This window comes from Herpailurus yagouaroundi, unplaced genomic scaffold (assembly GCF_014898765.1).
Source record: "Herpailurus yagouaroundi ecotype Mexico unplaced genomic scaffold, PumYag 200, whole genome shotgun sequence".
Taxonomy (NCBI): domain Eukaryota; kingdom Metazoa; phylum Chordata; class Mammalia; order Carnivora; family Felidae; genus Herpailurus; species Herpailurus yagouaroundi.
The window spans coordinates 804,777-873,945 of NW_024412431.1; the positions used below are offsets into that span (position 1 = coordinate 804,777).

The window sequence follows — 69,169 nt, forward strand, 5'->3', positions numbered from 1 at the left end:
GTGGCCCAGAGCTGTAGTGGTAGGGAAAGAGGGGGGATGGGTTTGAGACATGGCTGGGTATGCAAGAGACACGGGACTCAGTGGGTGTTTAGATGTGGGACGTGAGTGAGCAAGAGAGGACAGCAGTGGACGATTCTGGGTCTCTCCCTGAGTGACGAGTAGAAGGATAGTGGTCAGTAAGAGAAACAGCGAAGGCAAGAGGAGTGGTTGGGAATGTGGACGCAGACAGGAAAGTGCCACTGGAATAGAACGCACGTACATGGACATGCTGCGAAACAGGAAGGGGCAGAAGGTGTTGTCCGTATGTGTCCGTACGTGTCCGTACGTGTTGGGGGGTCTCACTTTTATGATAACTGTCCATCCCCACTTGACCCCGGGCCTCTGGGTGCCTTGGCCAAGTCAGCGGTCATACTTTTGTAGATTCAAGACACAAAACGCAACTGTTTGCTCATTGTCTGGGGAACAGGGAGAAGGGGAAGAAATTGCCTCCTTGAGGAAATTCTCACCTGAGTTGGGGAGAAAAGACCTTTATAGATGTAGAAGATGAGGTGGCAACCGGGGGAAGCAGCGGGTCGTGACAGCATTGAGAGCGTTAAGAGAGATGGTTGTCTGCTGCTTGGTTCTTGTGTTTGATGAAAGAGCTGCTGTCCATACTGGTTGTTGTGATCAGAAAGGCGTGGGCAGGAGTTTTCAGGCGCAGCCAACAGCCCCGGGTGAGTGAAAGGAGAGCACAAAGAGGTCCGGAAGCCTGAGTGGACTGGTTTGGGCAGGCAGAGGGGTCAAGAAGGTGAACTCGGAGATGAATCTAGAAAAGTATGTGCGGATCAGGTGGTAGAGGGTTTCTGGACACAGTCAAGAGGTGATCTTGGAAGTTTGTGTTTCTGGGGGAAACTCCAGGATGGACGGACTGGTCAAGAGGCTTTTGTGGTACGAGGTGGTGGGTAATGGCCCGAATTTGGGGGCTGGGATGGGTTCTGTTCCTTTATCTTATATACCCCGTACCTTGCTCTTTGGCTGGCATACGTTCGGCACTCTGTGTATACTTGGGAGAAGGAGGGCCAGAGGGGGGCTCAGGAGTGACTGGATCCAGCCGCCCACCAAAAACGACATCTCTGCTGGAGGAAAGACATCTCTACAAAGGAAGGAAACAGTCCGGGATGATCCAGTGGCAAGACTGATGTCACCATGAACAGAAGTAGGGAGACAGGAGGTGGAGGAGTGATTTGGATGGACAAGACCTGATTGGGTTTGAAATAATCATGTGGCAGAGAGACCACTTGAGAGTCTGTCTAGGCAAGAGATAACAGGGACCTGAACAAAAACGATGGCAGAGAGATGGAGGAGAGGGTGACATATCACTGATGTGCATCTGGCAGCACTTGGTGCCTACTTAGGTATGGGGGACAGAGAGAGGTGGCTTGGGAGATACATGTGTCCTGCCACCAGAGGAAGTAATTCAGGGGAGGAGGAGGTTTGAAGAGGGGGGCAAGGATTGGAGGAGAGGGCTTAAAGGTGTCTGCGGTTGGGCACAACGAGGTCAGGGAGGCGCATGTTCCCCTTGATTTTGTTAATGAAGTAGGAGTAAGGAGATGGGGTCAGAATAAGGTTGATATCTCTATTGGGCAGATTGAGAGGCGAGCTGACCCATAAGCTTGCGTGTGCGGTTGATGGTGAGGGAGCATAGACCACCAACCAGGTCTTCCACGTGTGTGGGGCTGTAGTCGTGAGCTCTGTGACTTCCCTGGAGTCCCAGCCCATTAGAAATGGCATCAGAGGTTTGGATCACTTCCAGGATCCCAGGGGCAAAGAGGCAGAGTGCTCCTCAGTGGACCTGGAGGCGGTGAAGTGGCCACTTGCCGAGCACTAAGAAGCGTGCCAGGCGCTGTGAAGCAGGCGGCAACATCCCCATTTTGCAGACAAGGAGGCTGAGGCTCCAGGAAAGGAAGTGCCATACTCCATGGTAGTGTAGCTGATTAACAGTAGGGTTAGTGCTGGAGCTCAGGTCTGTCAGACTCCGCAGGCCAGTCCTTCCTGCCATGCCGTGTTGCTTTGCAGTTCTGTATGAGAGCCCTGGAGTGGCCTGGACCAGCCAGAAAGAAGCCGGAAACTCTAGCAGGGCCGTGGAGCAGATCCTGTCTTCTCAGGCCTGTGGAGCACTTGGACTGGGCCAGACACCAGCCTCACCTGACCTGCTGCTTCCCGGAGCTTCTCAGCCTGGTGGATATGTAATTGCTGTGACGTAGCCTTGGCTGGCCCAGTCAGGTGGCTTTACCCGCCAGGGGCTGCAGGAAGTGGCGAGTAAGGAAATACGTACCATGTTCACTTAAGCCCTCCCCTCACAGAGCAGTTGTAATTGGGTCAGGTGGTTCGTTCACTTTTTCTCTGGCACCCCAGAGTGTTTCCTGGGTGACCTTACATTCCTGAGGCTTTTACCTTGGAGAACTCAGAGTTTTACATCTGGAAAGGACCTTAGAAATAATTGAGTCCAAGCCTCATCATGTGATGTGTGAAGTGTCAGGATTGAGCCTGAGGATCTATTCGACTGTTCTAGTTTTGCTCTGGCTGGAATATTCAGCACGCCTGCTCTGGTGCCTATAAAGTGAGACGGATTCTCACCGGGGCAAGATGGGAGCTAGTCTTGCTGCTTGACCTGTGTAAGGTTTTTACACACACATCTCGCCTCTGTGCATGTAGCGCTTATACGACTGATGTGAACAGTGTTGCTGGAGTCACGCGGACAGCTAGGGTTGTTGAAAATAGTGCAGTGGGACTGAAGACTCTCAGAGATCATCCAAGCAGGACTTCTCCGTAATGTATGCAGTTACTGGAAACGTTTCCAAATCACCAGGAATTGCTTTGCTAAACGAAGTTTCCCCTTTTATTCCCCATGATTGAGTTTGATTCTGTGGGATGGATGATCCCAGAAAAGTAAGGTACTGAATGAATGAGTACGCTATTAATACAATTTCCACCTGCCCTTTAACATCAAGTGGCAAATACACGATTCCCAGGTGGGTCTGAGACCCAGTGTCTGTCTGTCCCCCATCACCCCCAGCCCCCCCCCCCCCCCCCCACACACACACCGTGTGTGCCTGGATGACTTATCTACAGTTTGCCGTAGTGTGGGTTGGGCGGGGCCCCTTAGGGGACACCACTGTAGGTTTGGGCCCCCAGGCTGTCAGCCATGATGTGGGTGAAAAGCAAATAATTAGGTGTTAGAGTGATTTGCCCATCAACAAAGGTTTGGGCTGATGGTGAACGGGCCCAGGGAACTAGGGCGACCTACTGTCCGGGGGGACTTTTCACAGATAAGTGAGGAGGTGATGGAGAGGGCAGACACTCTCTGCAAGAGGAGCAGCCAGCACAGAGACACGGCGACAAGGTCTGCAGCTTGCTGGGGAGGAAGTTGGAGCCAGGGGCCCCATCACGAAGGGCCTTATGTTTTGTCCATGGGAGGCTCTCTGGAGTGACCGTCAGAGGCCTGGCTGGCCTTGCCGCTTCTTAACAGCGGGATGACTGACCCTGAGCAAAGTCATGAATCTCCGAGCCTCAGTGAGTGGGGACACCACTGACAGGGAACGCCCAATGCATTGACCGGGAGGAGTCCACGTGGAGAGACCGCTGAGTGAGAAGGCACGGCCTGGTGAGCTGCGAGGTGGCCAGAAGTGACTATGACTTGGAAGTCACTGATGGTCAGACAGAGATGAAGGCCCAGCTGTGATTGGTACTCACCAGTAGCTAGCTTGGGCTGGGTTATCGAAGTGGATTTGGAAGGGTCAGGGGAAGGGACCCAGAGAGCAGGGTGGGGCAGCCCTGAAGCATCGAGAAACCCTGCGTTTAGAGTTTGCGTTTCTCCACTGTTGCCAGTTGACCAAGAACTGGGCCCGCAGGGGCTACTCAGCCTCACCCAGGGTGTCAGGAGGAGTCAGGGTGCTGGGGGATAAGGTCCACTCTTTAAATCTTTTAAAATTTATCTTCCAGTTCGCTCCTTTTGTAGAGTTCTTTGACTTTTGGCAAATGCATAGAGTCGTGTTACTACCTCCACAATCAAGACCTGGGAAAGTTGCACCCCCCCCCCGACTCCCCCCACGAAGCAAAAATGCCCCCTGGTGCTCCCGCTGTGTGCTCCATGCTGCCCTTGCTCCCTGCCCCTGGCAACCACCGATCCATCCCTATGGTTTTGCCTTTTCCAGAACGGTCTCATGTGGTATGTGGCCTTGGAGTCGGGTTTCTTGCACTCTGCGAAATGTATTTGAGATTCGTTCAAGTTGCGTGGATAGGGAATGCTGTTTTATTGGTGAGCAGAACCACATTCTGCAGCCTTCCATAGTCTCGCCACTGATGGCTTGAGGGGCATTTGAGCTGCGCCCGGTTAGGGTGTTGATGAATCAAGCTGCTGTAAACACACTTGTGTGGGGGTTTCTGTATGAGCACAGGTTTGCATTTCTCTTGTATGACGACTAGTATAGGATTGGTGGGTCTTACGGAAAGTGTTTAACTGTCAGGCACTGCCTGTACATTTTCCAAAGGGACTGTAACATTTTTACATTTTCCACCAGCGATGCACGAAAATTCCCCGGTTTCTCCACATCCTCACCAGAACTTGATATTGTCTGTTTTGTTGTTGTTTGCCTGCTTTTGTTTTATTTTGTTTTACGCATTTTAAATGGATTGGGAGTATTCTCATTCCGGATGAGTAACGGTATCTCAGTGTAGCTTAAATTTGCATTTCCCTAATAAGTAATAATGTCAAGCATCTTTTCACATGTCTGTTTGCCATCCATATATCTCCTTTGGTGTGTTGTTTATTCACATCTTTGTTTATCTTTAAAATTAGTTTAGTTTAGGGGTGCCTGGGTGGCTCAGTCGGTTAAGTGTCCGACTTCGGCTCAGGTCATGATCTCGTGGTTTGTGAGTTCCAGCCCCGCGTCGGGCTCTGTGCTGACAGCTCAGAGCCTGGAGCCTGCTTTGGATTCTGTGTCTCCCTCTCCTTCTGCCCCTCCCCTGCTCACACTCTGACTCTCTCTGACTTTTAATAATAGATAAACATCAAAAAAAATTTTTTTTAATTAGTTTAGGGGTGTTTGGGTGGCTCAGTCTGTTAAGCGTCCGACTTCAGCTCAGGTCGTGAGCTCATGGTTTGTGGGTTTGAGCCCCGCATCGGGCTCTGTGCTGACAGCTCAGAGCCTGAAGCCTGCTTCAGATTCTGTGTCTCCCTCTCTCTGCCCCTCTTCCATTCTCTCTCTCTCTTTCTCTCTCTCTCTCTCTCTCTCTCTCAAAAATAAATAAACATTTAAAAATTTGTTTTTAATTGGTTTAGTTTAATTTTTTTTACCCCTCCCTTAAAATTAGGTTGTTGTCTTGTTAAGTTTTGAGAGTTAAAAAAAAAAAAAGTGTATATTCTGGATACAAGTCCTTTTTCAGATACGTGATTTGCAATTATTTTCTTCCAGTCTGTAGACTGTAATTTTCCCCGCAGTGTCTTTTGCAAAGCAAAAGTTTTACATTTTGATGATGCTCACTTTATCAATTTTTTAAAGTGGATTGTGCATTTGGTGTGGTGTCTAAGAAATCTTTGCCTCACCCAGTGTCACAAAGATTTTCTCTTAGAAATTTTCTGTTTTGGGGGTGCCTGGGTGGCTCAGTCAGTTGAGCATCCAACTCTTGGTTTTAGCTCAGGTCATGATTTTGAGTTCATGGGTTCGAGCCCCACATTGGACTTTGCACTGACAGCGTGGAGCCTGCTTCAGATTCTTCAGATTCTGTGTCTCCCTTTCTCTCTGTGCCTCCCTTGTACATTCTCTCTCTTTCTCTCTCAAAAATAAATAAATATTAAAAAGAGAGGGGGAGGCATCTGGGTAACTCAGTTGGTTAATCATCGGACTTTGGCTCAGGTCATGATCTCACAGTTTGTGAGTTCAAGCCCCATGTCAGGCTCTGTGCTGACAGCTCAGAGCTTGGAGCCTGCTTCGGATTCTGTGTCCCTCTCTGTCCGCCCCTCTCTTGCTTGCACTCTGTCTCTTTCTCTCTCTCTCAAAAATAAATAAACATAAAAAAAATTTTTTTTAAAGAGAGAGAAATTTTCTGTTTTTACATTTTAGAACAGAGGTCGGCACACTTCTTCTGTAAAGAACCAGATGGTAAATATTTTCAGCTTTTAGGGCCATATGGTCTCTGTCACAACTACTCAACTATGTCACTGTAGTGCAAAAGCAGCCACAGACAATACATAAACAAGAGTATAGCTGTGTGCCAATAAAACTTTATTTGTAAAAACAGGTGGTGGGCCACATTTGGTCCACAGACCACGGTTTGCCAACCACTGTTTTAGAAAGTCATCTTTTTGGGGCGCCTAGGTGGCTCAGTTGGTTTATCTCCAACTCTTAATTTCAGCTCAGGTCATGGTGTCATTCATGGTTTGTGAGATTGAGCCACACACTGGCTGACAGCGCAGAGCCTCCTTGGGATTCTGTCTCCCACCCCTGCACCTCTTTTGTGCACGCACTCTGTCAAGTAAATAAATAAACTTAAAAGAAAAAAAAAAAGTCCTTTTTTTACCAAACAGAGAGGACACTCCACTCTGAATAATGAGAATGGGGTAATTATTGCCCAGTTCATCACTGGTGAAGGCAGAACAGTAGGTGCCTAACTCAGAACAAAGGTGAGGAGAGGGAGAGAGAAAGGAGAAAGGAAAGAAGATAAATGTTTGAATCACCTTTTGAGCAGACTTCCTTGTGCATTTTAATTTTTCAGAGTTAACCCTTGAACTTTGGTTCAGGCTTCAGCAGACGTGGTTGGTTGGTTGGTTGGTTTTTACGCTAATCTATCTTAAAGACTCGTGGCTGCAGATGCTTTAACAGATTCGTGGAGTTTTTCATGAGTGAGTCCATTATTGCTGGTGGTCCCATGCCTTCTACTGAAAATTGGTATTTATTTAACCATTCTCTAACTCATATTTCGATTCTGTCTACCATCTTATGAGCTATGGGATCATGGGTTCCTCACATACTTCCCTGCACGTATGTGATTATTCCTGGAGAACAGATTCCTACGGTTCTGAATCAGAGGGTAGCATTTGTATTAAAAATTTTCATAGGGGCGCACCTGGGTAGCTCAGTCGGTTAAGCGTCCGACTTCAGCTCGGCTCCTGATCTCATGGTTCGTGAGTTGAAGCCCCACATTGGGCTCTGTGCTGATAGCTCAGAGCCTGGAGCTTGCTTTGGATTCTGTGTCTCCCCCTCTCTCTCTCTCTGCCCCTCCCCCTGCTTGCACTCTGTCTCTCTTTCTCTCTCAAAAATAAATAAACCTAAAAAAGTTAAAAAAATTTTTTTTCATAGACACTACAGGTTATCTGCCAAAAAGGTTGTACCATCATATACTTGTATCAATGGTGTGTGAGGGTGTTTTCCCCCCTGATCCTTAGTCACATTGGATTTTATCCATTCTGGGTGGTCTTCTGTCTGACTGCCAGAAGGTGGCATCTTTTTTGACATTTTCCTCATTATTCATGAATTTGAGCTCTCCATGGTTTATTAGCCATTTGAATTGCCAGCGTCTATTAGTTGTGGCTCATATCCTTTGTCCACTCTCTGTTAGTGATGTGTCTTTTTTCTTATGAATTTGTAGATGCTCTGAATCAAGTGGTCTCAGCCTTGGGAGTATTGACATTTGGGGCGGGACGTTTCTTGGTTGCGGGGGCCATCCTGGGCCTTTTGAGATGTTTAACAGCATCGCTGACTTCTACCCACTAGGTGCCAGTGGCACACCACCACCTGTATTCATGATAACCAAAAGGGTCTCCAGACCATGCCCGGTGTCCCCTGGGAGCGCCAGGTCACCCCAGCTGAGAACCACCGACCTAAATGATATAATAGGTGTAGCACGTATTTTCTCCAAGTCCGCTGTTTGTCTGTGTATGGTGTCTTTTGCCGTACAGAAGTTCTTAATCTTATGAAGTCTGACTTCCCAGTCATTTCTTTCGATGCTAACCTATTTTATAGAGAACAGGGAGCATAGAACATTTTCAAATAAATAAAAGAAATGCTGGGAGAGTGGACTAACTTTGCACGTTGTGTGTGGTCGGAAGCAAATTAGGAAGTGGGAAGGTAGAGAAGAGCCAAGTGTTTCCAGCAGGAAAAAAATAAAGTAATAAAATACAAAACACACCACACCTAACTCCTCTCTCAGTGCTGACTCAGGGGGGGAGGTGGGAGCTGTGTTCAGGTTTTTACATAACCGCAGGCAAGGCTATTTTTGAAGAAGGCTGCGTGAGTGCTCCTGACAGCGGGCACCGGGTTTTCAAGCGTAAAAGCAGGGCTGGGCAGGAGGGATCTGGAGAAAGGGGTGGGCCGCCCCCGAGACCTCCCGGCTGGTGGGCAGCAGGGCCCCTTTCTCAGAGATGACACTTCAGCCCCATGGGAGCGAGTGCCTGCATAGTTAGAGGCAGAGACGTGGGACATCTTAGATGTGGCAGCCGCATGGCCACTTGTGCCTCCAGAGGAGCCGTCCTGGTGCTCTCGGCTGCATTGATCTGGACTCCGCTCTGAAGCCATCTCTGTGCTGTGATGCTTCCCGCCGAAAGTGAAGGCTTCTGCGGGCGGCCGAGGGCATTCCAGAGCCTGCAGCCTTTGAAGACCAAGTGCCTGTGACTGGTGGAGAAACCCTAACCTCTCCCAGTTCCGTGGCTGTGGCCTTCGGAATAAAGGGATGCAGATTGCCATCATCTGCCTGCCTGAGGCCAGACATGCCGTCTGAGTCAGGGTGCTCAGGTGCACATCGCGGGCTCCTTGGTACCCAGCTGCACCAGTAGTGCACGCGGAGATGAGAGAAGGCTCTTGAGATGACCCGAACACTTTTCACAGGAGCTTGAGTTACGGCGCTAGAATTGTTTGTGGGTGTTGTTTTGTTTTGTTTTTTAAGTCAGCTCTGTGGAACTCATGACCCTGAAATCAAGAGTCACACGCTCCAGGGGCACCTGGGTGGTTCAGTCATTTAAGCATTGGACTCTTGATTTCGGCTCAGGTCATGATCTCACGGTTCATGGGGTCGAGCCCCCTGTGTCAGGGCTCTGTGCTGATGGCGCAGAGCCTGCTTGGGATTCTCTCTCCCCCTCTCTCTGCCCCTCCCGCACTCGCACCCTCAGAATAAATACAGAAACTTAAAAAAAAAAAAAAAAAAAAGCCACTTGCTCCACTGACTGAGCTAGCCAGGCCCTCCTATTTGTAGGCTTTTAGAAGCTCCTTAGGAAGAGAAACGGTTGAGCTTGAAGCTGCTTTGTTTTGTTTTAGAGCGGCTTTCGGGTCGCAGAAAGGTTCCACCCCCAACGCACAGTCTTCCCCGTTAGTCACATCTTGTGTTGGTGTGGTGCTTTGTTAGAACTAAAGAATCTGTACAGTTTGCCTTAGGGTTCCGCTCTTTGTGTTGTACGTTCTGCGGGTTTGGACAGATGTGTGATAACACGCACGCGCCGTGAAAAGATCACACAGAATAGTTTTGCTGCCCTAAAAATCCTCTGTGCTCTGCTGTTCTTCCCTCCCTCCCTCCTAACCCCCGACAACCACTGGTCTTCTTACTGGCTTTAGAGTCTCATCTTTTCCGCAGTGTCCTATAATTGGGGTCAGATAGTGCGTAGCCTTTCACACTTAGCAATGTACATTGGAGGCTGCCCCAAGTCTCCGGTCCCATAGCTCATTTCTTCCTGTCACTGAATAACACTCCGTTGTGTGAACGCACCAGACAGTTGGAGTCTCTTTCTCCACTCGCCTGTTGAAGGGCATGTTGGCTGCTTCCGGTTTCCGGACAATTACGAATGAAGGCGCTGTAAACATCCGTGGGCATGGTTTTATGTGGACCTGAGTTGAACTTGTAGCGTTGAAAAGAAAACCCCGAAGTGCCAGTCACGGTGTTTTGCCTTAATGTCCTGCAATGTGGACACTTGGAATTTACTTGACTTTTTTTTTTCCTTCTCTGTCTCAGATTTTTAAAAAATACAATGTCTAATGGTTATGAAGACCACATGGCCGAAGACTGCAGGGATGATATCGGGAGAACGAATTTAATTGTCAACTACCTCCCTCAGAACATGACCCAGGATGAGTTACGGAGTCTGTTCAGCAGCATCGGTGAAGTCGAATCTGCAAAACTCATTCGGGATAAAGTAGCAGGTAAAGGAACCGAGAGGGTTTGCGAGGGGAGCTCGTGGCCCTCCCGCGGGGCACTGCCTCCTTGGCCGGCGGCTCTGCAGCGCTCCTTGGTGCAGAAGGGGCCGCAGCCTTGAGCCGATGGCTGTGAAGTTTCGTTTTTATCTCAGGCTCTACTTTGCCCTGGCCCTGGCGTTAAGATGTGGACATAGGTTCCCAAGAGTTCATCGTAAGCCAGAGTGCGCGTACATACAAAGTGCGGTGGTGGGAGGGGAGGGAAAACGAGGAAACCCCCTCAATGAGGACCGCTCAGAGCTGTAAGAGATCAGAGAATGACAGCCTGGCCCGGCTCGGTCCCACCTGTGGAAGCGACGCTGGCCCGTGGCAGAACGTGGAGCGTCCCCCTGGGCGGCCCTTCCTGGGCCGTGGGCTGTGCTGTTTGCTGTCACGCAGTCACATCAGCTGGAACGTCTGAGACACACGGAGCTTGACCTCTTGTGGAGCCGGAGCAGGGCAGCCGATCAGCAGGCAGGCCGTAGAGTCGGGTGCCGGCTGCCTCCGCGTGCGACCCCTAAGCCTCAGTGGCACCCGACGTAAAGTGAGGATGGTGGCTCCCACATCCTGATCCTTAGTTGCCTCAAACGGGTTTGCAGACACCTGGGAAGGCCATCCTTATGGAGCAGCCTCCGTCCTGAGAGCATGGTTTCAGGGAGCAAAACATGGAAAGACCAGGTGCTACAAAGCACTTCCTTCCTTTTGTCCCCAGGGAGGAGCATTGTTTTAGGGAGCTGCCCTCCTCCTCCTCCCTCTTCCTCCTCCTCCTCCTCCCCCTCCCCTCCTCCCCCTCCCCTTCTTCCCCCCCTTCTTCCCCCCTTCTTCCCCATGCCCCTGTTCTCTCCTCCTCCCCCTTCTCCTCTTCCTCCTCCCCCTCTCCCTCCTCTCCCCCCTCCTCCCCCCCCTTCCTCTCTGCTCTGGTGAGCTGAGCAATGGGCAGTCCCCGCAGGAGGGCTCTGGCTGCCACCCTGGGCTGTGGGGCTATGATTCTCTCACTGAAAACTAATTTAAAACTTAAAAAAAAAAAAAAAAAAACCTTTATTACAGAAATAAGAAAATACCTTGTTGTATTCAAATCTACATAAAAGTAGAGTAACGTATGGGACCCCAGGTACCCATCGTCCTACTTCATCCACTCTCAGCTTTTGCTGGTAACCTGAAGATTCCTGTCCCTGGGATAAGTCCTGGAGAGGCCAGCTGACTGCTGTACAGGGAATTAGTTCCTCAGAGGGGGCATTGAATTCAAAAGTCTTTTAAGGGCTCTCCCAATTCTGAGAGTCTGTGATTTTAATAGATATCTTCTAAGTAGGAATTGTAGCTAATACCCAAATTGAACAGTGTTAGAATGTTCTAGAAGCCATTATCTTTCTCCTGTTTCAGGAGACCATCCTGAATAAGAGAGTCCTTGTTCAGAGGCATTTTAAAATTCTCCTATGCTACTAACAAGTCTTGCCTTTCTCCTTTTGTGTTCTGGTGGAAGGGAATTTTTAGCCCCGTGGATGTTCCTGAGCCTTGCATTCCGATTTTGCCAGCATTCTCGTGGTACCTGGCTTCTTTGTTCACTTGTTGTGGTTTTCAAAGGAATGTGAGCTATGTTAATAGGAACACCTAGGTTTGGCGAGATCAGGCCAGAGAGAGCTGGTTCGGGGAAGGAGATAAAAGTAGCAAAGAGTAATTTGGAAATTATTTCAGTTCAGAGATAAACTTTTTCTTCTCTTCGGGCAAGATAAGTAAAGGGTACCAAGAATTTGTGGAGGAGGTGAGCCCAGGCTCGATTTCAGCTCGGCATCTTGCTAGCAGTTCCTTAAATTGGATGACCGGACCTTCCCGGAACGCTTACTGTGTTCCCACCTCTGTCCTGCCGCCAGCGTGTGAAAACCTCGCCGGCCTTGCTGCCCCTTTGTCCTCTGTTCTGCTGCTCTGGTGAAACCCCAGACACAGATACGTTCATGGCTTCTTCCTCCTGGCCGGAGAGAGTCCTGCATCCAGACACACAGGTGCCCCGTGGAATCAAATTCCCAGCTGAGCTCAGCCTGCCACACAGGCCTCCCTGGCCCTCCCAGCAACCACTTCAGGCCCGTTTGCACCCTTCATTCTTGGCCCATGACTGCCTTTCACCTCGTGATGAAAATAACAGCCACCTCTACCTCTGTTCTATCCTGGTGCTTCTCCATCCCAGGAGCCTCTGGCCAGGCAAGTGCGTGCTTGCCTGGGTCTCTTTGGGTCCGCCTGACCAGCGTTCCGACACGCTCCAGCATCTGTCCTCTTTGAGAATCCTTGCTGAGATTGTCTGACTTCCTCTAGCCCAGGATTTTTCCACTTGAGCACTCCTGACATTTGGGACTGGATCATTCTTGGACGGGGCGGGGGGGGGCATCTTGTGCATTGTGGGACGTGGAGCAGCATTGCTCGCTCCCACCTGCTATGTCCCGTGGCATCTTCTGAGTCACGACAACTGAAACATGCCCCAGACATTACCGGGTGTCCCCAGAATCCTCCCCCTCCTCCCTGTGAGAACCACTAGTTGTTGTCCTCCCTCCCATTCACAGAGCTGTCAGTGGACTGTCTCCTCTTCCTTCTGGAAGCTTCCTCTCCCCCTTGGCTCCCACGAACCACCTGCCTGAGGCCTTGCTTTGCCTCTCCTGCAGCTCCTTCCCAACCATTCACTTAGTCTTTGGGTTATTCCCATGCTGCTCCTCCCTAAGCCCGTCCTGGGGAGAGCAGACGCCCCTCCATAGCTTCACTTTATCCTCAGTCTGCTGCCTGTGTGTCAGGGGAACTACTCTCCCGAGCTTCACACCCCTCGACCCCTCAACTTCAGGGTTTTCCAGACTGACCTGGACTCTGTCCCACCAGCTGCTTTCTTGTTTCTCAGCATCTGCATCTTAACAGACGACACCAGGTTCACTCAGTGCACTCCAGTTAGAGATCTAAGCATGACCTTTGACGCGTGTCCCTGGCATTCATCCTTCTGGGTGCTTCCGCCCCTTTTCCTCCCGCCCCCACCCGCTGCCTCAGATCTAGATGAGGCCACATCACTGTCTGCCTGCACTAGCGTTCTGGCCTCTTAACCAGCCATCTGTGTTCCCTCCAGATGGTTCTCTTCACCGCGGCAAAGGAATCTCTTTAACACTCCACATGTGACCCTGTCACTCACCTGCTTTAAAACTCTTAGTCCCCGTCCCTGCTTGCTTTAGGGCACCTTCTCTGCTCAGCCATGTCAGCATTAGATGCTGCTCCTGGTCTGGGTTCCCATAGCAACCAGGCAGCTGGCAGTGTGGGCTTCCACACTGTACTGAAGTTAGAACTTTTTGGTCCAGTAGGTCCGTATGGTTCTCAGAAGCAGAAACCCCATATGTCTGTAGATACGACCATAATCAGTGCTTGTTGAATGAATGAATGAATGAATGAATGAATGAATGAATAGGTCTAGCGATTGGAGAAGAATGCAGATCAGCATGGACATTGATTTGCTCCGCAAATATTTATTGAGTGCCAGCCATTGGCCAGGCACTGGTGACGGGAGGAACGAGGAATGGGTGGTGGCTGGGTTATCGGGAATATTTGGGAACGTCTGACATGCTGGCTTCCAAGATGCAGCATGTTTCTGGCTGGCCAGGCCCCAGCCCCCGTGTTGGGGACATGTATTTATTGCTGCCTGTTCCATCCACAATCCCTAGCTGGCCCTACTGTGCAGCCCTGTCCCACTCTCTGCCTGGGGTCTGGTCCCTCTGCAGATGCCATATGGCCCAGGAGCCAGCCTCCAGCCTCCACCCTCCTGGACTGTCTGTCCTGCTGGCCACTTGGTCCCCAGCCTCCAGCCCATTCGCTCAGCTTCTGGCTCATTGCCATGCACCTCTGGTCAGGATAAAGCCCACACTCCTGCCTGTGGCTCCCAGGTCTCCGGGGCGCTGTCCTCCTCCTCCCTAGCCGCTGTGCTCTCCACTCACCCTCCTCTCAGCCCTGACTGAGCTGCTTGTCACTCCCCAGACAGACCCTTCTCTTACAGTCTCACGATTTTGCAGATATTGTTCCCTCTGTAGGAAAGCCCTTCCACACCAAGCCAGCCTGACCGCTTTTTGTTTTCTTAATGTGAATCACCTTTGTTCCGTATATCAACAACAACAGTGTGAGGCAAAAAGGAAAAGTTTAAATTACCCCAAATCCCACCACTGTTAGCTTTGTGGTTTGTGTCCTTCCATACTTTTTTCTTTCCACATTTGTGGTCATAAGCAACTACGTGTTTTTAGAAAAACGGGCTTGCACCACTCGAGCTGTGCTGGAAACTTTTCTTCCTGTACCTGTGAATGCTTTTCTATCATTGAACATAAAGCAGTCTCGTCAGAAGAGCGGCACAGTGTTCTGTTGTATGGCGATTCTGAGTTCACGGCAGCTTGTGACCACATTTCCGTATTTACAAACCCCACTGAGAAATATCCTGGTGCAAACCTTCACTCACCGCTCGTTCGCATTGGGGGTCTTCTAGAAATGGACCATTAGATGGGAGGGTGTGGACCTTCCTGGACCCTGTCACCAGTTGACACTCGTGCCGTCAACTGGGCCAGGGGGGTTTCTCATCTTGCCCAACCTAAGTCACAAATGACATCTGATTGGGGTGGTCATTCACTCTAGTGACGTTCTAGTGGCTGTTTGTACTCTTCTTTTATAAAATACCCTTCTTGTCCTTTGCCCATTTTCTTTCTTGTGGGGGCATTCGCTGTTTCTTGCTCATTGTCTCATTAACTCACCCAAGACCTACTCCTCCCGCTGTGAAGTCTTCCCTTGAACCCCTGCAGACATCTAAAAAGGAAGAGCTCTAGGGGCACCTGGGTGGCTAGTCGGTTAAGCGTCTGACTCTTGATTTCAGCTGAGGTCGTGATCTCACCGGGTTCGTGGGATCGAGTTTTGCGTTGGACTCTGCGGACAGTGCGGAGCCTGCTTGGGATTCTCTCTCTTCCCCTTTTTCTCTGCACCCTCCCCCCCAAATAAATAAACTTTAAAAAAAAAAAAAAGGAAAGTAGTTTTAAAAAAATAAAAGTAAAATTTTCTTTTAACGTTTATTTTTGAGAGACAGAGCACTAGCGGGGAAGAGGCTGAGGGAGAGGGAAACACAGACTTCAGAGCAGGCTCCGAGCCGTCAGCACAGAGCCCGACGTGGGTCTCAAACTCACAAACTGTGAAATCATGACCTGAGCTAAAGTCAGATGCTTAACCGACGGGGCCACCTAGGCACGCCTCAAATTTTTTTTAAAATAAAGGAAGAACTGGGCTCTACGGGCCCTCTCACGTTGCAGGGGAGTGCCTGTCCTCAGGGTGTTCCCCTCCCTCAGCTGTCCACCCCAGGTGGATTTGAGAAACACTGAGGGATGAAAACATTATATCTGGCTGCTCTGGATGGCAAATGTAACACGAGATGCCAGGGCATTGTCTCTAGATTTTAACCTCGTCTAGGGGGTGCCTGGGTGGCTCTGTTGGTTAACCGTCTGACTCTTGATCTCGGCTTGGGTCGTGATCTCGCGGTTCATGGGTTCGAGTTCTACATCGGGCTCTGCACTGGCTGCTTGGGATTCTCTGTCCCTTTCTCTCTGCCCCTCCCCTGCTCGCTCGCTTGCTCTCTCTCTCAAGATAAATAAATAACCTTGTCTAGAGAGAGTGGTGTTTGGAAATGAAGAGCATTGGCTCAGAGGACACCCAGCAGGGCATGAGTAGTGCTCACAAGGAGGCAGCCTCCATATTCTCCAGGCCGCGGCTCTTGGCCTGCTGGCCACCAGGAGAGACCCTAGTGTCAGGCCCTGCCCAGGCCTGCTCAGTCAGCCAGTCTGGGCTGTTTGAACATCTGTGATGTAAGCTTTCTGGAGGACGGCAGTTCTGGTTCAGGACCAAGTGAAAGAAGCCGAGCTCTTCCCGCAGCGCGGGGATGGCGTGAGCTGGGGGGAGCACTGGCTTCTGGGATATCCGTTGGCTTCAAACCCAGAGTTTATTCATGCTTCATCCTTGGCCGTTCTCTTTCTCATCTGCTGCCCCTTCCCCCTCCTCTAGATCTTCACCCTGGGGGTCTGCTTGACCTCCCCTGCCAGCACCGACCCCAGGCAGGCCCTGCCTGCCCTCTGTAAGTCCCAGCAGCCTGTGCAGGATCTGTGCCCTGCCTGAGCGCTGCCCCTGTTCCACCACCAGGCCTCAGACCTTCCTCTGTCAGGGCTTGTCTTCCACTGCCCTAAATGAGGGAGCAGCACCTGATGGGTCTTCGTGGCCTTGATTCTAGTAGGCTCACCGTGTCTAAGGGACAGGAGAATCATGTGTAAGGAGATTGGAAGTCCACCTGCCTGACCTCTTGGGTCCTTGAGCTTGAGGCAGGCCCTCGGGAGCTGTGTCATTACCCTGCACGGCTGATAGACCCTGTTAGAGAAACAGGAACTTGGGGGCCTGCTTTGGGAAGTGAGGGCCTCCCCCAGGTGCCCACTCTGAGTATAGACCATTGAGGGTCTGCAGAACTGGGGAGCCCCACTCTTCCTCATTCACTTCCAGCAGCAGCTCTCAACCTGGGCTCCACATTGGGATCACTGGGGGGCTTTAAAAACTGCTGAAGCCACCCCCACTCTTACTACACCCCATCCCCATGCTGATACTGGTTCAGGTTCCGGCCTGGGCAGTGATAGTTTTTAGAAACTGCTCTGGTGATTCTGGCAAGCAGCCGAAGTCGAGAGCAGTTGGTTTATGGCGAGCGGCCAGGTGGAGGCAGGGACTCGGCACTGTGTTAGGCACTTCGGCCAGTGGCCTCATCCGGTGGGTGCAATCCAGGGCTCCTCTTCACTCCTCACCTGCCTTCCCTCCCACAGCATGCAGGTGCCCGCTGTAGAGGGTTGGATAGACTCTCAGGGGACAGGGCCAGCCCAGAACAGGGTGTACAGAGATCCCTCCCCATGAAGCTCCCTCCTACAGCAGCCCATCTGTGGGCCTTTCGGTGGCTCTGCCTTCTGCTGCCCGCCCCCCGGCACCTCCCTACCCAGCCTCGCTCCCGGGCTCTGCCTGGCAGCCTGTCCCCCCCACCCCCACCGCCACCCCCACCCAGCAGCCACCTCTGGGCCATTCCCCAGCTCGTCTTGTTCAACTGTGCTGGCTGCCTTTCGTTTCCTGGAACACACCAAAGTCTCCTCTGCCTCACGGGCTTGGCACCTGCTCTTCTGTCTGGGCTGCTTGCCACCAGCCATCCCAGGGTCATGCCGCAAGTGTTGGCTCCTCACTGGGTGCTTCTGACCACCCCGTCCACCATGGGCCTCACACTCATGAGTCCCTCACACCACCGCGGAAATTTTCCTTATAGCGCCCCGGGCGGCAGTTTTGTTGGTTAGTTTCTTGCTGCTTTGCCGTCGGCTGGCCCATCAACCGTTAAGGCACAAACTGTCTTCCGCTGTGATCATCAAACCCCCTGGCCAGCCTGGCCTGGGGCCTGGCACATAGTAGGTGCTCACTTAATACTTGTCAACTCATTGACGAGAACCGGAAGGGAAGCAGGCCTAGGAAAGGAGGCAGTGGCCGCTTGAGGGTGTGTGACTTCCTGGGTGACGTTGGCAGTTGTCCTGGGAGGCTACCCAGGAAGAGTGTGGCTGGCACGAGAGCCAAGGGCAGAAACCTGGGGGTCATCTCAGTGGGATGGGTAGAAGACTAAGCTTGGGAAGGGACAGCTGGGGAGAAGGAAAACCCAGAGAAAGAAAACCTGGCGTTGCTGCTCCATTCTGGGGGAGGTGACCCCTCAAGTGAGTCGGCCGTGCCCAGTGCTGCTGAGAGCTCGGGGAGCTGCGTCCTGACCGTCTCTGGGGGCGGCACCTGATGGTTGGACTGCCTCGGTAGACTGGCAGTCTGCAGTGACCACCCTGGGGCCGGGCCACCAAGTGCCTGGGAGGCAAGGAATCAGGACCCGAGAGTCGGGCAGGACCCATGTTTATATGCCAAGAGCAGCCAGCTGTGGCTGAGACACAGGAGTGTGGCCCAGGTACGAGTCCTCATCAGTGTCTGGTCTCCCCTAGCAGGACTTGGGCCACCTGTGGCACTGGCAGTGGAGGAGATAGGTGGTCTAGGGTTGGGCTTGGCCTTGTGGGAAGAGCAGAAAGATGAGAAGACACAAGTGTGGGTCGTGCCGACCGAAGAGGCAGAGAGTCCATCCGGCGGTCAGGCCAACGGGCTCCATGGCCTGGGTGTGGTGACAGATGGGCAGAGCAGGGGTTGGAGAGCAGGTGTTTGGGAGCAAAAATCCCAGCAAGCCTGGAGTTCAGTCAGGAGTCTGTACCATAGACATTCTGCATTCTCAGCTTTAATGTTTGCAGTTTGGACCTTTTGCAAGGGCCCTAAAGTTCCCAGCCTGGAGCCAGTTGTGGTTTTCTGTACTGTTTTCTGAACTTCTGATTCTGACTTTCTTGCTAGTTGGGCGCCAGCCCCACAGCCCCGCTGCTCCGGGGTCCTTGCTCTCTGGGGTTTAGGAGCTAATAAGTCTCTGAGACCCATGGGGTTTTGTTAGAAATATGGTTGTGGAAGGGCAGGTTTGGGTTTGTTTCTTTCAAAAGGAAAGCGGCCCGTGCAGCACTGCAGGTGGCTTGTGTAGTTGCTGTGCCCTGAAGGAGGGAGTACACCTCCGCGAGGTGCTCCTGGGGCATGGACCACGCACGGACTTCCTTCCAAAGCCTACGGTTTTGGGGGAGGGGGGGACTTTTCAGTGGAGGGACCGCCGGCCTCGGAGGATCCTGGCCAGCGCCAACACCAACAAAGCGATAGGTCATGGTGACAGCACGCAGCCCCCAGTACGATGTCAGGAGGAGGGCCCCTCGCTCTGGGGTCTTCCTCCCAAAACCCGTCACCCACTGCAGTCTCGCCATGAGAAAAACATCTGACGAACCCAAGCTGCAGGAGAGTCTACAGAATTCCTGACCAGTCCTCCTCGAAACTCTCAAGGTCATCAAAAACTAGGAAAGTCAGGGGGCGCCTGGGTGGCGCAGTCGGTTAAGCGTCCGACTTCAACCAGGTCACGATCTCACAGTCCGTGAGTTCGAGCCCCACGTCGGGCTCTGGGCTGATGGCTCGGAGCCTGGAGCCTGTTTCCGATTCTGTGTCTCCCTCTCTCTCTGCCCCTCGCCCGTTCATGCTCTGTCTCTCTCTGTCCCAAAAATAAATAAACGTTGAAAAAAAAAAATTTTTTAAAAAACAAAAAAAAACAAAAAAAAAACTAGGAAAGTCTGAGAGCTGTCCCGGCCAAGAGCAACCTAAGGAGACGTGACAGGCTACATGTCATGTGAGATCCTGTGTGGCCTCCTGGGACGTAAGAGGACTTTGGGGGGAAACTGAGGCAATCTAAATCAAGTGTGAACTGCGGTTAATTGTAATGTATCAGCATTGGGTCCTCGGTTGTGACAGTTGTCCCATCCGGATATAAGATGTTACCACCGGGGAAAACGGGGTATGGGGTCTGTGGGAACTCTTTCTGTTATCTTTGTAATTTCTCTTTAGATGCAAAAAAAATAAAAGTGTTTAGGGTTTTTTTTTAAGAAGTGGCAAAACTGGGTTAGGCTCTCTGCTGGGTTCCACATCTCATTATCCACCTGAGGGTCTGGGTTCAGCGGGCACCCAGAGACCCCCGCCTCATGCGGCTCAAGGCCTGGCATGTTTTCTACCTGCTTGTTATCGCCCTCCACCAACCAGAGGAATGGAGCGAAGCTCACCACTCTGTCTCTGTGCCCAGAGCCGTGCCTAGCATTCGGTGGCTGCCCGCCAGCGCGGTGTGTGGGTGGGTAAGCAGTGGGCATGTCGGTTCTCCTCTCTGGGCCGCCTCCTGCCTGTCCTCTGTAGCGAAAGGACAGGCCTCCTTCCACTGGGCCCCTCGGCCTTGGCTGCTCTCTGGGCTCCTGGGAGCCCACAGCCCCTCCCCTGCTGGGCTGCATCCCTCCCGTAGCATGCCGTTGGCGGTCACTCCTGCCACTCAGTGTTTCCCAAAGAAGAGGTGGGGACACCCACGCGTAACCTTGGCTTCCTTTGGGAAGAGCTCAGGTGTTATTATCCCTTGGACTTGGGCTGATGGTGCTGTCACATGACAGCCGCTGGCAGGGGAAGCCTGGAGGCCTGGCCGGGGCCGTGAAGGCAGGTGCACGGCCGGCCGGGGACTTCCCTCAGCTCCAGCTTCCCTTTGTGCTCCACGTCATCTGCTTTTTAGCTGGGTTGTAGGTGTTCGGGCAAGTGAGGGAACCAGCACTGGGTGGCACTAGAGCCCAGCAAGCCTTCCCGCTGTTGGGGTGCAAGCAGGGGAGAAACCCCTGGACGCAGACGGGTGGCCGTCATGCAGCTCTCCCCACCTGCCCATCTCGCCCACTCGTGACCGTCCTCTCTCCTCACCCTTGGAGTCCCCACATCTCAGCCGGGACTGGGGGCACCGATCATCATCATTGCTTTTGTGATGGGTTCCACGGGATGCCGTTAGTAGCACAGTGTTTCTTTTTAAACGGCCCTTTTATCAACATTTATTTATTTTTGGGACAGAGAGAGACAGAGCACGAACGGGGGAGGGGCAGAGAGAGAGGGAGACACAGAATCGGAAACAGGCTCCAGGCTCTGAGCCATCAGCCCAGAGCCTGACGCGGGGCTCGAACTCCCGGACCGCGAGATCGTGACCTGGCTGCAGTCAGACGCTTAACCGACTGCGCCACCCAGGCGCCCCTAAACGGCCCTTTTAAAGAAAAAAAAATTAATAAAAGTAACACTTGTCCATTGTAGAAAATTTACATGTTGGCCAAAGAAGCGTGATGGTGACCGTGGGTCTTCTAACCCCACTTCCAGGAGGCCATGGCTTTTAACGACCTTGTCCTTTGGAGCCCAGTCGCACATGGTCCTGTTCACCCTCCCTGGCTGTCGGCTGGTTTACCAGTGTGCACGTGTTCTCCCACACAGGGCACAGCTTGGGCTATGGCTTTGTGAACTACGTGACTGCCAAGGACGCGGAGAGAGCGATCAACACGCTGAATGGCCTACGGCTCCAGTCAAAAACCATTAAGGTAAAGAGCTGCCATCGCCACCTCGTTCCTGGCCTCCAGGGGTCTGTGCTGGGCCCCCCGGCCTGGGGGAGTGACCTCCCTGACCTCACCTGGGCGAGGGATCTTCCCCTTACTTGACCATCACTATCAAAGGGACCATTGGCTTGGCCATTTCTCGGAGCCCTGGTGCATTTGGGGTATCTGGGGTGCCTCCTGTCTGCTTAGAGTTGAAGCATTGCATGTCAGACCACCCCAGGCCATGCTGGTGCCTCTCAGCCTCCTCAGCCCCTTGAGCAAAGGGAGAGTCACCGTGAAGGGCACTTAATCGAGGGCAGTCCTCTCCCCGGCCCAGGGTGTGCCGTCCTTGTGCCGAGCGAGCATGTGTCTGGCCTTGCCCTCCTGTTCCCTCCTGGTTTGTTGCCGCAGCGACAGCAGCAGCATTGTCCCTCACGCCCTCCCTGCCAAGGTCTCTCCCTTCCTCCCCAGTCACAGCCAGGTCATCGAACATGCATTTGCTAATGTTTCTTGAGTACCTGCTATGTGTCAGACAGTGAACAGATGAATTCCTGCTCTCATGGAGGGGCGTGTGTGTGTGTACACGCATGTGTGTGAGCACGTTCCAATAATAAACCGAAAGTCCCGTGTGGCAGAGGTAAGTGTTGCGGAGGTGCATGGTGGGGGATGTTCTGGGGGGTGGCTTCGTGTTGACCCGTGACTTGAGGGATGCAAGGAAGCCACCAGAGTCACTCCCAGTTGAAGGGCTGTGGTGGCTTCCTGGGACGAGCGGGCAGGTCCCCCAGGCCTCACAGGACAGCTTCCCCCGCCCTCATGTTCTCAGCTGCTGCCACTTACCCCCCCCTCCTGCTCTTGGTCCAGAGCCCCGCCTCCTCCCCATCCCCAAGTGTCTGTCCTCTGGCTCATGTGATCTTGTGCAGCTCCAGACCCAACCTGGACGACTTTGGTGTTTTCCCGACCTTTACTCCCTACTGCACCCTCCTCGAATAGGCCTCCTCCCCCCGCCCCAGGCTGGTGCCCTGACCTTGCTTCTTGCAGCAGCCTGGGGCACGTGCCCACCCGCTTCACCTGTAGGTCTGGCAGGTCAGCCGTTGTTCCTGAGACGCATGCCTGCCGGCGTCCTCTCCCTCGACAGGAAGCCACGTGGAGTGAGATTGCCCTCTGAGCCTTTGGACCCGCCAGGTCCTCCCACCCCATCTCCCATCCCTCCGCTTCATGTGGGTGTCCAGAAAGGTCCCTCTTGGGCTTTATATCAGGGCTGGGCTTCCTAACCTTCCCGGGACATCAGAGCCACCTGGGGTACTTTTGCCATAAAGGTTCCCAGGGTTGCGGCTTGGGCCTCCCCAGTCACACTGTGGGGTGGCCCTGGGAACCCGGATTTCTTCCCGCCTGCCAGGGAAGTCTTGCAGTCTGGCCGTTCGCAGCACATGTTCATTTGGAGGGCGGTGTTCCATTTCTGCTGTTGAAGTGTTTGTGATATGCATTGCTCAGTGGTTTAATCGTCCCTGAACCCCCCCGTGGACTAGACCTGCGTACACACAGGCCCTGTCGCGTGGTCCCCGAGGGCAGGAGCGCTGCCCACACATCTCTGTGGCCAGCACGGGCTCCCAGAGGCTCCTTCCACTGTGGAGCCTGGTGAAGGAAGCCACGTGTCACAGCCTTTCCACGTGTCTAGTGACTTTTGTTCCTCTCCACCAGCTCCGTGTTGTTTATTCTCAGCCCAAAGCTCCCAGTCTGTTAGGAAAGATCTGTTGTATTTAGAAAATGTTTGTTAATGCCAGGAGGGCAGTTACTCTTATTCAAATGCTGAAAACTCTTCATTACACAAGTGTGTTCTGGGGGCCAAGCCCTCTGCCTGGCTCGGTTCCATGGCCGAAGGGTGCCCTCAGCTAGCTCATGTGTTAACACAGATGTTAATTCCCAGACCACCATCTGACTGGACCTCACATGGGCTCCACCCCACTCGTAAGGCACTGAGAGTTTCCCTCAAAGTCAGAGTTGAGACATAGGAGAGCAGGAGGAGGTAGGGGTAAGGAGGGCCGGGGTGGGGACACGAGGGTGTTCTGGGCAGAGGTGTCTACAGGGGCCAACGTGTGCCTCTTATGGACACAGGTGTGCTGCAGGAGACATACTGGCTAGCACATTACGGGAACTGCAGGCTATCCCCAAGGTTGATGCCCCATTTCTCACCCACAAAGGCAGGACCTTTCCAAAGGCTCGCCTGCCCCCCAGGCTCTGCGATCATGGCACCCCACGGCCCGCCTGGATGTGCCCTTGACCTCACTGGCATTCACTCTGTCCTCTGTGGTTGTAACGTCATTCCTTGATCTGAGTAGGGTGTAAGGAGTTTCCCGATCCCTGTGCCCTGTGACGGCAGTCCAGACAACCCCAGTGGGTGTGTGTGTGGAGGTGACAGGCTGAGTGTGGCACAGCACTGATCTTGTGTGATTCACGTGACCGGTACCTGTCAAGGGCCTGTAATGGGCCAGGTCCTTCCATACCTTGTCTCTGGTTTCCTCACCCCAGCCTGGGAGAGATGATCCCCAATTTAGGGTTGAAGAAGCTGATGTGTAGACTTGTGACAGGTCTCCCAAGGTCACACAGGTAGAGCGGGGCAAAGTCAGGGTTTGAAACGAGTGCTGTGGCTCTGGGCACTTACCACCCCTGCCTGGCAGCTTCCCCAGCCCAACGTGGGAGGTGAACACCAGGAACCAGAACAGTGTAGCTTGGATTAGCCGCAAACAGAGCCCAGGAGCCTGCCGTGCAGTTAGGCGGGCGTTATTAATAATAACAGCAATTGCTTTTATTCCCTCGTTTGGCATTTAGTCGCTGAATGCCTGCTGTCCACCTGCATCTGTTCTAGGTGCTGGTGATACAGCAGCAAAGACAAAAGTTGTGCCCTCATCGAGTGTTCTACACAGCTAAATAAGTGAAACATATAGGATGTCAGACCAAGATAAATGCCACGGGGAACATTTACACAGAGGCGGCAGTGGTGGAGGGGGCTGGGCACTGCTTGTGGGTGGGGGGCTCCGGGGCGAATCAGGTGGTCAGGCGAGTGGGTTTGTTTCTTAGGGCCGCCATGACAAAGCACCACAAATGGTCTTGGGGGGTGGGGGTGTTAACAGGGATTTGTCCTCACAGCTCTGGAGGCCATACGTCCGAGGCCAGGGTGTGTGGCCAGGTTAGTTCCTTCTGCGGCCATGAGGGAGAGTCTGTCCCGGGCTCTCCCCTGGCCTGGGGGTCGCTGGCCACTCTGGCGGTCCTAGGCTCATGGAAGCGTCACCTGGGCCGCTGCCTGCGTCTTCACTTGGCGTTCTCCCTGTGCGCACCTTTGTCCAAATTCCCCCTTTTTCTGAGGGCACAGTTACTGGATTGGAGGCCCGTCCTGCTCCGGTGTGACCTCATGTTCATGAGTTACATCTGTGACAGCTCTTTCCCAATAGGGCCCCGTTCTGCTGTGCGGGGTGGGGTTAGGACTGCGACATATGAATGTGTTGGGGGACAGCCCTTTATAGGGAGGTTTCGTGAGCACGTGCCAGGAGAAGACCTGCCTGGGGCAGAGGAGCAGGCGATGCCGAGACCCCGTGTCATGGAGCCTCTGGGGCACCAGGCGCTCCAGTGCAGTCTTCTTGGAGGCTGACCTGACTCTGAACTTGATAGTGGCCGGAGAGGGAGGGAAAGCTGCGGTGGTGGTCAGGCGCCTCGAAGAACCTGTTGTCAGAAGCACATTCGGCTGTAGGAGGCGTTTTTCTCTCTGGGGCTTCATCGAGGGATGATCATGGTCCGTACCAGCCTCTGCACTGCTTCTCCAGTGCCAGGGTCTTGGTTTGAGGATGCTCTTTCCCACAGTGTCCTTCAGTAAAGGCCAAGGGCGGACCCCAGATGTAGCCCCATCCAGACAGATCTGCAGAGGGCCAGACAGGATGGTCGTGGGAGGCCTGGCCTCCCCCTTTGGCCGCTGACTGGGGCCTTGGGTGAAATGGGACAGCCAAAAATTGCAGCCACGTCCTCTGGCAAGATTTTGAAGGGGGGTGTCCTGTGGGCTGGTAATGCAGACCTGGAGAGTTGAGGCCCAGATGTGAGAGTTGACACCCTTCTTTGGAAGTTGAGGAGCGTGACCAAGCCCCAACTGGACTGGTCGGCCACCTGCCGCTTTGGAGGGTGCTGGGGAGAGCCGCAGGCCAAGGTGGCCTCTTTATCTCAGGGGACATTGCCATATCTGCCCCACTTGCTTGGAGGCCGCCTGCCCCCAACAGGACCTGGTGCTCTGGGGCATCTTCCCGATCAGATCAGGGCCACTTTCGTTCTACTCTCTGACGTTCAGTCTCCACGATCCTCGGCACCTCTCTGGGGGAAGCCGGGCTCTGACCACACCACGTAATTTCTCATTCGTTCTCTGTCTCCTGCTGGACCACGTTCTGCTCTGCTGGCAAAGGTTGTGTCTGTTGTCGCCTCTTAGAGAACGTCCTAGATTTGGACTCAGAAGCACATGAGTGTCGGGGCCAGGGTGGGGTGGGGGGCAGTGTGTTCCTGCCCACATGTTTGGTACTGAGGGGCCACACTTCTGCCCCTTCTGGCAGGCCTGAGCGTTGCAGTGAGAACACACCTGTTGTCTGTGACCTTGTGCTGCCTGGTGACGCCTGAGGTCGTGTCAGTTCCTGGGTTATGGTCTCGGGCTCTTGGTCTCCTGAGCTTGTGACTCTCAGACAGAGCATTATTGTGCATAGGTTCCAGTCCCCAATCCTTCCAGAGCATGACTCCCTGCCTCCTCCCTTCTTACTTCCCAGCCTCCTGACTCAGATCTGACTCCATTGGGTGTCATTGAGCCCTGTCCCTTCAGGCCACACAGGGGCCTTGTCCCAGCTGCTCCTTCCCAGCAGGGGTGTGGCCTTTGTCCCATCCCTCCTTTTTTTTTTTTTTTTCCCAGAGAGAGAGGGCCCAAGTGCCCCTGTGCGAGTGGGGGTAGGGGCAGAGGGAGGGAGAATCTTAAGCAGGCTCCAGGCCCAGCTCAGAGCCGAGAGAGCTCGATCTCATTCATGCCTGTGAGATCATGATCTGAGCTGAAATCAACTTAACCAACTGAGCCACCCAGGCGCCCCTCCCATCCCTGCTGGCCTGCACGGTCCATGGCCATCCACAGCCATCACGCTGACCTGGGAAGGCACCAAGGCCTATCTTGCCATCAGCCCCTGAAGCCTCCCGCGTCTAGTGCACACACCTACCATCTTATCTGAGCGGCTGCAGAAGTTCCTTGCAGGGTTTATTCGGTTTTGCAGAACAAAACCCCAAAAAGTATGGAGTCATTTAACGTCAAACACTGAGTGTTAGACTGCGGGCTCCCCAGCACCCCAGGGTCCCCCGTGGGCTCCAGTCGTAGGTTTGCCTGTTGGCAGGTGGTGTCGCTGTGCCTTGCCCCCCCCCCCCCCCCCGCAGCAGCACCCAGCTCCCTTGCCTGCTGCCCTTTGGGCTCTTCACTGTCCAGAGAAGGGAGAGGCCACGGTAGGAGAGACGGCTGTGGTTGAGTCCTGGCCCTGTCTGCAGCCACCCGTGGGCCCTCAGTCTCTCAGCTTTGAAACTAAGACTATGTCTGCCTCATTGTGGGGCGTGAAGTCCAGGTGAGAAAATGCTACGGGGTGTCCATCTGGCTTGTGGCTTGGCCCGCGTGAGCTCTCACGCATGCTGCCGCAGATGGTGAGTGTTGGAATGATTTCTCACCAGAAGGGTGGCTTTTTCTCGCCCCCCCAAATCTAACCCCGTCTCCCTCGATGCTTTGGCCACACACCTGCCCTAACCCCAGAAAGTGGTTTTGTTTTCAAGGTGTCGTATGCCCGCCCGAGCTCAGAGGTCATCAAAGACGCCAACCTGTACATCAGTGGCCTCCCAAGGACCATGACCCAAAAGGATGTGGAGGATATGTTCTCTCGGTTCGGGCGAATCATCAACTCCCGGGTCCTCGTGGATCAGACCACAGGTACGGTGGGTGGCCCAGATGTGGGTGAGGTTTTCCTCCAGACGGACTCCAGAGTTTCCAGGAAGACAAATCACTGCTTGATTCTCAGCGTCAGTAGTTCTTCCACCAGGGAGCACAGAATCAGAATGAGGAGACACTGGCTTTTGTTTTACGAGTCCGGGGACAGAGGATGCAGTTTGATGTGTTTTAGGGTGAAAACACCAAGAGATCCTGGCACCTTTCCTCAAGCACCCAGATGGCCCAGCCTGGCCTGTGAACGGGCGGAAAGGCCACCAGTCAGCCGTTCGCGGCAGCTCTTAGGCACTCGGGGTGCGGTGTGGGACAGTCTTCGCTCATGACCCAGAGTCCCTACTTTTCACTGGCCCGAAGCCACAGGTAGCTGCTTCTGAGGAGCTGTTGTCGTCTCCATGATTTGGATGTCCCCCTCGGGTAGCACATTCAAAGCTCAGAGAGCTCAAGGCAGTAAATTCCCCTCACTGACCAGCCTGGCCACTTCACCAGCCCCTGTCAGGTCACCTCAGCCCAGGACATTAGCAGCCTGGGCTCTGGGCCTTGCACGAGGCCATCAGACACAGCCGAGCGGAGGCCCCTCACCTGCCCCCGGGAGAGCCCCACGCAGGAGGCTGGTGCCAGTCCTGACCGTGCAGCCTGCCCACCCCACTGGCCTGGGCACTGGGGTCAGGACATCCGCTGTCAAGCCCCGTGCCTGTCTCTGTCTGGGGAGAGGTGAGCTTGGGCCACACCTGCTGTAGGACTCCTCTGTTCTGCCCCAACCAGGAGTGGGAATCTGTTGACAAACCGCTCACGGAGCTCAGAGAGGCCATTAGAATGATCTGCGTTTGATGTTCATGTTCTTCCATGTCCCCGCCCCCCTTGGCTGTGATGTGAAAACAAACACTGGGTAGTTTGGTCCCAGGGAGTCATAACTGTGAGGTGACTCCCTTCCGAGAGGCCAGCGGCGCCCCTAGGAGGCTGCAAAGCAGATCCCAGAGAGCAGGTGGGCTGGGCCCTCCTGGCCTGTGACAGATGGGGGTAGAGACGCACACACATCGTCCTTGTCCCTCCGAGCTGTGTGCTCTGGGGTGGACAGCCTCACTACTCGCCCTCCCTTCTCCACCCCTCCTCTGGAAGCTGAGCTCCGCATCTGCTGGCCCTGCTGCCCAGGCTGCAGTCCTGAGGCATAAGCAGCTCCAGTCCCCGGAGGCCTGAGCGGAAGTGGAGCCTTCTGGAGTGTGGTCCACAGGTGCAGCTCGCCGGGTAGCCCCGTGCCTAGTGCGGATGCCCACTCTGACTCTGACACCAGGCTCTGCCGGAGGGACAAGGACCACACCGCAGCCTCTGTTCTGCAGCTGTGCTCTGGGGCGGGGAGAGGGGTGAGGGCGAGGATCCTGTTTACTTGGTGTCAACCTCTTTGGTCCACACCAGGACAGTTTCCTGGGGTCCTTGAAGCCCCCCGTACTCACCTTCAAGTGCCAATTGAGAAGGAACAATGCAGTGGGCTGGTCAGTGTATGTGTTTGTCCTCAGCCCCATCTGCATAGGAGCACCTGTGTGGGCTGCCTGGGGACCCGGATGGTATGACCACGCTGGGCCACATTCTGTTTCCATCGCCCTCCTTTTCTACGCGTCATACATACCGCTTTGCCTCTACTTGTCTCTGTCCAGCCCAGCATGACTGAGTGGAGCTGGCTGTCTCCAGGAACACCCCCACCCCGGACATCTAGCTTTCCCCAGTGGCTCTCACCACCCTGAGGGAGGTCACTTATGCAGACAGTTCCCCTCAGCCATTTGTGGGGCATTTGGTCTCCTTTCCCGCTGTAGGGCTGGTGTCTCTTAGACACCAGGATTGCCCCCCGGGCTCAGCCAGGGACTCCGAGTGGCGGCTCTCTCAGGCGTCCCGCCAGCCTCTGCTGAACAGCAGAGGGACTGTCTTCAGAATCTTTGTGAGGGCCAGAAGGAGGGGAGATGTGAGGGAGTCCCTGGGGCTCCCTGTCCAGGCCTGGGGTGTTGAACTGGGGAGTTAGAACGGTGGACCCCCAGGACTGTGGACTTCCATTCTGTCCTCTGCTCCAGAGGGGGCCACCAGCGGGGCTTCTCTGCTGGGACCCAAGGAGTCCCAGGGGACGAGGGCAGAGACTAGCAATGCTGGCGGGTTTGCGGGTCCAGTTTGCTTCCATATGATGTGCCTTGTAGCATTAAAGGGATGGGGCATCGCTCTTGGAAAAACTTAACGGCTGACAGAACTTAATTTTTAAATTTTGTTTTCTTACCTGTTTTAATTGTGAACCTTATAGGTTACTCATCTGGAGATCATGCCATTGATTGACTTCTGCTCTTGATTCTAAAAACAGTAGAGGGGGAAAAAAACACCACCACGGGCCCCCTTCAAAGGGTGTCTACTCATCAGATCATTTAGTGAACATGTTCTCCCTCACACTGACATTTTCTCTCTTGGGTTGTCTTCGTTTCACTTGGGCGGTTTCCATTTGAAAGTCATTTTACAAAACCAAACAGGGAAACCACACCACACACACACTTTTCCTCTGTTCCATCTCAAGGTCCTTATCACTAGGATGGAACCTTCTCCCCGAGGGCAGCTTCCTGCCAGAGCCAGCCAGAGACAGCTGTCAGTGTTTTGCCTGAAGTTAAATACCCGTTCAGGCGTCTGTCTGTCAAAGGTGCCATTCATGCTGTTCAAGAGTAAATAAAAACAGTGTGTGTTGAGTGTGTGTTTTTAGGTGTTCCTTCTGCACTGAAATTGAAAATGAGTTGAGGCTCTAGAATTTTCTTGGCACACATGTGAATTGTCAGGTTGGATCTCATGAATTCAGTGAGTGTCTTTGGTGAATTTTAAATATATATATATTTAAACGATCGTGGAGCCCAGATGGAGGCAGCCTTGAAGCCACTGGGGGCAGCTGTGTGCCCTCCCAGGGCACTGTACTGGGGGGAGACCAGGAGGGGCAGGTTCCCAGTTGGGTGAGCTGGGATACGTGCTTTTGGACTCACCATGGAGTGTCCACTGTGCGTCACAGTTGTAGACCGAGATTCCTTGGCCCGAGGCTCCCTGACTGCTGTCTACTTGCTTGAATGGGGCCCAGGCCCAGGCATGGGATTCTAGGTGCACAGTGGGCGGCCATGCCTCTCACCGTGACACTGGTCACTTCAGCATCCCACCTGGCATGCCTGAGCCTCTCTGTGCCCCTCTGCGGCCCTTGGGCCAGCTGGGGAGACCCACATCCTGTGCCCATCGTGGGGCACTTGGTGGGACTCTGGGAAGGGGTAAAGAAAGGTGTGGGAGATGAAGCTGCTTGGGGGGGGGCATCTGGTGTGCTCACTTAGCTGGTGACCCCCCAGATCCTGGGCTGTCCTGCTTTGGTAATTGTCATGCACTGGGAGCCGAAGGCCTTTGTCTAGAGAAGGAAACGTGACCCCAGGCAGGCTATAACTGGCAGTCCGGATGAGAATGTGCAGGATAGGGCTGTCTGCTACAGTCCCCCCACCAGGGCACATCCAGGACTTGCCCTCGGCTGTCACCTCTCCACTGCATTTTGATCTTCCCACCTGACCCCTGTTCTCCCCAGGAGAAGGAGCCAGGCCTCTTCCCCGGCCCCACCCTGTTCGTCTAGTTCTGCAGGGGACAGTTGTCATCGTTCCTCCCAGGCCTAGAACATGGATGGATTAGGGTGGAGGATGGCCAAACCCCTCTTCTGCCTGGCTTGTGCGGGTCTCGAACCCATGCTGGGCCGGCCAGACCTTCAGCAGGGCCTTGGATCTCAGGCAGCCTGGTCCCGGTCCACATTCTTGCTCTGTCGAGGGAAAGGGTTACAGCAGGGACCCAGGGCTTGACTGCAGGTGGCTCAGTCTATGAGGCAGCTGGACACCACGGCAGGGGGCCCCGGCCCTTCCCACTCGGGAACAAGGACAGGTTTGGTGTGGGCCCCAGGCAGGGAGTCTTAACCTGCGGGGAGTCTGCGGGCAGGTGGCAGCACCACTGTGTGCACCTGAGCAGTTTTCTGGGGGAGAGCGAGGGGCTTCACTCGATTCTAGGCAGTCCTAGGACATTAACAATGGAACATCCCAAAGGTGAGTGAGGTGAGGGCAGGAGGAGGAGAGGGCTGTGGGCCGAGGCTTGTTCACTGGACTCTGTCCCCTCTGGGGATGGTAAAGGCTGAGTGAGCAGGGACTCTGTCAGGCCGGCCTGGGCGGGGACAGCCTACAAAGGCCTGGCTGGGCTACACGAGCCACCGTCCCTCCTTGTTCACAGGGCAGGCCGCGGGGCCCCGGAGCACAGGGAGAACCCTGCAGACCCTACCTGGTGGGCGCTGAGAGCGATGGAGGGTGTCCTCTCCTCCAGCATGTTTTTTTTTTGTAAGAGGCTGGGGTGTCTGTCTGGGACATCTGTCACCAGAATGTCTGTTGGCACTGAGGGTGTGTAGTTGCTGCTTCAACTCAGAAGGACGTCTGAAAGCTTAATCTTGCTGGTCATTGTGTTTTTTTTTTTAAGTTCATTCGTTCATTTCCATGTTTAGGCTTCATTTTTGTTTGCCTCGTTACCCGATTTGAAACCATAGCTGACTGACTTTGCTTTTGCTTTTCAGTTTTAAAACTCCTTGTATTTTCTCCCCTAACTCCGTTTTTGTTGGTTTGTTAAAAAGGTTTGTCCAGAGGGGTTGCGTTTATCCGGTTTGACAAACGTTCGGAAGCAGAAGAGGCAATTACCAGTTTCAATGGTCATAAACCCCCAGGTTCCTCCGAGCCCATTACAGTGAAGTTTGCAGCCAACCCCAACCAGAACAAAAACATGGCGCTGCTCTCCCAGCTCTACCACTCGCCGGCCAGACGGTTCGGAGGCCCCGTTCACCACCAGGCGCAGAGATTCAGGTGGGTCGGGAGGCGGCGCTCTCATCAACCCAGCTCTTCCCACCGCGGGCCCGGCCGGGTCCACCGGCTGGTCAGAATCCCTGTGTCTTCACGCCCCTGCCCCCATCGGAAGGTGTCTGTGTGAAAGGCGTTTATGTCCATCCGAGTATTGCCTGAAGTGGAATCCAAAAGGTGGTTCCGTCTCCAGCCAGCCCCCCGCCCCCGGGGGCAGAGTACGTAGCGCCCCAGGGCCCGGCGTTCAGTGGCCGGAGCTCGGGGCCATGAGTGTAGCACAGAAGATGCAGCCTCGGGTGTGCGTAGGGGAGAGCTGCCCTCCTCCTCGGCGCGCAGGCGCTGCTCCCAGCCCTCAGGTAGCCCTCTCACTCACCTACCTGGGCGCTCACCTGCATCTCTAAGTATCACACGGCTTCTGTTTTAAAAGCCCTGTCCTGGAGGCGAAAGGTTTTCTGACATTCCCTCGTCTTTCCAGACTGAAAATGACTCCAGTTGCCAGGCTCTAGGAGAACAGAGACGACGAGGGTCAGGAACTTGGGCTCCAAAATCGGGCGTGTTCCGCCTCACAAGCAGTGGCAGTCCCGATTTCCAGGCCACTTGGTTTTTGTTTTTGTCGAAACCTCCATCAGTGGCGTGAGGCATGTTAGGGATCTTTATCTCTGCGACTTTGCTGGTTTCCCATCTCTGTCTTGGAGAGATTGGGCAAAATCCTGCACAGAGGCCCCCTGGGGAGGCACTGTCTTCAGCGTCTAGCAACGCAGAGTTCTCAACTCAGCTCAGGTTCCAAAGCTAGCCTTGCCTCATTGGCTTTTCTAGTTTAAAGACAAAGGCCGGGGAAGCGTCTTGGGATGGAAGTGAGGTCAATCCATGTTTGAAGGCCAGCTGACATAGTCTGTGTCACTGCTGGTCAGGTGGGTCGTGTGGATGGCAGCGTCCAGCAGGTTCCCAGTAACCAGACTGGGCGAGCAGGGAAGAGGGTACGGGAGGAGCGGGGACTTTGGTCACAGGAAGGAGGAACAGAAAAGAAAAGGGACCAGAGCAGCCAACACTGCTGGCCAGGCAGGAAAGGGGTCTTGACAGTCAGAGGCTCGCCGCGAGGAGAGACAGAGGGAAGCAAGGATGGCAGGAAAGGTGTGAGGAAAGACTGGCCACTGGAAGGTGGACTGAGAAGAGAGCAAGAGGGAGAGAGGCCCAGCCGAGCGGAGAGTGTGCAGTCTGCATCTCACAGCAGGAAAGACCTCCCCCCGCCCCCGCAAATACTCAAGAAGGGCTCAGGTCTCCTTTGTACATCAGAGAAAAGAATGGAAGGTAGGTTTCACTGCAGCCAGGATGAAAGAGATCAGCTCCAGTTAGCAGGGGACAAACCAACTGACAATAATTAATGGGAATGAGAATCACGTCAATAGAAAATAGTAAGGTAAGACTTCAGGTTATTTCCAGTATAACAGGTACATGACGATTCGGGTTAGCTGGTTTAACTCGGACCCACATTTGGTTTCCCACAAAACTGGAGGGGGGGGGACAGGTCCGTTAAAGTCAGAACGTCTTTCCAGTTTTTATTGGAAACCAGCTTGGCTTAATGTCACACAGATACAAGGGTGCCTTTACCCACCCCCTTCAGTGCCACTGTGGTCCCTGTTGAGTCGAGACCACTAACAAGCCACTGGAGTCATTGAACCAACTCCGACCTCCTGATGCAAGCTGTTTAAAATTCCTCCCGTACATTCAAAGCCATGGCCAGTGATGTGTCTTGATTCTTCCATACCTGCCTTGAAGAGATCCCCTGGATAAGTGGGCTGCACCTGGGGAGCTGGTCAGTCCGTCTCGTTGTTATGTCCGTCAAAAGAATGAATCTGTTGATGGCCCTTGAAAGCACCTGCTTACCCCTGGGTCAGCCCCACAGCGCGAAGCCTGGTTTTATTTTAGAGCAGGTCATGTTTCTTGTTTCTTGCACGGTGCGGCCCCCCAGACGCTCTGTCACGCTTGGGTAGTCTTAAGCCGATCCTAAGGCCATTACTTTTTAATTTCTGAAGCCTTTCAGAGGGCTGTGTGGCTTCAGTAACGATTTTGTCTTCTCCCTTAGTCCTACTGCAGTGGCCACACATTTGTAGAAGGCTTATTTTTTATGCAGCTGGAAGCGTTGCTTTGGAAAGAGGCCCACACTTTTGGTACAGCTTGGCAGACCTGCAGGCCGCAGGCATTGCTTCTGGGATGCCATGAGCCAGCAGCGGAAGGTCGCCTGGAGCTGTGGGAAGGAATTCCCTGTGCCCTGCGGTGGCCCTTCAAGGGGTGTGCTCGCCTGGGACCCTCCAGCAGGGGCAGCCAAGATGAGGGCAAGATAGAAAATTTGGAGAAAGAAAAGGAAAAAAATCCTGCCCCCCACTCCCTGATGTACACACATATGGAGGCATAGAGTATGAGGATCGAGCTTCCTCCACGGAGGTCCAAGGGTGGAACAACACCCGAGAGGACGCGGAGAAGCTTCTGTCATTCAGCTAGGGAAACCTGGGACTCCCCCCACCCCCACCCCCAGTGATGGAAGGTACTGGAGGGAGCATGGCTCCCAGGGACGCTGGTCGAGGCTCTGACCCTCTGGGCAACAAGTGTCTCTCCCCAGGGTCCACGGTCTGTAGTGCAGGGAGCCCCCTCCCCCCCATGCTGAATTCCTGCCCGTGACGGATGGGGACGCGCCGGCCTGCATGACCTTGACCTGCATGCTGTGCTCTCTTGTTTGCTAGGTTCTCCCCTATGGGTGTAGATCACATGAGTGGGCTTTCTGGTGTCAATGTCCCGAGCAACGCGTCTTCGGGCTGGTGCATCTTCATCTACAACCTCGGGCAGGACGCCGATGAGGGGATCCTCTGGCAGATGTTTGGCCCCTTTGGGGCGGTCACCAATGTGAAAGTGATTCGCGACTTCAACACCAACAAGTGCAAAGGCTTTGGCTTTGTGACCATGACAAACTATGAAGAAGCCGCCATGGCCATAGCAAGTCTGAACGGCTACCGCCTGGGGGACAAAATCTTACAGGTTTCCTTCAAAACCAACAAGTCCCACAAATAACTCGCTCATGCTTTTTTTTTGTACGGAATAGATAATTAAGAGTGAAGAAGTTGAAACTTTTTTGTTAGTGTACAACTCATTTTGCGCCAATTTTCACAAGTGTTTGTCCTAGTCTAAATGAGAAGTGAAGAGGTTTTTATACTCGGGGATGCAACCGACATGTTCAAATGTTTGAAATCCCACAATGTTAGACCAATTTAAGTTTCTTAAGTTATTTCCTTTAAAATATATATTAAACAGAAATCTAAGTAGACTGCATTGACTCACCAGTCCCTCGGGACGGTGGTGAACCTGAAGCATGCTTTACCCTCTAAGACTGTCTAACACTCATTTCATTCGGTGTCTCCACAAACTGGATTTAAAAAAAAAACAAAAACAAAAACAAAAAAAAAACAGAAAAAGGAAAAAAAAAAAAACCAAAAAAAAAAAAAAAGACCTGACCTTTTAGTTCTAGTTTCCAGACTAAAGATGTTAGACAGATGCTGAGTGTGTGCTTTCCTCAGCCGCTTCACCATTTTTAAGCGATTTCTGCTTTTGGTTGACGGGAAATTGCTTTCCCGAGCAGGTGCCATCGCCACCTCCTGCTCCCTCAGCCCCGGGCCCTGCAGGGGTGCCCGCCGGGGGGGGGGGGGGGGCCGCCGCTGGGGAAGGGGGGCCGCACGTTGGGCCCTCCACGGAAGGACTCGAACAGGTCTCCTAAAGCCCAGGCGCCAGTGGGAACGGACCAAAGAGTTTCCGGGAAACTCCAGTATATTCCCCAGTCAGACCTAGCTCCCGGCACGCCCGAGGATGTGTTGCTACCCTGACATCCCGCATTTCTGTCCACACACGGCATGCACGGTGCCCCGCACATCGGACACCGGCGTTCCCCACCGTTTCGCCAGTCCCCCAGAGCATTTCACACGGCCCAGGTGCGGAAGACCGCTCCATATTTTACGACCCCAGAAACATTTGAGCATTGTATTTCTCGCATCCCTTCTCGTGAGCGCTAGACTTTGTTTTGTTTTGTTTTGTTTTCTATTTTAGTCGGATTTTGTTTTGAAACTTTGCTTTCGTATGAACACTCAGCAGAAAAGTACTTACTTCTTGCCAGTTATCTATTAACAACAACGAGAGAAATACCCCTTTGATTTGTAGTTTTAAAGATTAACCCTCCCAAGTTCTCTTCATAACTGCCTTGACATTTTGGGTTGTTCTGTTCTGTTAATTTTCTTTTGCTTTTTTGTGTTTTTTGTTTGTTTTTACTTTTGCATTTAAGACCATTAAATTTGATTTTGTTTTGCTCGAATTTTGTTTTGTTTTTTATTTTACCTTTTCTTTCTTTTTGGCTAGGTAAGGTACAGATGGCCAGCATTCAGGGAGGATTTATAAGTCCTTAAGAAATAAAAACTTGCCTGGAGACCAAGCATTTGCACATCTGTGACGCAGGAGTGCACAGTCACAGATGGCACTTAGTTTTAAAACGGGGGAGCCGGTAGGGAGAGGCAGAGAGTGAGCCTGAGAAGGGGCAGGGCCAGATCTCCAGGCGCCTCAGGAGCGTGAGCTGACTTTCATAACTGTCTGGTGTTTAGAGAGGACCAGAAACAGGGGAACTCAGTACCAGCAGTTTTTAGTCTCTACAAAAGGCTAAAAACGGGTACCAGTGGGCAGTTTTTGTTGATCGGTATCATGGAATTGCGGCATTATTTATCTACCTGCCTACCTACCTATTTATTTATTTATGTATTTATTTATGTATTTATTTATTTATTAAGTGGAAAAAATTGGGCACAGCCTTCTCCAGAGCAGGTCAGTGTTCTGAGAAGCCCCCGGACAGTTTGAGGCTCCCCGTTTCCCTCAGACTCCGTTGAGGGCCTGCCGACCGCTTGCATCGTCCTCCCCAACTTGAGATGTTGCCGTGTTCTCTTCCCACAGAAGGGCCAAGTGCATACCTTGAGGCCTTCTCATGAGTTGGCCACGTGCCACGGAGGACCTCCCCCTGCCCCATCTCACCCCCAGCAGAAGTTTCCAGACCCTGAGTCAAAGCCAGCTTACGTGCCTCCTTCTGGAACCCAGAACCGAGGCCCGTTTGTCTGGATTTGGCACAGAGTGGGTCCCCACTCTGTCCACCCCAGAGCGCCCTTCACCACAGACCGGGATGTTTTCCTGGAAGAATATGCCTTTCAGGTTGCGCTAGCCTTGGGCCAAGCATCTTCTCTGCGAAGGTGAGATGCCCAATTCCGAAAGTGACCCTTCGGTCTCTTCCTTGACACACATTCCTGCCTGCCCTCACTAGTGTTGGATTTCTTACTCAGATTCCCGTCGGAAGCGTAAACTGTGAAAGACAGTGGGCTCGAAGCCAGCACTGGCATTTCCCTTCCCTCCCTGTTATCTGGACCATATCGATTATTCTGATGTTGGCACTGAGGAGGAGGAGGAGGAGGAGGAGGAGGAGGGGGAGGAGGAGGAGGAGGTGGAGGAAATGAGCCTTTGAAAGCGGCCCAAGGGGTAAAATTGTCCTTTTACGTGGTCTCCACTCTTTCAACAGCCTTCTAGCTAAAACCCCAGTGCATTTCTTTGGGAGTGTTACTTTGCAAGTTGTGTGGAAGGATTTCACTTTTGACATGTGACTTAACCCTGAAAAGCAATTGTCACTCCCGTCGAGGTACCAGATGTTGGCCCTGTGTCCGAAAAGTCCCATTAGATCTTCCTCAGGCTTGTTTGCAAAAGGAAGATCCATTTTTTTAAAAGTCAGGATCCAAAAGAAACTTTTTTAAAAAAATTTTTTACATAGATCTATCACATTTGTATTTCGCAAAATGAGTGCTCTCCTTTTATTTGGGAATTTTGATGAAAAAGAATAAAGAGTAGATGATGTTAATTTATCAAAAGTTTGGTTTGGTACACAAACACCAAAGAGGCTTTGATAGAATTTTCTTTTGGCCTGCGTAACTTCCCCTGATGGTTGTTTGCTGAGAAGCTCCCAGATTTGTGAACCTGGTTCCAGTTGAATTATTCATTTTTTACGCTCTGGCCCTGCCCTTCTTTAGTTTTTCATTGTAATATGCCAAGCTGTGGTTCTCTACGCTGGCTGTGCCTCTAGTCGCACGCCCTGTGACTGGGTTCCCCTTCCCCGCCCCCTGCCCCCCCCCCCCCCCCCCCCCCCCCCCCCCCCCGACTGAATGGCTGCGGGACGGGCTTTCTTGGCCTGTGGGCAGATGGTGCTGTGTGGGCTCCACCTTCTTTGTTCCCCGAAGGTGAGTCTTTTCCCTTTGCCAAGGGCAGCTGCCTTAACCTTTGAGAGTCTGCGCTTGGCGTTAGTGCTGGAAACCCAGCGCGCAGGGTCTGGACCGTGCTGCCGTAGGGAGCTCTCTGAGCTGGCAGCCGGGCAGGGGGCGGTCCCTGCTGGATCGGACAAGTCGATGAACCTGAAGACACTTCCTGGCAATAACTTGTCCTGGTTTGCTCCCACACTAGGACTGTTGACCGACCCCCGAGTCTGCTGTCGGACTTGAAAATCAAAGTTAACGTCACCTAGCTGTTGTGTTTTCACATCTGATCCAGCCTGGCTTTATTTCTCTGTGCTTTTTGCAGCCTCCCTGGGTTGGATGAGAGAAAGAATAAGCTGCCCGAGGTCTGTCTTCCCCAGCCCTCCCCCTGAAATCCTTCCCGCCTTCCCAGGACCTCTGGCACCTCTGGGACCTGAGGCAGCTCCTCAGGAAACACCTCCCGCTGCCCGTCAGATTCCCAGGCCCGGCCCCCAACTCCAGTCCCAAGTGCTTGCCGTTGAGTGGCATGGATAACTGACCCTCGCTTGCAATAGCCGTAGATAGACCCTGAACCCCGGACACCCGCCCTCCCCCCCACAGCCACCCTGTAAGGTTCACATCTCCCCACCTTTTCATTTGCCTCTGACTTTTAATGATTGTGTCGCATATTTTCCCACAGCCTTCTGGGGACAGTGTTTTTCGTTTCCCGCTTGGTCATTACAAAGAGACAAACAAAAAAACCCAACAAGTTGCTTGTAGGGCACCGCAGGGACCCAAGTTAGGCTCACGGATGGTTCGAGCAGCGGCTTTGCGAGGATTGTGTTGCATTCCGCCAGGAGACCAGGCTCGTCCGCTGGGCGGGGCCGCCTCTTTACCATGTAACGTTGCGTTTACAGTGACTTGCTCTGGGGGGCGGGGCGCTTGACCAGCTGGCTCCCGTGTTGTGCAGTAGACGGGCAGACGTTTTGTATATTAGCGTGTTTTAAGTTATTGATTTGTTTTATATGAAATAATTTATTTTTCAGGTACCATCTTTCCTTTTAACTTTGTTTTTACATGGGTTTGTTTTCAATAAAGTATGACACTGCTGTCCAAAAGCCACCAATAAAACGAATCCCCTTGTGTTCTTTTGAGGAATGTTTATGTAACTAGCTCTTTTTTTTATTATTTTCAGGGAAAAACAAAAAACAAAAACAAAAACAAAGCCCTTCTCAGTTCTCCCTCTCCCCGTTTGCCTTTTTATCCTTGTGAATAAATGTTCTTTAGTGTTCTAGGAGGAAAAAGCAAACCTAGATTTTGATAATCCAGAAGATTTCAGCTTAATAAGGAAGCTTTGAAAGAAGACCGTTTTTCAAAATTTTAGTGAAGTGTGACTATTTTCTGTCAACCGCTTTCTCGAAGAGAGTGACACTTTTGCACCATTTTCAGAGTTTTTATAGAGATGCCAAATTGATATATTTACATGTAATGGAAACATGAAAACGTTTTATTAAACAATTGTTCATAGCTGTGTAGACATTTTAATTCAGCTTCCAAAGCTCTCAAAGCGTATTTTTTGGAGTACGGAGCGATAATCGGGTTGGGGTGTTGCTTCCGCTTCCCAGTGACTCGACTGTCCGAATACTTCGACCTTTCCGCAGGGATCAGGTTCGTGTTAAACGCTGTATGTTAACCATGACTGGAATTCTGTGCTATTTTGGTAATAAACGAAGTGGGCTTGTTGAGACGTGGTGGTGTGGGGGTGATGGTGTGTGATCGTTAGCGGCCAAGCTGAGCGAGGCGCCGGCCGGGGCTGCGGGTGACTTCCTCCCGCCTAGGTGAGCGAGGGCGGCCTCCTGCCAGGCCGTCCCCTGTGTGCCAGGCCACAGAACCCTGGGACAGCCCCGCCCCGGGCGGGAGAGAGGGGAAGGCCCTGGACTGTGTGACCGGCTTTCCCCCACCGCCCGCTGCCTCTGCCCGGGTGTGCCCCTTCCCTGGACACACTCACCAGCCCGCCCCCTCCCCTGCGAGACCCCAGGGCCTCTCTTCTCCAGTGCTTCTCTCAAAGGTTTGTGGGCCTCCTTGTGTTGTCCCTGGGCGTTGCCTGTCCATCCCCCTCCCCGAGGCCCTGTGGCCATTCTGACACTAATCTCCTTTGGTGACGGGAGAGTGACTTCTAACTCCCCTGGAGGCACAGCAGAGCTCGAGGGCCTTAGGGTCAGAGTCTGCAGTCTGAATCCCGGTTCTGCCCACTCCCTGATGTGCAGTGCGGACAAGCCACCGACTCTCTGGGTCTCCGTTGCCCCCTCTGTGAAATGGGGTCCGTAACGCCCACCCATCTTGCTCTTCTCCAGATGTGGCTAAGTGGTCCCACGGGTGGCACTGTAGCAGGAGGTGGCTCCAAGGGTGTCCCTCGGTTACTCAGACCCAGCGGCCAGCTTGGGGCTCCCAGCAGGAGCTCCTGGGGCTTCTGGGCAGCCTCTCGGGTGTGGGCCGTCCTGGTCACCAGGGAGGAGGGATCTGGGTATCAGCCCTTCTGCGTGTGTGGGGGACACAGGACTGGCTGGATCAGAGCGTGTGTCCACCTTCTCCAGAAGCTTCGTTTCAAAGCAGATTTGGCCTCAGCAGGTCTGGGGTGAATCGGAGCATCTGAATTTCTAATGAGCTCCCCACCCCCACCCTGCCCGCTGGTGATGCTTATGCTCCAGGGACCCACTTTGAGAAGCAGAAGGTTTAAGAGGAGGCTGTGAGCGCCTTAGGGAAGCCTGCCAGCCCCCACCCCCACCTGTGGTGATGGCTTCCGCTTCCCCCTCACCCCAGAATGTGGGGCCCTGAGAGATGGAGCCCCGTGTGCAAAGTGGGGGAGCTCTCGCCACCAGACTCTCCTCTCGGGCTGCTTTCTTTCCGTTCAAGGTTAAGGTGCTGAGAGCCTGCATCCCTTCATGTTTGAGGTTTGGGTCTTTTAGCTTATGGCCTCAGTAATGTCTGCGCAGTTTAAAAGGATTTCCAGAAGAGGAGGGAGAAAATCAGCCCCCGGTGTTGTCTGGGAAACCACGGTTTGTGTGCAATGAGAAGAAGAGCCAAGTTGTGACGTGAGGGTGTCTTTTCCTGGGGGGTGGGGTACCGGGAACCGACCCCCGATCTTCTGCCACCGGCCTGGAGCCTCTGACCGGCGGCAGCCCCCCACCCCCCACCCCGGCTTGGGAAGCCACGTGGGAGCCCTGCACCACAGGTAGCGCCGGCCTGGGAGCATTTCCCCCAAGTCCGCACCCTGCTTTCCCACGGCCGGGGCCTGGCAGACGCCAGGGAGAACCAGCCTAAAGATCCCCTGCCCGCGTGGGGGTGCCGAGAGCCGAGCAGGCGGGGCAGCAGGGGAGGGGAGGGCATCGGAGCGGGAACCAGCTGACCCGGGAAGAGTTCCCAGGAGCTGGAAGGTGGTGATGGGCCGTGATCGCGACTCTTAGCTCTTAGCCGTGCCGTTCGTTGGCTTTGCAAAGTACTTCACTGCCCTTCGCGGGCACGTGCCTGTGAGGGAGGTGTTACTCTTAGTACCCATTTTACAGATGATACAACTGAAGCTTAGCTGGTTGGAAAACAGGTCATGAGTGCCGGTGGTTTTTTTTGTTGTTGTTGTTTTTTGTTTTTTACCAGTTCGGTATAGAGCATAATAGGTTTGGGCTGCCCCTTAGTTTTGTGAGCATAAGTTTCCAGAAATAGTCTGTGCAGGGCCTGGAGCTCCAGGACCACCAGGGGCCCCTCGGGAAAGACTCTGGAATCCAGGGCAGGAGGGCATGCTGCCTCCCAGTTTTTAGCCACAAATGAATGTTTCGGCCACATAAATAAAATTGCCACGTCCCAAGGAAACTGCCGCATGGGTCGTCACCAAGTGCGGATGGCGTGATGGCCATGATGTGACTTGCCACACCGAATTCGCGGCAACCAGGAATTTCCCACAGAGGCCCCTCAGAAAGCCGGGGTGCCCAACCCAGGCCCACGGGACTCCTGAGGGGAGTCACACGTGCTCAAACAAGAGGCTCTGGGGCAGACACTCTGAAGGCAGGTGTAGACGTGCACACTGCCTTTCCCCAGGGCGGGGGTGGGGGTGGGGGGCTCGGGGGCTGCTCGGTGTGTCTGCCTCTGCAAGGTTCACAGGCCTCCCCAGCAAGCTGGGCCGAGGAAAGGCAGTGGGGGCCTCGAATGCCGAGGCCACTGCCAGCCGTGAAGGGGGACTAGCGCCCATGTCCCTCCCCTGCTGGGAGCGGCTGCCCTCTCTCAGCAGTTGTTTGGACAGGATGAGGGCTGGGAGCCACCAAGGCCACCGCAAGGGTTTTCACAGGGCATCTGTGGTGTGTGTGCTGACCGGGGATGCCCGGGCTGACAGACAAACGGACGACAGACAAACGGACCACAGCACGGCGGTTCCAGGTGAAAATTAGAAGTGAGTAAGTAAAGGAACTCTTAGAAAGGGATGTGTCCAAGGTGGAGGGATCACAGTCCCCCGGGGACCATCAGTGGAAAATAAGGACGTGCCGAGAGACCTGGTCTGAGGTGGAACATGTCAGCTGTGGAGGTATCTGGGGCCCGGACCCACGGACCCACACAAGCACAGACCTTAAATCTGCTTTGTCAAAAGGCTTTCAGAGTGTGTGTGTGTGTGTGTGTGTGTGTGTGTGTGTGTGTGTGTGTGTTTGGTAATTTTTTTTTAATCTTAAAACATTCCACTCATCTGCTTTTGTGACTGAAGAACAAAATCTCAGTATTTAGCAAGTTATTTTTAAACCCTCCAGCCACACAAAGCTGCAGTCTTAAAACATTTTGAATTTAAAGAGATTGTGTGGAAAACGTGGTGCTTTTAATCCACCCTGCCCAGTGCAGGTTATATCCCCAAAAAGCCAGGAATCGGATGGAAGGTGTGGCAGCTTGGCAAGGACAGTGGGGGCGGGGGACAGAAGGAGAGGACAGGGCCATCCCAGCCACCCCCGGCGGCATCCTGCGGGCAGGCGGGGGTCTCACGGTCCCCGGCATGAGTCTCAGAGGAAGGGGGGCTGTCCCCCTGTGCCTTCACATCGTCTCCCCTGTGTGTGTCCGTCTGTCCAGATAGCCCCTCTCTACGACTTCAGTCCATTGGGTCAGGACCCACCCTATTGACCTCATCTTAGCTCATCTCCATTGACCTTAGTAAGGTCTCTAAGTCACGTGCTGAGGTCCTCGGGGTCAGGATGCCAATCAGGGGACACAATCCAACCCATGACCGGCCCTTTCCACGGTTTGTCACCAGGCCTTCTCTGGTCTCCCCCAAAGCAGCGAGTGCAGTGGGGGTTCATCGTGTGCCCCCCACTGAGCTCCGCTCGGTGACTTTCAGGGAGAAGACTGACCAAGCTGTCTTGTCGCCTAGAAGGATTTCTCCTGCTCGATTTCATGTGACAGTGGCCAACAGCACAGACTACGTAATCTGTGAGGCTCAGCGCAGAATGGAAATGCGCTTTGTTAAAAAATCTCAGATCTGGGGAGCCTGGCTGGCTCAGTCGGTGGAGCGTGTGACTCTTGATCTCGGGGTCGTGGGTTTGAGCCCCACATTGGGCGTAAAGCTTACCTAGAAACATTCAGGTAAAATCTGGTTCAAGCAATGGAATATATTCAGCTTTAAAAAGGAAGGACAGTCTGACACCTGCTACAACATGGATGGACCCGGAGGACCCTGCACAGCGTGAGAAGCCAGACACAGAAGGACCTGTCCTGCGTGACCCCACTCACAGGAGGTCCCCAGAGGAGTCCCATCCATAGAGACAGCAGATGGTGGGAGCCAGGGGTGGGTGGGGGGGGGGGGAGTCCGTGTTTCATGGGGACAGAGAGTCTGGGGAGATGGAAAGTTCTGGAGACGGATGGCGGGGGCGGGTGCACGACAGTGTGAGTGTACCTGATGTCGTTGAACTGGACATTTAACGGTTACGATGGTAAATTTTATGTTATGCGTATTTTACCACAATTAAAGTGTAAAAAAAGGTACTAAGAACTCTGAGAGGGCAATGGCACAGCACGGGGTCCTATGGGTCCTCGGGGGTCGCTTGGGGGGGGGGCCCCCCCCCCCCCCCCCCCCCGCAAGCCATCCAGCTGGCTGCGTCTTGCACCACCTGCCGTGGGCAGCCAGCAGGCCTCCCAGTGCAGCCAAGACTCCCTCGCCCGCCCGTGGTGCCCGGGTGGGGAGGACCCCGCACCCCGCGGCCGGGCTGGTGTTTACAGCAGCCAGACGTTTCCAGTCCCGGGGAAACGCACGGGAAAATCCACAGCGCGTTTGCTGGCGGCCGGTAGTTGATGCCAAAAGAAGGCAGATGGGCCGCGACGGGGTTCCCAGGGCTTCCCCCAGTCCGGCTGTTGGCCTGGGGGACTGTGCCTCCTGGGCTCCCAGCCCACCGGAGGGCCCCTGCCTCTGCAGGCAGCCTGGAGTAGGGGGAGGGGGCCGGGAAGTCAGCCCTGGGCCCTGAGCGCCTGGAGGCAGGAAGCCTGCAGCCCAGCCCCCTCTGCCGGGGGGGGGGGAGGAGCCAGTTCCCTGGGGAACCGTAAGTCTGGGATCGCTCCCCTCCTGCCCTCTTATTCCAGAGGAGCCCGGTGTCAGCTCGCGGCTGTCTGTCCCTCCGCCACCTGCTGTCCCCTGCCAGCAGCCCCGGCTCCCCACTGGCTTCTGGCCCACTTGCGCCCCTCCCCCACCATGGCCTCTACCCTTCCAGCCATCCTTGTATTCAGTCCACACATAGTCACGGTGTAAATCATCTTAGAGCCGTCGGTGGTCCATCCATGCGGAAGCGTATGACTCGGCCGTAAAAAGGAGTGAGGTGCTGACACTCTACCACGCGGGTGAACCCAGAAAACGACACTGCCGCGCAGTAAGCCAGACACAAAGGTCACGTCTCGTCTGATTCCATTGACGAGGAATGTCCAGAACAGGTGAATCCATAGAAAGTCAAGTAGTCATTGTTGGGCTGAGGGAAGAGAGATGGGGAGCGGCTGCGTCATGGAGACAGGTTTTAGGGTGACAGAAATGTTCTAGAACAGCGGAGTGTGGCGGTATGCCACTGAGTTGCTCACTTTAGAGGGCGAATCTTGGGGCGCCTGGGTGGCGCAGTCGGTTAAGCGTCCGACTTCAGCCAGGTCATGATCTCGCAGTCCGTGAGTTCGAGCCCTGCGTCGGGCTCTGGGCTGATGGCTCAGAGCCTGGAGCCTGTTTCCGATTCTGTGTCTCCCTCTCTCTCTGCCCTTTGCCCGTTCATGCTCTGTCTCTCTCTGTCCCAAAAATAAATAAACGTTGGGGAAAAAAATTTTTTTTTAATTAAAAAAAAATAATAATAAAGGGCGAATCTTCAGGGCGCCTGGGTGGCTCAGTCGGTTAAACGTCCGACTCTTGATTTGGGCCCAGGTCACGATCTCCAGGTTCATGGGTTCGAGCCCCACATCGGGCTCCATACTGCTAGTGGTGCAGAGTCTGCTTGGGATTCTCTCTCTCTCTCCCTCGCTCCCTGCCCCCTCCCCTGCTCTCTCTCTCTCTCTCAAAATAAATAAACTGAAAAAAAAAGGGGGGGGCAAATTTTCTGTTATGTGTATCTCCCTTCAATCAAAAGAGAAAAATCATCCCAGGTGTTTCAACTGCCAAGGATGTGACGCACACGAGAGAAACCAGCCGAGTCACCCGTGGGTGCTCAGCCCAGGTGGGGTCACCCTTTAGGGCTCCAAATGGGTTGGTTCACACGGGAACAGGCTGTCTGAAGATGTATGTATTCGTTTGCTAGGGTGGCTTAAGAAAACGGACATTTAGGGGCGCCTGGGTGGCGCAGTCGGCTAAGCGTCCGACTTCAGCCAGGTCACGATCTCGCGGTCCGTGAGTTCGAGCCCCACGTTGGGCTCTAGGCTGATGGCTCAGAGCCTGGAGCCTGTTTCCGATTCTGTGTCTCCCTCTCTCTCTGCCCCTCCCCCGTTCATGCTCTGTCTTTCTCTGTCCCCAAAATAAATAAACGTTGAAAAAAAAAATTAAAAAAAAAAAAAAAAGAAAACGGACATTTATCATCTCGCAGTTCAGGAGGCAAGAAGTCGGAGATGGAGGTGTGGGCAGGTTGGTTTTGGGGAGGGAGACTCTGTCCCAGGCCCCTCTCTTGGCTTCTGGTGGCCTCATCTTCATGGGTCTCTCTGTGTGCACGTCTGTGTCCATACTTCCCTTGTAGAAAGAGACAATTATGTTGGATTTGGGGGCCACCCTACTCCAGGACGACATCATCCTTACTAATTACATCTGCAATGAACCTACTTCCTGATAAAGTCACATTCTTGTTTTTTTTTTTTTAAGATAAAAATTTTTAAATTATTTTGAGAGAGACAGGAAAGGGACAGAGAGAAAGAGAGAGAGAGAGAGAGAATCCCAAGCAAGGGGTTGAACCCACAAACCGCGAGATCATGACCTGAGCCGAAGTCGGACACTTAACTGACTGAGCCACCCAGGCACCCCAATAAGGTCACATTCCAAGGTGCTGAGGGTTAGGACTGCAACATAGGAATTTGTGGGGAACACAGTTCAACCCATAGCCATCCCTTGTGCCAGTTTGAGAGTACAGAGATGAGCCAAAAGGACCCCGTCCCTGTCCTCACAGAGCACCTGCTATGCTGGTTGAGGTTGATCCACACACAAAAAAAGGCACAGGATTCGAGCAGGCGTGTTGAGAAGTGTGTAAAGCAGCTTGACCTCATCGTGACCTTCAAGTGCATTCTCTCTCTTTTTTTTTAATGTTTATTTTTGAGAGACAGAGTGTGGGCAGGGGAGGGGCAGAGAGAGACAGAGACACAGAATCTGAGGCAGGCTCCAGGCTCCGAGCGGTCAGCACAGAGCCCGACGCGGGGCTCGAACTCACAGACCGTGAGATCATGACCTGAGCCGAAGTCAGATACTTAGCCAATTGAGCCACCCGGGAGCCCCTCAAGTGCATTCTCAAATGGCTCCGTGCCCGGGATCTAAGCGAACATGGGTGTCGCACACCTAGTGCCCCCCCCCCCCCCCGCCCCAGGCGTGCACTGGCCACACACAGTAGAACCGTGTATTGCTTCACAACGGATTGGAAATTTTTAAAGAAGCAAACAAGCAAAACCGGAGCCTTCATCGCAGATCGTCAGGGAAGATGCTGTAGGCATGGGAAGGACACACCCGCACTACACAACCACACGTGTGAATCCCCGCAGGCCAGGTTGACGCTGCTGTGCAGAAAGAACTCTGAGCTGCGAGAAGAGTCGGCAGGGGCCAAATCTGGGTGGGGGTCAAGAAACCTGGGAGGTTCTGTGGCGCCAGGAAGGGTAAGAGGAGGGAGGAGGAGGGAGACGCCACTGGGGGAGGGCGGAGTAGGAAGTGGGGGGGAATCTGAGGGCAGCGGGGCAGGGCTCCCGGGATCGTGGCTGAATGTGCCGGAAGCCCTGAGTACAAGCCTAGGGAAGACAGACAGAGCCCCGGCAGTGCCGGCACCATCAGCCTGGATCCCAGGCTCTATCCTGGCAATTCCCTCGACCCCTCCATTCCAGAGAAGTCTCAAAGGCAGAGGGCGTGGCGGGGAGGGGCGGGGGGCTGGTGGTGGTAGATGCAGTCCCACCATTGATGAACCCCAACCTCCCGCTTCCCCCCGAGTGTTGGGACATGCCCTCTCCTGACGGAGACAGTGGCTCCCAGCCCCCAGCCCTGCTCCACTTGTCCGGTCTCTGCCCCCTGACAATGCTGCTTCTTCTTGCTTTTTAAGTGTCTTTTATTTTCTGTATTCTGATGCTCTGTCGTGGGGGGGGGGGGGGGGGCTCGCTGAACTGGAAAAGCCCGCCCCTCCCAGGGCTGGTGAATTCCTAGAGCTGGCAAACAACTTGCCAAACTATCTTTCACGAGCAAACCCATTAATCCAGAGTCCACAGCCCCACCCGCTGTGGGCTCCTGTCACACTCAGGGCCACCACCCCTGCCCCATCACCCCAGGGCCTGGTCCAGGCAATGGGGCCAGCCCCGGACACCGCAGAGTCTGCTGAGGACATTCAAACTAGCCAGCCCCAACCTCGCCCACCTCCCCCACCTCGCCCCCTCCTCCCCGGGGAAACCACAGTAAAGGCTCTGAGCCACATTTCCCCGCCCCTTCTACCCCCTCACTGACCCTGGTCCTTCCCCATGGGGCCCCGCTTGGCATCTGTGCCCCCCTCCCCGGGATCTGTGAGTAACAAACTACTTTTCCTTTTTCAAGGTAGAATTTATTTTATTTTATTTTATTTATTTATTTATTTTTTCAACGTTTATTTATTTTTGGGACAGAGAGAGACAGAGCATGAACAGGGGAGGAGCAGAGAGAGAGGGAGACACAGAATCGGAAACAGGCTCCAGGCTCTGAGCCATCAGCCCAGAGCCTGATGCGGGGCTGGAACTCACGGATCGCGAGATCGTGACCTGGCTGAAGTCGGACGCTTAACCGGCTGTGCCACCCAGGCGCCCCTATTTTATTTTATTAAAGATTTTATCTTAGGGTCGCCTCGTTTAGTCAGTTAAGTGTCCGACTTCGGCTCAGGTCGTGATCTCGCAGTTTGTGGGTTCGAGCCCCGTGTGGGGTTCTGTGCTGACAGCTCAGAGCCTGGAGCCTGCTTCAGATTCTGTGTCTCCCTCTCTCTCTGCCCCTCCTCTGCTCATGCTCTGTGTCTCTCTCTCTCTCAAAAATAAGTAAACATTGGGGCGCCTGGGTGGCTCAGTCGGTTAGGCGGCCGACTTCGGCTCAGGTCATGATCTCGCAGTCCGTGAGTTCGAGCCCCGCGTCGGGCTCCGTGCTAACAGCTCAGAGCCTGGAGCCTGTTTCAGATTCTGTGTCTCCCTCTCTCTGACTGTCCCCCATTCATGCTCTGTCTCTCTCTGTCTCAAAAATAAATAAACGTTAAAAAAAATTAAAAAAAAATAAGTAAACATTAAAAAAATTTTTTTTTAAATTAAGTACACTCTACATCCAATGTGGGGCTTGAATTCATGACCCTGAGATCAAGAGTCACACGTTCCACCCAGAGCCAGCCAGGTACCACCATTTTAAACATTTGTGAGTGCATAGCTTTGTGGCAATACATATACTCTCAGTGTTGTGCAAACATCCCTACCATCTGTCTCCAGAATTTTCATCTTCCCAAACTGAGACTCTGTCTCTATCAAACACTAATGCCCCCTTCCCCAGGTTCGTTTTCAGTAGGTAATGTTCATGGCTCAAAGCATGCAAGGCCCAAAGTTGATCAAATGAACCTCCTCCTCTCTCCAGTTTCCTAGCCATCCAGCTTTCTCCTTCCTCGAGCTGCCTGTGTGGACCCCCCCCCCCCGAAACACTCTGCACATTAGAGCAAATCTCTCCATCTGTATCATAAGGTATTTCAAGCCCGGGGGGTTGGGGTGGGGAGGGGCGGTGAGGCCATCAGGTCTGTGTTTGAAGCCCGCCCGGATGTGGAGAGGGGAACGGCTGTCTGCCTTTCGGAGCTCTGTGGATTTCAGAAACCCCGTGCGTTGCTTCGCTTAGCAAATGTTCTCAGGCCCATCCATGCTGTGGCAGGTGTCAAAACTTCAGCTCTTTTTGAGGCTGAATACTATTCCATTGTATGGACATACCACATCGGGTTTATCCTGCGTCTGTTGGTAGACACTCTGTCCCTTTCTGGGTCATGGCAACAGAAGGGGGGTTGATAATACTACCCAGGACTGCAAAGACCGACCCTAGGATGATAAGGCTCCCCAAATATGCTAAAAGCATGCCCCATTGTGACTTTTGGGGGCCCCGGGTGCTTTGGCCTTCATGGGTCTGGTCATACATAAAGGAAAAAAATATATCTATATATTAAAAGTTAAATTTGGGGCGCCTGGGTGGCTCAGTCGGTTAAGCATCTGACTCCTGATTTCGGCTCAGGTCATGATCTCATGGCTCGTGAGTTCGAGCCCCACATCCGGCTCTGCACTGACAGTGTGGAGCCTGCTTGGGATTCTCTCTGTGTCCCTCCCTCTGTCCCTCCCCTGTTCATACTCTCTCTCTCTTAAAATAAATACAAAACTTAAAAAAATTTGTTTTTTTAATGTTACACCTGAGTTGGAGCATAAAGGTGAATATAATATAAAGACTAGATTATGGGGATTTTCCCTTCTTTTTAAAAAAATTTTTTCTTTATTTATTTTGGGGGAGAGAGAGAGAGCATAAGTGGGGGAGGGGCAGAGAGAGAGGGAGACAGAGAATCCCAAGCAGGCTCCGTGCTGTCAGCACAGACCCCGACTGGGAGCTTGATCTCACAAGCCGCGAGATCATGATCTGAGCCGAAATCAACAGTCGGACACCTAACCAACTGAGCCACCTAGGCACCCCTTTCCTTCTAATTTTAAAAGAAACTGAAGCATTTGCAAGGGCCCCCAAAGTATTGTGGTCCTAGGCATTTAATAGCTAAGCCCGTTGTGCTAACGGGTCAGGCCCGGTTCTTCGAAAGGCCTGATTGCCTCACAGGCTGTGCGCCTGCTGCCTACTGACCATTCTACCCATAACTCACGTGGACACTGATGACTGCAAATAAATTTCCAGAAGAGAGATCAGCTTCCAAAGAGAGAGAGTGTCCCACTGACCAGGAGGAGGGCCACGCAGCACGGTCCCAACGAGCGTGGAACAAAGGACCACCGCAGAAGTTGGAAACCTTTCCAGACTGTCCACCCGCCGTGGGCCCGGCACAGCAAAGGCCCTGTCACCTGCAGCAAAGGGCCCTGCTCTATAGTCTTGGAGCGCAGGGAGCGCAGACAGCGAGGCGGTTAGGAATGGATTGCGCTGCCCGCCTTATCCCCCAACAGGCAGGTTTGGCCATTCCACAGTCACCACGCCCTGTCCAGCCTGTCCCCTGGCTTCTCAGCAGTCCCGCCTGCTGGGTCGCCTGGTTCGGGACTCTGTGGTCTCTCCTGACGGCCTCAGTGGCCTCCTCACTGCAGCCAGAGGGATCTTTCTGCAAAGCAGAACTGACTGGATGACACCCTCCACGCCCTTCTGCACCCCTGACATTTGCACGGCCGTTCCCTCGCCCTGAAGCATCCCTGTCCTTACTCCCTGCCCTGTCGTCCCCGCCTGCGGCAAGCCTGCGAGAACCTAGCTGCTTTGTCACTTCTCACAAATACCGCAGCCGTCCCCCCCCCCCATTGCAGCACTCGAGCGGCTCGACTTCTGGGGGCCTTTGCTTCCTTGCCTTAGAAAATGGGGGAAATGAGGCCAACTTCAGAGATCTTAAGGAGAAGCCAGCGTCTGCTATATGCACAGCTCTCGCTGGCACATCACCCTGCCCACTGGCCAGGAGTCTGCGCCATGACCTGGGACGACAGCCCGCGCCCTAACCGGGCCAGCCACGTTCTCTCTGACGCTGCCAGTGGCTGTGGGCCACTTCCTTCCCCTCTGCAAGCCGAGAGCTCATGATAGCATCCGCCCCGGGGGTGGGGGTGGGGGGTGCTAAGGAAGATAGCGCTTCCCGGGGCTGGGCCGGCTGTCTGGAACAGAGGAGGCGAGCCACCCGTGCCAGTGGCTATTATTACACCTCGAGAAGGAGCGAGCCAGCCGGTCGGAGAGGGAGCGGGAGCGGGAAGGAAGCCAGACAGGAGGCAGACAGAACGCAGAGGCCTGTGGGCAGCAGCAGCTGGGCGTGGGCAGGGGCTCCGAGCCCAAGAGAGGACGCGGGGTAGCTGTGCTTTGCCAAGGGCGGCCGACACACGGGACGCGTATTTCTCACCGCTCTGGAGGCTGGGAGCCTGAGATGGAGCTGTCGGCAGCCCTGGGGGCTTCCGAGGCCTCTCTCCTTGGCTTGTGGACGGCCACCGTCTCACCTGTGTCCTCCCGTGGCCGTAACTTCTGCGCGCGCCTGTGTCCCCACCTCCTCTGCTTTTAAGGACCCCAGTCATACTGGGTTAGGATCTGCCCTGACGACCGCATTTTAACTCGATGATCACATTAAAGGCCTTACAGCTCCTAAGGGTCACATCCTGAGGTGCTGGGGTCAGAATGTCGACATAGGAAGTTGGGGGGAGGATGACATCTGGCCCACAACAGACACTGAGGGGGGTGTTGGGAGAAGGGAAGCAGGAGGGGCGCTAGGCTCCAAGCAGTAGGCTTGTCTGGTCCCCATCCAGCCTCCGCGAAGCCAGCGGACTGTCCTGTTCTGCCCACGAGCCCCGGCCGCTTGGTTAGATGCCAGAGTCCCTCATCAGGTTCTTCTCAGCTAAAGAGGGCTTAACTAAACCAGCCTTGTGAAGCTCTTGGCACACTGCCTGGCCTAGAAGAGCTTAATAAATCACAGCTCTCATTGTTAGTGAAGACTGTTTGGCCAGGACTATTGATCTAGAAAAAACACCAGGTAGACCAAAAAGACAAGGAGCCTGATTATGATAAACATGACGATAAGTTGGAGGCATGGCATTATTAAAACTATATGCTTCATAAAATATAATACCAAAGGGTGCCCAGGTGGCTCCCTCGGTTAAGCGTCCCACTTCGGTTCAGGTCATGATCTCGCCACGGTCCGTGAGCTCGAACCCCGCGTCGGGCTCTGTGCTGATGGCTCGGAGCCTGGAGCCTGCTTCGGATTCTGTCTCCCTCTCTCTCTGCCCCTCTCCTGCTCGCATTCTGTCTCTGTCTGTCTCTCTCTCAAAAATAAACATAAAAATTTTTTTTTAATAAATAAAATATAATACCAAAACAAAAAAATGTTAGAAATAGAATAAGGTAGCCCGGGTGGCTCAGTTGGTTGAGCGTCCGACTCTTGATTTTGGCTCAGGTCACGATCTGATGGTCGTAGGATCAAGCCCCCTATCAGGCTCTGCGCTGAGGGTGCAGCCTGCTTGAGATTCTGTCTCTCCTCTGCCCCCTTTCCCCAGCTTGCGCACTCTCTCTCTCTCTTAAAAAAAAGAAAGAAAAAATATAGAATAAACTGGCAGAAACGTAACTGCAGTGAGAACTTAATCAACTATGGCAAACTGAGGGTTTAAGAATAGAAATAATCTACCCAACAGTCACACTGTTGTGCTATTACCCACATGGAGTGAAAAGCTAACAAGCACACACAACCTGCACACAGGTGCTCATGGCAGCTTTATTCATAATCCCACAGACTTGGAAGCAACCCAGACGTCCTTCGGTGGGTGAATGGATAAACCATGGGACATCCAGACGAGGGAATGTTATTCAGCGCTAAAAAGGGAGGAGCTCTCCAGCTGTGAAAAGACACAGAGGAACCTCAAATGCATGTCGCTAAGCGAGAGAAGCCAGTCTGAAAAGGCTACACACGGTATGATTCCAACTCGATGACATTCTGGAAAAGGCAAAAGCACGCAGACAGTAAGTAAAAGGATCCGTGGCTGCCAGGGGTGGGGAGGAGGGAGAGATGAACAGACGGAGCACAGGGGATTTTTTACGGCAGTGAAATACACTGTATGTCACCACAATGATGGATATATTCATTATCCATCTGTCCAAAGCCATAGAGTGAACCCCAACGTAAACCATTGACTCTGGGGGCGCCTGGGTGGCTCAGTCGGTTAAGCATCTGACTCTTGATTTCGGCTCAGGTCACGATCTCACGGTTCGTGAGTTTGAGCCCTGCATAGGGCTCCACGCAGACAGTGTGGAGCCTGCTTGGGATTCTCTCTCTCCCTTTCTCTGCCCCTCCCCCGCTTATTCATTTTCTCTCTCATTCTAAATAAACATTAAAAAATGGTTTTTTTTTTATTTTTTTTAACGTTTATTTATGTTTGAGACAGAGACAGACAGAGCATGAATAGGGGAGGGGCAGAGAGAGAGGGAGACACAGAATCCGAAGCAGGCTCCAGGCCCTGAGCTGTCAGCACGGAGCCCGACGCGGGGCTCGAACTCACGGACTGTGAGATCGTGACCTGAGCCGAAGTTGGACGCTCAACCGACTGAGCCACCCAGGCGCCCCTAAAAAATGTTTTTAAATAGAGTATGGACTCTGGATGGTAACGAGGTGTCAGCGCAGGTTCACGGACCGTAACAAAAGTGCCCCTCTGGTGCCACGTTGACAGTGGGGACGACAGAGGGTATGGGGACTTCCTTTCCTTTCCACTCAATTTTGCTGTGAACCTAAAACTGCTCTAAGTTATATGTTAATTTTTAATTTGTATTTTTTTATTCACTTATTTTCTTCAAATGTTTATTTATGCTAGAGAGAGAGCGCACGAGCAAGGGAGGGTCAGAGAGAGAGGGAGACAGAGGATAGGAGGCGGGCTCGGCACTGTCAGCAGAGAGCCTGACGCAGGGCTCGAACTCATGAACCGCGAGATCATGACCTGAGCCCAAGTCAGATGCTTAACTGACTTAAACTATATGTTAATTTTTTAAAACAAGGGTCATTGTTTTTTACAATAATGCCTATATTGAAAATATGGTATTCGGAAGATGAATATATTAAAGGTACACACTTATTCACAAAAAGTAATGACCTAGAGAATGTGAATGTTATAATTAATGGAATAATTCATATACCCGGGTTTATACATTACAAATAATAAGTCGGTTTTTAAAAAAAAATAAACTTCCCTTGGGGCGCCCACGTGGCTCAGTCAGTTGAGTCTCCAACTTCGGCTCAGGTCATGATCTTGTGGTTTGTCAGTTCGGGCCCCACGTCGGACTCTGTGCTGACGGCTCAGAGCCTGGAGCCTGCTTCGGATTCTGTGTCTCCTTCTCTCTCTGCGCATCCCCCGCTTGTGCTCTGTCTCTCTCGGTCTCTCAAAAATAAATGAATAAATGTAAAAAACAAATTAAAAAAAAAACTTCCCTTTTAGAAGATTTAGATTTACAGAAAAATTGCAAAGATGATACAGAGTCTCATACACCCTACAATCTTTCCCCTAGTCCTCATACCTTAGAATGAAGATATGGGACACTTGTTACAATTAATGAACCAATATTGATGCATTTTAATCAACTTAAGCCCATACCAGATTCTTTCAAATTTTCCCTGATGTCCTTTTGGGTCCCAGGAGGCCATCCAGGGTCACACATGGTCACTTAGTCTCATTTCCTTAGTCTCCTCTTGGCTGGGACACCTTCTCAGACTTTCCTTGTTTGTGATGACCTTGACAGTCCTGAGGGGAACTGGTCAGGAATTTCAGAGAATCTCCATCAGTTGGGACCTGCCTGATGCTCTTCTCACAGGTGGACGAGGGTGGTGGGTTTGGAGAGGAAAACCCAGAGGTGAAGGGCCCTTTTCATCATATGGCATCCTATCCAGAGTAGATGCTGACAACATGATTAATCACAGGGGTTTTCGAGGAACAGTAACAAAGAATGATAACACACGTAGGCCAAGAAGGAAATCTCTAAGCACAAGAAGGAGACACTGCCTAGGCCCCAGGTTCTGTAACGGCACAACTATATAAACAAAGGGGGCGTTACCCTTGAGCCCTGAGTCTTGCCCTCCCCAGGGCTTATAATCAAATCGCTCTAACACTTATCAAGGGGGGAGGGGCTCTACATCGGCTCCCCCGGTTCCCATCTCCTCTGTTCAGGCTCCTGCCTGACCCTCTCCCCTGGAGTGTGGACAAGACCTACGGAGTCCCTTTTAAGTAACAGAATACGGTACGTGTGATGGGATGTCACATCTGAGATTAGGTTACAAAAGACTGTCACTTCTGCCCCGCTGGCCCTCTCTTACACCCTTGGATGGAAGTCAGCTGCCGCGTTGGAGGCTGGCACATACTCATATGGGTAAAACACCGAAGAGGGCTACCAGCCTATAGTCAGGGAGAAGTGGAGGCTCCTGGTCCGACAGCGGTCAAGGGACTGAATCCTGCCAACAGCCGTAGGAATGATCCTGGAGCAGAACCCCCCTCCCAACCCCCACTGTTGGGCCCTGAGAAGATTACAGACCCGCCTCATACCTTGGCTGCAAACTTGTGAGACACCCTGAACCACAGGACCAGCTGGGTCACACCAAGACGCCGGGCCCACAGACACTGTGAGAGCACACCATACATACTTGTCTGAAACCTCATATTTTAAAATTTTTATTTATTTTTGAGACAGAGAGAGAGGAAGAGGGAGAGAGAGAGAAAATCCGAGGCAGGCTCTGCACAGTCAGCACAGAGCCCGATGCAGGGCTCAAACCCACGAACCGCGAGATCCTGACCTGAGCCGAGATCAAGAGTGGGAGCCTGGCATCGGGCTCCGTGCTGACAGCTCAGAGCCTGGAGCCTGCTTCAGATTCTGTGTCTCCCTCTCTCTCTCTGCCCTTCCGCTGCTCGCACTGTTTCTCTCTCTCAAAAATAAATAAATACCCCCCCCCCCACCACCACCAAAAAAAAAGAATCTAGGTGAAGCGTACGTGAATGTTCATCATACCATTCTTGCAACTTTTTGGTAGCTTTTAAATTTTTCAAAAGGACAAGGTGGAAGAACCAACAAAGCACCCTCCTTCCTCCCCATATGTTCCCCTACCTGCCATCATTTTTTTTTCTACACACAGCAAAGATTCCTCCGAGGTGCCCACACTCGCTCTCTCTGTGTGCTGGCTAAATGTTTAATTACTGGCCCTCCAAACAAAACCAAAGGCGCCTGATCAGTAGTGTTTGCCAATTCCTGTGGTGTAAATATTCCCACCCCGGCTGATTTCATGGCTACTCATGTGGGGTCGCTGAACGCTGAATTGGTAGCAGCACATGTAACAGTATTTCCAGCACACAGATGTGATACATGTAAATACCCTCAGTAGCATGGTGAAGCAACATGTGGAAAAATAATTATGAGTTTTGGGACACCTGGGTGGCTCTGTCGGGTAAGCATCCGGGTCTTGATTTCAGCTCAGGTCATGATCTCACGGTTCTTGGGTTCGAGCCCCGAGGTGGGCTCTGTGCTGACAGTTCAGAGCCTGCTTGGGATTCTCTCTCCCTCTCTCTCTGCGCCACCCCGTCCTCTCTTTCTTTCTGTCCCAAAATAAATAATAAACTTAAAAAGAAAAGGAGGTGTTGGGGTTGGAGTATTTATTACCTTTGTCTAAATATAATCCACTTGGTCAGAAGTTTATACAATTAACTTGTATTCTATTATTTGTTTGCTGTTTAATTATTTTTGAGAGAGAGGGAGACAGAGCACGAGTGGGGGGAGGGACAGAGAGAGAGGGAGACAGACCCGAAGCAGGCTCCAGGCTCTGAGCTGTCGGCACAGAGCCCGACGAGGGGCTTGAACCCACGAACCGTGAGATCATGACCTGAGCCGAAGCCGGACGCTCAACCGACTGAGCCACCCAGGTGCCCCTATAATTAACTTTTAAATAATGGCTGTTTTTAACAACTAGCTCCCAAATTCCTAAACATTTGACTGTTAACTCTCGCTAGCTAGAACAAGCTGGCTCCAGCACACCGCTGTGAAAAAAATCTCAACCCACTGAAATCTGGCTTCCACAGCCACCATTCCACCAAAACCCTCTTGCTGGTCTCACCGGGGACCTCCATATTGCAAACTGCCAAGGACAACGGATACATGTCTGGCCTGGCCTGCCTTGCGTGAGTGCCGTGCAGCATTCAACACTGCGTACTCCACCTGCCTTCTCCGAGGCCCTCCAGGTGCCTTTCCTACCTACTGCCCAGTCCTGCCCAGTCTACTTGAAGGGTTCTTTTTCCTCCACTTTTGGCCTTTGATATGCCCGTTTGACACACTCCCGGGTGCCCTTGTCCAATTCCATGGCTCCAACGACAACGAAGAAGCCCAGGTCTTCTCAGCAACAACCTATGTATCCCAACCACGTAACTAGTTTGCTCTTCTTGGAGTAAAGACATTTCAAACAAAGCCAGAGTGGAAGCCCTCGTCCCTTACTCCCACCTCGAGGTGGAGCTCCTGAGAGACAGAGGATCTGTCCTGCTCTGAAGCTAGGAAGTGTTAAGTTGCCTCCCTTTCAAGTCCCACAGACCTTATCACAGTTTAGTAACTCAAAAGGCTTCAATACATGAACTCCCCCCAAGGTACCAGCTCCCCATCCCTCCTAGACTCAGATTGCATGGCCATGCTAAGGTACCGCCACTTGGTGGCGGCATTCTCCAAATGGAAAATAGTATCTAAGTGCTAAAAAGACAAAGGCCTAATCTTCTTTAGGGCAAGATGTGTCAATTTATGCGAAATCCATGGGGAGTGGCCTCCACCCAGCCTGGTCGTCATCTTCCTGTTCTGGACTAAAACCAATGGGCGCTTTCTCAAAGTGCTGTACAAAGTGGGCTCCTTTGCTCTCGCTCTTGGAGCAACTCACTTGCCCGTCGGTCGGTCACTGTAGGTCACTGTAAGTGAGAGCCAGGGTCAGTCACTACTGGGCTGGTCCGCGGGTCAACCAGTCAGAATCCAATTGAGCCTGTCCCTGTGGTCAGTCGCCCTACTCGTCCTTCCGGACAACGGAACCTTGCACGACCTGACTGGGAGATCACTTCTCCGCACGGGACAGAAATCACGTCCTCAGGATCCGCCCCTTCGCAGCCTTAACCAACCCTAGGTCTCTACCTCAAAAAAGTGCCCGCCTCCGGGTGACGTCAAGCAACATGCCCGCCTTCCCAAATCCTGCCCTATCAGAGGCCTAGCTCTCTAGGAATCTCTAGCTCATTAAGTCCCGCCCCTATGCCAGACCACTCTCCAAGGCCCCGCCCCCAAGGGAACCCTGTCTAATCAGAGGCCGTTACCTCCCCGAAACCCCGCCCCCAAGGCCGGCTTTTCCCAGACCCACGCCGCGCTACATAGACGCGGCGGATGACGCCATCAGGCCGCGTCACCAGAAGGTCACACGGGATCCAGCAACATGGCGGCGGCGGCGCTGCGGGGAGGTTGGTGCCGCTGCCCGCAGGTAAGGAGACGTATGGGGTCAGGGTGGGGAGTAGGGGGCGGGCCTAGGGAGCTCCCAGCCCGCGACCTCCAGGGTCTTTTTCTCCTCAGGCCTTAGGCCCCCTCGGCCCTTTCTTGGGCTCGGCAGAAGGCTTGGGTCGTTGGGTCGGTCGAGGCCGGGGCCGGGGTCCCGGAGCGAAGCTTGTGGTTGAGGAGCTAAGCGTGCCGGGTCCGAGGCGGCCATGCGCTGAGCCCGGCGGACGGCGAATCGCCCCTCACTTCCTGATCAGACTCCACGTGCACCGGGGAGTGCACGGTGGCCCGGGCGCCCGGTGGAGAAACAGCCGGGAGAAGGCAAAATACCGTTGACAGTCACGGCTCGCCTTTATGTGCCAGGTCCTCTACCGAGACCACTTCCTGCATCGCTTCCCCTCGTCCTCCGTGTGAAAGTGCGGGAGATGGTTCTCGTCCTGGCTTAGAGCTTGAACTCATAGGGGTGGTGGGAGTTAAGGCGTGTACGGTGCACTCAGAAAACAGTAGTATTTCATGTACTACAAGCTTCGTGGATTACATGTACTTCATGTACTGCTGCTGCTTGTTGCTGTTTCACAGGTTGGGAAACTGGGACTCAGAGAGGTTAAGCAACCTGCCCACAGCCTCAGCTCGTGGTAAGCTGACCTGGTCCAAAGCCCAGGTCAAACTGACTGCAGTGCTAGGCTCTGGATGAAGGAAAGTATCTCATAGGGATCCTAGTGTGGGGAGGAAGAAGCTGTCGTTGACTCCAGGCTGATTTTTTTTTTTTTTTTTTTTCTTGGCTACTTGTGTTTTAAGTCAGGGTTTGAGATTGAATTTACACATGTTCGGATCTGGGCACAAAACCGGTTGGGAACCAGCCTCGGGTTGGGGCTTAATATGGGATTTCTTTTCCAAGTTAGACAGCCGTTCACTGCTATCTTAGACTGTTGCTGAAGTCAGTGGTTCCAGGATCAATGGGTGTAGGCATATAGAGAAGAACAAATGATTTCAGCTCTCAGGGGTTACTCTTTTTTTTAATATATATATATTTAAGTTTATTAAGTAGTCTCTACCCCAATCGTGGGCATCTCAAACTCACAACCCTGAGATCAGGAGTCAAATGCTGTTCCCACTGAGCCAGCCAGGTACCCCAGGAATTGCTCTTGAGTAGCTGTAGGAGATGCTAGCCTTTGCATGAGTTTGGGCTGTTGCTTAGAGTTCCTGGAGATAGGAGGCATGGAACGGGAGAGGAAAGGCCCAGGGAATATGGAAATGGAAGAGTGGTTCTATGGTCATTGACATCAATGTGCCTGGCTCGGTGCTGGGTGCTACAGTGCAATGTTGAGCAGGACGTGCACTGGCCCTTCTCTTATGGAGCTTAAGTCCTTCATTTGGTAGGAGAAGAAATGCCTTTCCTGTGATGTTAGTAGTGTCTTGGCCCAGGTGTGCCCTCTTGCACAGGACATGCTAGGTTTCTTCCAGGGTTGTGCCTAGAACAAGTTATCTGTGTTTTACCTCTGAGAGCCCAGGTCTCTGGTTGGTCTTCCAAGGCTGGCAGCAACGGGCTAGGCTTGTGAGAGAAGACTGCTCACGGCCAGCATCGAGGCGCTTGGGGGCCCATTTCAGGCTAATGAGACGAAATCAGACAAAGGCACGTTTAGCCTTCTTCCACCATAGGTTGGTATCTCCTGAGACTCATCTGGTTTCCCCCAGGTTCAGAGGCAGGAAAGTAGGGATGGACCCTGGAGGTGCAGATCCAGTGTCTTCCTTTCCACGAGATTCCATTGGCTTCTCAGAATTTAGCAAGATGGTGGAGTGTCTAGCATGCAGCAGGCCTGCAGTGAAAATCGGCAAATGATGGGGCGCCTGGGTGGCTCAGTCGGTTAAGCATCTGGCTTCGGCCCAGGTCATGATCTCACGGTTTGTGGGTTCGAGCCCCGCATCGGGCTCTGTGCTGACAACTCAGAGCCTGTAGCCTGCTTTGGATTCTGTGTCTCCCTCTCTCTCTGCTCCTCCCCTGCTAGCGCTCTGTCTCTCCCTCCCTCTCCCCCCTCCTCACATCTGTCTCTCAAAAATAAACACTAAAAAAAATCGGCAAATGAGACTTGGGCGACCCCTACTTTTTAGTGGGGCTTACTCACTTCCTAGTTACCTTATCTGAATGGCTCTTTCTCTTTTCTTCCCTAACTAGAGATGCCTCAGCAATGGAGTCCAGTTCCTGTCCAGCCACAACCTAATGCTACTGCACAATGGTGCCTATCAGATACGCCGGCCTGGCCGAGAGCTGCCTCTGGTGAGTGACGGGATGCCAGCAGACAGAGAGGAGTCTGAAAGATGAGACCTGGTTGGCAGGAGACAGAGCTGCAGGACGTTGCCCACACTGGCAAGGGCAGCTGATTGGCGTTCCCCATCCAAGACCTGTGGGGTCACAGAACCCAGCGTGCTGGTCCTCTCGGGCTCTCGGGCAGCACCTGGCATTACCAGGGGTGGAGCTCCTGCCTGACAAAGTAGATGATGTGTCAGCTCTCAGGGCTGGAAAGGCATCCCTGTACACTCAGCTGAAATCCATTTCCCTGTGGCTCTTCCCTTTTCTGGGTGACATCCCTCCAGGCATTTGAGTGGAGTCACCTCACCTTGGGGGCTCAGTTTCCTGTCTCTGTTGTTCCTCACAGACAGCATTTTCTAGAGCTTTTCTCCTCCGCGTCATTCCTTTTCAACTGTGCTTCTTTCTGGCGGTGTGTTACCACCACAGGGAGGAAAGCCCCAAACCAGTATACTTTCCCAAGTGCACACACTGGGGCAGCCCACACCCTTCCCTTCCCGCTGAGTCTCTCACAGGCCTGGTCTCCCCGGTCCTGTCCTTGAGCTTTTGTGGGCGTGGCACATGCCCTGTGGCCTTTCCTCTTAGCCACCACCTCCGTGTGCGGCCGGCCGAGGAGCGGGAGGTGGGGCAGCTGCCAGGGCGCGCAGTCCCAGACAGTCTTAGAACCTAGACCTCCCCCAGAGAAAGGCTGGCTGGGCACACCATTCGCGTGGGTCTTCAGGCATTCTCTTTTTGGAGCCCACTCTCCACGTGGTGGGGAAGCAGCGATCCTAACCTGGCTCAGTGCGACCCTGAACTGAAGCCTGTGTCTTGGGCAGTGTACGACTCTGGCTCTTGTGTCTGCAGAAGGACCGTGGCCTTTCTTCTGGGTGTGTTGGGTTTTCCTACGAGGGGCACCCCTGAGCTTAGGCTCTGGGTGACAGTGATCCTGTGGGTTGACGACGGAGGTTTGTGCCAAGCCCTGGGGTGACATGTGAATTCCAGTGTGGGACTTGAGAGTGACCCCAAAGTTATCCCGGCCCCAGAAGCCCAGGGAGTAGGGCCCTATCTCAGCTTCTTCCAGATAAGGGGCTATAGAGTCCTTTCCACTCCATTCCTGGGACAGGGGCTCCTTTGGGTGTTGCCCTTCGCCTTGGGTGAGCGTGTTTGAATGTCCATGAGGATTCCAAACCGCCCGTCTCTCACCCAGGGTTCCCTCTGTTGGAGAAGGAGCCTGGCACTTTGTTTTGTTTTTAATTTTTTTTTTTCAACGTTTATTTATTTTTGGGACAGAGAGAGACAGAGCATGAACAGGGGAGGGGCAGAGAGAGAGGGAGACACAGAATCGGAAACAGGCTCCAGGCTCTGAGCCATCAGCCCAGAGCCTGACGCGGGGCTCGAACTCACGGACCGCGAGATCGTGACCTGGCTGAAGTCGGACGCTTAACCGACTGCGCCACCCAGGCGCCCCTGTTTTGTTTTTAATAGACTTTATCCTTCTGAGCACTTTTACATGTACAGAAAAATTGAGCAGGAAGTACTGAGAGTTTCCATCAACCTCCTGGCGGCCCCTCCTCCCACCTGGGCCTGGATTTTCTCCATGGTGCGGCCTCTTGCTTTAATATAGCACTTTTGTTACAACTGATGAGCCAGTATTGATACATCGTTATTAACTGAGGCCCATAGTTTGCCTTAGGGTTCATGCTGGGTGCTCATTCCGTGGGTTTGGACAGAGTAGTCTTACTGCCCAGAAACTTCTCTTTGCTCTGCCCATTCATCTCCCCCACCAGCCTACCCAGCCCCTGACAACCACTGATCCTTTTACTATCCATGGTTTCACCTTTTCCAGAATGTCCTAGAGTGGGGATCATGCCGCCTGGAGTCTCTTCAGACCAGCTTCTCTCACTCGTAACATGAATTTAAGGTTCCTCTGTGTCTTTTTTTTTTTTTTTTTAAGTTTATTTATTTTTAGAGAGAGAGCACAATCAGGGTAGAAACAGAGAGAGAAGGAGAGAGAGAATCCCAAGTAGGCTCCTCAATGTCATGGTGCCCGATATTGGGCTTGAACTCACAAACTGTGAGACCCTGACCTGAGCCGAAATCAAGAGTCAGACACTCAACTGACTGAGCCACCCAAGTGCCCCCTCCTGTGTCTTTCTTAAATTGAGATGTCATTGACAAATTGTGTAAGGCCGCAACATCTTTTTTTTTTTTTTAATTTTGTTTTTAATGTTTATTTTTGACAGAGAGAGAGAGTGTGAGCTGGGGAGGGGGAGGGGCAGAGAGAGAGGGAGAAACAGAGTCCGAAGCAGGCCCCAAGCTGTCAGCACAGAGCCTGATGCGGGGCTCGAACTCACAAACTCTGACATCATGACCTGAACCAAACTCAGATGCTTAACCGACTGAGCCACCCAGGCACCCCTCGCAACATCTTTTCGTAGCTTGCTAACTGGTTTCTTTTTATTACTGGATAATAAAGAAACTGGACATCCCACAGTTTATCACCTGATGCTTTCTTAACTTGACTTTCTTGGCTCATAATGGAGGTAGCTGTTCATTGTGAAACCCGTATCAGCACAGAGGAGAAAGTAAAAATCCTTTGTTTCTTTTACATTCTTTCCAGTCCAAATCCTATTCTTCTGGAAACAGGAAAGGCTTTCTCTCTGGCTTGCTAGACAATATCAAGCAAGAATTAGCCAAAAACAAAGAAATGAAAGAAAGTATAAAAAAGTTCCGAGATGAGGCCCGCAAGCTAGAAGAGTCTGACGCGCTCCAGGAGGCCAGAAGGAAATACGTGAGTCCCTTTGCTTCCCGCACAGAGATGACACAGTGGGGGAAGTGACGTCACTCACTGACCACAGGGGCGAGCGGACGGGAGTGAGTCGCCAGCCCCCCGTTTCTGCGGTGAGATGGAGTGGGGTTCTCTGCACACCAGCGGCGCCAGCTTCTTGTGGAAGCTTGTGAGAGATGCGGGGTCGCGGAGCCCTCCCCGACCTGCTGGGTCGGAGTGCGTCTGCACGGGCTCCCCGGGTGACCCCTTGAGCTGTAGGTTTAAGATGCGCTGCTCCTGAGAGCTGGTTGTGGCCCCTTGAGTGAAGCAGGTAGAAAGCGGGTCACGGTGCTGGTGTGATTATTAATTACCGCCTGGTCTCTTACCGAAGCAGCTGCCAGGCGCCCGCCGGCGGGGAGTGGGCTCGGCAGCTGCTGCATCAGGGCTCTGTGAGGTGGGGACAGCCAACGGGTGCCTGCTCCGGGTCCCTTGGGTTTTTGTTCTCTTGGCCACGTCCCAGGCTGTGGGCGAGGCCTGTTCGCTCAGAGGGCCTGTGGGGGATTCGACCTGATGGATGATGACCCTTTCTTTCCAGTAAGGAAGAGGAGTGGGCTAAGGGGTGGTTTGGGGGCAGAGCAAGCCAAGTCGGGTGGGACTGTGGCTGTGGGAGATCCAGCAGCGGCTGGCAGCTGCAGGGGTGCAGAGCGAGGCAGGATAATGTGGATGAACCGGGGCGGGGGGCAAGATCATCCCTGCACCTGGCGAGAGACTAGAGCCAGGGCTGGGCCTCAGGGGTCTCCATCCGTCAGCCCTCAACTGCTCCCGAAAGCAAGGCTGTTGGGCAGTGAGGGGCCCTGGGGTGGGGAGGGGGCTGGGGTGGTCGGGCAGGCGGTGGGGGGGCAGGGCGCCGCTCAGAAAATGCTTCCTATAAGACAGCTGCCGTGTTGTAACCAAGAGAAACAACCTCCTTACCGTAGAAAAGCATTGAATCCGAAACCGTGCGGACGAGCGAGGTGATAAAGAAGAAGCTGGGGGAGATCACAGGCACAGTGAAGGAGGTAATGGTCTCCGGGCCCCCACGCTCTGTTGCCCGCGGCTGCCAGGCCATCTGTTCGTCGCCTCTGGGAGGAGAGCTGTGCTGGAAGCTGCGGGCAGAGCTGGCGCCTGGGCAGGGCGTGACTTGGCACAGCGGATGAATAGGCGTGGGTGGCGAGCCAGGGAAGAGCCAGCCTGGCCAGGTGGCTTCCGGAGTTAGGATGCACAGCACCCCCCCCCCCCCCGCCCCTCGCCCAGGAAGGAGGGCGAAGTCAGGCTAGCCCACGTGCCCTGCGGCTCACCGCTGGCAGTAGAAGCTTTCACGCTTTCGTGCCACCAGCAAAGACAGAAGGGCCAATGACTTGTCTCGTCCTGCCCAAAACAGGGAAGCACTGCTTGGCCCCAGGTGAGGGGAGATGGGGCAGCGTGGGGGGGCCCGAGGGCTTCCTTTTTGTTGCCTGTTTTGCTTTGTTCTGAGCATGAGAGAGGGGCAGGGCTCTGCACTGTTCTGAGCCACCTGCGAGGGTTCCAGGCCAGTCCAGCATTAGGCACAGGCTCCTCGAACCTTTTATCCCTAAGCGGCCACTCGTGCCCATTCCGGGGAGAGCCCAGTTGACCTGGCGTCCAGCCCGGAGCCCAGGGGTTCAGCCCTGCAGACCTTGTACACGGTGCACCCGAGTGTCCGGGCCCCATAGGTCAGATGAGTTCAGAGTGTCTGTTCCCGACCTTTGAAGGACTAGACTGGTCTTAGCTTGGGGCGGGGGGGTGCTGTGCTGACACCCCCATCCCTGTGTCTCAGTAGAGTCTTGATGAAGTCGGTAAAAGCGACCTTGGCCGGAAGATCAAGGAGAGCGTGGAGGAAGCTGCCAAGACTGCCAAACAGTCGGCCGAGTCGGTGTCCAAAGGCGGGGAGAAGCTGGGCCGGACCGCTGCCTTCAGAGCCATCTCCCAGGTGGGTCGGGCTGGGGCTCACGGCCTGGCCTGCTCTGAGTCCGGGATCCGGAGTTCTCACTGCCGATCTCAGCCCTGGAGAGGGAGGGCCCGCTTGAGGCACCAGGATGGTGGCCTTGGACAAGTCACAGCCCCTAGGAAGCAGCAGGTTAATGCATGGAGAGCCTCTCAGCCACTAACACCCTTAGCTTGTGTCCGTAAGCCCGGGACCTGTTGTACTCAAGGCGACCTGAGGTCCTGATTCATTCTGAAATGACTGTTGAATCTTCCCACATGCTGGGCTCTCTTGCTACCCACAGGGGCCACTGGATAGAAAGTCCAAATTCCTGCTCCTGAGGTGTCTGGGGGACCCAGAGGGGGATGAGTGGTTCCTGAGCGACATGTGACAAGGGAACATACAGGGGAGGGGCCACGGGTGGAGGGGCAGCCCCTCCAGTGGGGAGGCGTGCACAGCCAGCTCAACACGGCCAGGGTCGCTGCAGCAAGGTTGGGGGAAGTGAGGGGGGCGGCCAGAGAAAAGCAGGGTCCATCTGAAACAGCCCTGTGGTCCACGCAGGGAAGTCAGGCACGGTGCTCAGAGCCACATGACCTCGAGACCGGGGAAAGCTGGGGCCCTGGGTTGGAGTTCTCCGCGGACACTGTCCTGACTTGGGGCACAAACGCACAGGCCCCCGGCGGTGGTCCGCAGTGTCAGGAAGGTCCTGAGCGCCCACCCTGGGGCTGGCTGCTTTCCCCCAGGGGGTAGAGTCCGTGAAGAAGGAGATCGACGACAGCGTGCTGGGGCAGACCGGGCCCTATCGGAGGCCAGAGCGCCTCAGGAAGAGGAAGGAGTTTGCAGGAGAGAAGCTCAAGGAAGAGAAGGTGTTTGAGCCCAACGAGTAGGTAGCAGACTGGCCAGGGCCTGCGTCCCCCTTCCACACACACACTGTGTTTGAGCGCCCCTGGAACGTTCCTGCCCAAGTCAGTTCGTTCTCGAGTGTCTGTTCTGCTCAAGAGTCCCTGCTCCCGTGTGAACGTGGGGGAGATGGTGGGTGGTGGGAAGGGGGGAGAGAAGGCAGGAGGCTGAGAGAGGAGGGCGGGCTGCCCAGGGGGACGGGGGCGCTGCCCGCGGGGACAGGAGGGCTGGGTGCCTGGGCCGGCACACAGGGGCCCGTCGCCACTGCTCACCGCTGCCCCATCCCCCCAGGGAGGCCCTGGGGGTCGTGCTGCACAAGGACTCCAAGTGGTACCAGCAGTGGAGAGACTTCAGGGACAACAACGTGGTATTTAATCGTGAGTGTTCACGTCTCGGACACTCGGCCGACAGCGTCGCCGTGACAGCAGACGCTTACTGAGTGCTCCCCGCGCACTGGGCACAAGCCAGACCCCCCGCTTTACAGAGGAGGAGACCGGGGTCAGAGAGGAGCAGCCACTCCCCAGGATCACCCAGCCAGTGAGCAGCAGAGCCCAGGCCGCCAGGCAGCCCTGCTCTCGAGGGCAGCCCGGTACATCTCCAGCTGGCGGGCAGGGGCCCTCCCCCAGGGGCTGAGTCACCGTCCTCGCGGTCGCGGAGCTGCCGCTGGCAGGAGGGCGGCCAGGCCGACCTGCCTCTCCGGTGGCTGGGCTGTGGGTGCCACCGTGAGAGGCTCCCTCACAGGGCAGGACAGGAGGCGCCGGTGGGCCTCCCAGGTGCCAGCCAGAGCACCGCCACGCCACACACCCTTGTCCCTTGTCCTGTGACGGTCACTAGAGGCCGGTTTCCTTGGTAGGGAGAGCCCCGCCCCTCAGCCCACCCCTGAGAAAGCTGGCTCCGCCCCGCGCTGCCCAGGTCTGCACAGGGAGTGGGTCTTGCAGGGGCTGCAAGGAGCCCCCGGAAGTCGTAGAGTAAGGGTGTCTTTCTTTCTGGAGGCGACCCCTGACCTCAGCCCACGTCCCGGCAGGGTTCTTCGAGATGAAGGTGAAGTATGACGAGAGCGACAACGTCCTCATCCGGGCGTCCCGCGCGCTGACAGACAAGGTCACAGACCTGCTGGGTGAGTGGGCCCGGACCGTCCTTCCCGCCTGGGCTGGCCGCAGGGACGGTCCCGGGCCCTGGCCCACTCCTGCCGTGGCTGCCTCCAGGGGGCCTGTTCTCGAAGACGGAGATGTCAGAGGTGCTCACGGAGATCCTGCGAGTTGACCCTGCCTTCGACAAGGAGCGGTTCCTGCAGCAGTGTGAGAGCGACATCATCCCCAACGTCCTGGAGGTGGGTGCTGCACCCTGGGGCCCCCACCCAGCAGGTCCCCGCTGTCCCGCCTGCCAGGTTACCCTGGGAACTGCCACCAGGGGCAGAGATCTCCGGCCGTCAGAGGCCTGGCGCCCCCACGCCCGGCCCTCGTTAGTCATGCACCTCTGAGAAGGCACCCAGAGTCACCTGTGGGCCCTGCTGGGCTCCGTGATGGTGGCCGATTTCTTCCCTGTGGGGTGTGTCTGCTCCCAGGGACGGAGTTCCCTTTCACGAGGTCCGGCAGCAACTTCCGTCTTCCTGACAGCCGGCCTGGAGCCTCCTGTCTGGTTTCCCTCATGATCTGCTTGAAGCAGTTCCCTCGAGCCTACAGTGAGCGGCTGCCCAGGGCCGTGGCTCTGTCTCCCAGGGGCCAGGTCCCCTCTCTGTGGGAATCCTGAATCCCATTTTCTGGCCCCTCCTTCTGGTTCATAAATGAGGAGGGGGTGGCTCGCTCAGGGTCCTGCCCCTGCACACACTGCACAGGGCCCCTGCGCAAGGTTGACTGCCTCCAGCCAGCCACGTCTGTTTCTCCAGCCCCTGGGATGTGGCCGGAACCTGGGCCTCTGCCAGGCCTTTGGAAGGGGCTGATGAGATCACAGAAAGGCTCCGCACCCGCCACCAACCCCGCCCCCCAGCCCCGAAGGTAGATTCCA

At 53.9% G+C, this 69,169-nt stretch overlaps 2 protein-coding genes across 2 annotated transcripts in view; both read left to right on the plus strand.

Moving 5' to 3' along the window:
* The first annotated feature begins 9,951 nt into the window (after window positions 1–9,951).
* Window positions 9,952–36,419, plus strand: ELAVL1 (ELAV like RNA binding protein 1). The gene is made up of 5 exons (XM_040449729.1): window positions 9,952–10,163; window positions 21,120–21,223; window positions 27,038–27,191; window positions 31,849–32,074; window positions 34,807–36,419. The coding sequence occupies exons 1-5, from the start codon at window positions 9,992–9,994 to the stop codon at window positions 35,129–35,131; spliced, it is 981 nt and encodes a 326-aa protein (XP_040305663.1). The 5' UTR covers window positions 9,952–9,991; the 3' UTR covers window positions 35,132–36,419.
* Window positions 36,420–59,094: 22,675 nt separating this feature from the next.
* TIMM44 (translocase of inner mitochondrial membrane 44) overlaps window positions 59,095–69,169 on the plus strand; it is a 14,471-nt gene continuing 4,396 nt past the window's right edge. The window contains exons 1-9 of the mRNA XM_040449730.1: window positions 59,095–59,219; window positions 61,404–61,505; window positions 64,138–64,308; window positions 65,262–65,342; window positions 66,122–66,271; window positions 67,009–67,148; window positions 67,457–67,542; window positions 68,190–68,282; window positions 68,371–68,495. Coding sequence (XP_040305664.1) covers window positions 59,175–59,219; window positions 61,404–61,505; window positions 64,138–64,308; window positions 65,262–65,342; window positions 66,122–66,271; window positions 67,009–67,148; window positions 67,457–67,542; window positions 68,190–68,282; window positions 68,371–68,495 — 993 coding nt within the window. The 5' untranslated portion in view covers window positions 59,095–59,174. The remainder of the gene's footprint in view (window positions 59,220–61,403; window positions 61,506–64,137; window positions 64,309–65,261; window positions 65,343–66,121; window positions 66,272–67,008; window positions 67,149–67,456; window positions 67,543–68,189; window positions 68,283–68,370; window positions 68,496–69,169) is intronic.

Bases quoted from the DNA above. Each gene is read 5' to 3' on its own strand.
- ELAVL1 (XM_040449729.1), top strand. From the start codon at position 9,992: ATGTCTAATGGTTATGAAGACCACATGGCCGAAGACTGCAGGGATGAT. The intron at 21,224-27,037 runs GTAAAGAGCTGC...TTTGTTTTCAAG, and splicing joins TCCAGTCAAAAACCATTAAG to GTGTCGTATGCCCGCCCGAG. The intron at 32,075-34,806 runs GTGGGTCGGGAG...CTTGTTTGCTAG, and splicing joins CACCAGGCGCAGAGATTCAG to GTTCTCCCCTATGGGTGTAG.